Source organism: Argopecten irradians, chromosome 7, assembly GCF_041381155.1.
Source record: "Argopecten irradians isolate NY chromosome 7, Ai_NY, whole genome shotgun sequence".
Taxonomy (NCBI): Eukaryota; Metazoa; Mollusca; class Bivalvia; order Pectinida; family Pectinidae; genus Argopecten; species Argopecten irradians.
This window is the reverse complement of record NC_091140.1, coordinates 15,234,093-15,306,181: the sequence shown is the minus strand read 5'-3', so window position 1 is coordinate 15,306,181 and position 72,089 is coordinate 15,234,093. Positions and strand designations below refer to the sequence as shown.

The 72,089-nt window shown below is 33.9% G+C and overlaps 5 protein-coding genes across 9 annotated transcripts in view; 2 read left to right on the top strand and 3 right to left on the bottom strand.

Moving 5' to 3' along the window:
* Window positions 1-2,951, bottom strand: part of LOC138327660 (ceramide phosphoethanolamine synthase-like) — a 19,498-nt gene extending 16,547 nt beyond the window's left edge. The window contains exon 1 of the mRNA XM_069273941.1: window positions 2,832-2,951. The gene's annotated coding sequence lies outside the window, so the exon portion shown is untranslated. The remainder of the gene's footprint in view (window positions 1-2,831) is intronic.
* A 19,073-nt stretch (window positions 2,952-22,024) lies between these two features.
* On the bottom strand, window positions 22,025-29,952 carry LOC138327658 (uncharacterized). 2 transcript variants are annotated; one of them, XM_069273938.1, is made up of 4 exons: window positions 29,825-29,952; window positions 23,035-23,103; window positions 22,550-22,645; window positions 22,025-22,277 (listed from the first exon to the last, which is right to left on the bottom strand). In XM_069273938.1, exons 1-4 carry the CDS (start codon window positions 29,927-29,929, stop codon window positions 22,170-22,172), a joined length of 378 nt encoding a protein of 125 aa, XP_069130039.1. In that variant the 5' UTR covers window positions 29,930-29,952; the 3' UTR covers window positions 22,025-22,169. The 2 variants fall into 2 exon arrangements, with proteins under 2 accessions (XP_069130039.1, XP_069130040.1); XM_069273939.1 differs by having other exon boundaries at window positions 29,778-29,918.
* On the top strand, window positions 29,942-44,019 carry LOC138327657 (uncharacterized). 2 transcript variants are annotated; one of them, XM_069273937.1, is made up of 13 exons: window positions 29,942-30,074; window positions 33,628-33,730; window positions 34,142-34,240; window positions 34,966-35,112; window positions 36,028-36,155; window positions 36,695-36,803; window positions 37,454-37,728; window positions 38,583-38,712; window positions 39,024-39,177; window positions 39,770-39,899; window positions 40,484-40,576; window positions 41,166-41,313; window positions 42,151-44,019. In XM_069273937.1, exons 1-13 carry the CDS (start codon window positions 29,944-29,946, stop codon window positions 42,346-42,348), a joined length of 1,845 nt encoding a protein of 614 aa, XP_069130038.1. In that variant the 5' UTR covers window positions 29,942-29,943; the 3' UTR covers window positions 42,349-44,019. The 2 variants fall into 2 exon arrangements, with proteins under 2 accessions (XP_069130038.1, XP_069130037.1); XM_069273936.1 differs by having other exon boundaries at window positions 41,166-41,319.
* Window positions 44,020-48,245: 4,226 nt separating this feature from the next.
* LOC138327659 (mitochondrial import inner membrane translocase subunit Tim9-like) lies at window positions 48,246-53,829 on the bottom strand. Its single transcript, XM_069273940.1, has 3 exons — window positions 53,649-53,829; window positions 50,257-50,352; window positions 48,246-48,779 (listed from the first exon to the last, which is right to left on the bottom strand). Exons 1-3 carry the CDS (start codon window positions 53,709-53,711, stop codon window positions 48,606-48,608), a joined length of 333 nt encoding a protein of 110 aa, XP_069130041.1. The 5' UTR covers window positions 53,712-53,829; the 3' UTR covers window positions 48,246-48,605.
* A 197-nt stretch (window positions 53,830-54,026) lies between these two features.
* On the top strand, window positions 54,027-69,338 carry LOC138327655 (arfaptin-2-like). 3 transcript variants are annotated; one of them, XM_069273935.1, is made up of 6 exons: window positions 54,027-54,182; window positions 56,634-56,802; window positions 59,268-59,681; window positions 60,558-60,651; window positions 61,619-61,793; window positions 62,341-69,338. In XM_069273935.1, the coding sequence occupies exons 2-6, from the start codon at window positions 56,652-56,654 to the stop codon at window positions 62,491-62,493; spliced, it is 987 nt and encodes a 328-aa protein (XP_069130036.1). In that variant the 5' UTR covers window positions 54,027-54,182; window positions 56,634-56,651; the 3' UTR covers window positions 62,494-69,338. The 3 variants fall into 3 exon arrangements, with proteins under 3 accessions (XP_069130036.1, XP_069130034.1, XP_069130035.1); XM_069273933.1 differs by having other exon boundaries at window positions 56,634-56,889; XM_069273934.1 differs by having other exon boundaries at window positions 54,027-54,237; window positions 56,634-56,889.
* Window positions 69,339-72,089: the final 2,751 nt, after the last annotated feature.

Below are 72,089 nucleotides of genomic sequence, written 5' to 3'. Positions count from 1 at the left end.
ATAAATAATTTATCTTTCCATTGAGTGCTTTATAATCAAAATTGGCCAAGTATTGACGAAAATATACAGTAGAATTTCTTTTTTTGATTTTGATACAATATACAGTATTTGAAAAATCATGTCTCCTATCATTTCATAAAGCAAAGATTTTCCTATAGTAACATAAAAAGAGGCCTTAGGGGATTAACAGTCACCTGACAGGAGTTGTGACATAGAATGAAACAATTAAGACTTAATTGTAAACAAATAAAGATGTATAAACACTATATATTGGCCCATTGCACCTATTACATGTATTTAGATTTGGAGAAGTCAAAAACGAAAAATGTTTAGACACACGGCAACAGACAAAAGGTGATTAGAATATAGGCCAATTGAGACTTCATCACAGGTGACCTAATAAGAAATCAAACACTTTTGTTGGTATGTATGTTCTGTGTACTGTAGGAACTCGAGGGGGAAAACCACTAGCTAGTGGCACTACTCCAAGGCTAAAACCAAGATGCATGCCTCCCCTAAATTCATGTGTAAAACACTTCCGAAGACGACAGATATCAGCGAAGTAGAGCTATTGGTATATAGGCACTAAAAGATCTAGTGTATTTGTGTTCCTGCTTATGTTCAATTACCGGTATAATGGCTTCATTGTTGATAACCATTCTACATTTTACCTTCCCTTCAGTTTAAGTCTATTCATGCAAGTACAATATGACCACCTCAAAATGAACCAGTTCAAGTGAAGCCACCTACAGCCTGTATGCAGTACACTGTTGCTTGTTTTGTGTCACTATGGCAAGATTATTGATCCAAAACTAACAAGATATCAAATGTCCAAATAACAATTTACCCTCCCTCCACAGCCCAATAGACCTATTGTATTCAAAGCAATAAAAGGCATGAAAAATTGACAAGACTTATGATTACTTTCTACTATTCTCCACTTTACAATTTTAATAATTCATTGCAATTGGTACATGGAATAAGAGAACAATTCCTCACAATCATTTCTAAACATACGACTGACGAGCAATGATCATAAATATTAATTAGTATATCTAGATCTCTGATAGACTGATGATGGTGGGCTTAAAACATGTATTGCATGTTATACCTACCACGATGCCGAAATCCAATCTTGGTGACCTGGTTGTGTTATAAACATATTTTACAGCACGGTTGTAGTAGAGTCTGGACTCATTGTTAACTGCTAATTGTAGATAATGCTATATTAATTCATTACATTTGTAGAGAAAATGGTTTAACTTTACTGTGTTTGTGGGAAGACATTATACGTTAAAAAATAAAGATTCGCTCAGACATCATGAAATGTCCCATACAGTATATATGCCCTCATTGCAACAAGGTTATGAATAGTCCGTCTCTGTATACCAGACATTTATATACATATGGAGGTGGGAATAAGAATTTTGCATGTGCAAAATGTGGTGCTGTCTTTTTTACTTACTATGAACTTAACGACACCAGAGGAGAGAGGAGAGGTTGTTTTCTAACAAATGTAAGGTATGTGAAAAATCCTTTGAGACCAAAGACCAACTAAAGGACTAAAGGATCATCTATTGGGACCGATGACACGGAAAATGCAGCTTGTCATATATGCAATATTTGTCTCTGTAATGTTCAAGTCCCCACGTAGTCTCCAGGATCACATGACATGTTTACATTTGAAAAACATTTCAATGTGACAAATGTCAAAAGGTGTGTAAAGCCAAGTGCTATTTAAGAAAACATGTGGCTAGAAAACATACTAATGCTGAGTAAGACACTTTATACCAAATAATATGTTTGATTTTTTCATGGTTGAACAGTATCGTTTTAATGACCCACTATGTTTTCAAAACAAAAAGACCCACTACTAAGGTGAAAAGAGGCCTTACCGCTGTGTCACATATGTAACATATGTGTTTATTTTGGTAAATGTTACGTACCATAATAACCACATACATTATGGTACATCTTTGGCCCTGCAGGTAGGGCGTAAGAATTGTACCTGCTGCCCATATTGCATGATCGTAAGAGGTTAGGATTTTAACGTTAGACACAATGTAACATAATGATCAAAAGTGTCTCATTGTGCTATATCTAACATTGTTTGAGTAATTATCACTGTGCCAGACAGCAACACAGTGAAATAAATGTTCACTGTTTACATAGATTACAGAGGGAATCCTACATTTATTTGGTGTTGTAACTTAATCTTAGGTCGGCTAGTGTTCGGAGGGTCCCGAGTTAGAATCCCGGTCCGGTCGCTACATTTTCTCTTCTGTTACAATCTTATTTGAGTATGGTAGATCTAGACTAGAGGACTCCAGATAGTCATTAACCAAATTAAATCTTGTCAGATGTCATGTGTGGTCAAGCCCCTTTGTACGATACGTGACGTAATCAGGTGTGGTCGCTAGTGTGGTCAGTATACGTAATGTATTAGGCCTACTGTAGTGACCCTTATAACAAAAGTGGACGTCGAGAGACAAGAACTGACTTAGTATTTAAAACATCTCTATAAACCAAAACCATTTTAACGTTTCCAATCATTGTCTGATCTAATATAAGCATGCGGGTATATATATATATAACAACCAAACGATACGTCAATGTGTCAGTATATAACATAACAACAAAACCAAAATAAAACACATGTCAGACTGATCGGCCGATGGAGTGATCGCCATGGCATATGCATATGGTTCTCTGTTTACATTGTAGGGTATCGTCTGCTATTCGGGGAGATTTGACGATAGGAAACACGGTCAGAACTATTGTTATGAATATATTTCAACTCGTAGTTAAAACACAAGTAATTTGGTCCTTACCTAGTAACCTATTATTTTCTCTCTCCATCTTCCATCGTTTTCTATTTCACAGCCAACTGATCATGAGATACGCATGCGTACAACAGTCTCTCGGCAGCTGCGCTTACTACTGATGATAACAAACATCTAGGTGAGGCATCCAAATCTGGGTCATCTTTGAGTGGGCGTGTCCGATGGATATAGAGGTTATCACTGGTTAAAGGCCCACTACCTTTCCGAAACGGCTTTTAATTTTTAAAATGGGAATTTAAAATAAGATCGATAATTTTGTAGAGTCCTAAAAATCATTAACTTACCGTTAATACTACAATTATCATCACCTTCTGAACGATTTGATTAAAATGAATAAAATGTTTATTTTCATAACGCGGGTCGTATTATGTTTCCCGCCGTCGTCCTAAATACCGCGCGGTAGTTGACTATCACTGCGCCAGACGGCAAAACAGCGAAGTGACTCTCCACTGTTTTCATATATTACGCAGGCAATCTTGCATATGTTTGGTGTCGTAACCTTATTTTAGATCATCGGTATCATCGGTGTTATGCCTTTATATTTTCTTTAAAGGCCCACTACCTTTCCGAAACGGCTTTTAATTTTAAAATGGGAATGTAAAACAAGATCGATAATTTTGTAGAGTCTTAAGAATTATTAACTTACCGTTAATACTACATTTTTTCAAGAACGATTTGATTAAAATAAATAAAATGTTTATTTCATAACGCGGGTCGTATTATGTTTCCCGCCTTGTCCTAAATACGCGCGGTAGATGACTATCACTGCGCCAGACGGCAAATCAGCGAATTGACTTCCGCTTTCATATAACTACGCAACAAAAATGGCCTTAAAGCCACAATTTACGTTATATATTCCAACAAAAAAGACGACCCGATATTGTTAGTATTTGTAAACGTCGTTGAAATTAAGTTATATCAAAGAATATTTAAATTGATTTCTTAATAACTTTGGTACAGCATTTGTTGAAAGTCGATACAAGTGTGTAAACAATACTAAACATATGCCTTCATTTTAAACTGGCCGCCATAGAAGTACGATTAGTCGGAAAGTTTATGACCCATTCTCGGAAGAGTTCGGACAGACGTTACATAGTTACGGTAGTCACATGATGTTCTCGGTAACGACGTTACAATGTCGGTTCACTTCGGCTTGTTTGACTAAATGGGACCCACCTAGCGATGTTCATCATTTAATTTATTTTTATCAAAAGTTTCCGAATCATTATCGGTCATCTTGACTTCGATTTAGTCCAGTCTCTGCATGATTTACAACAGGATTTTTTTTTCAACATTCTTCTAAATCATGACAAAAATAAGACAGATAGGGATATTGGGATTTTAATTAAAGATGCTCCACCGCTGACAAGTGGTATTTTTTCTCTATCAAAAACAGGAGCAAAACGATTTAGTATTTTTTCTTCAGTTACAAAAGTTACTTACTTTAACCATTACCATCATTGAAAAGTTTGAGCCGCCAAATTTACTTCAAGATAAAATTATTAATAATTAATTGCATCCCGAAAAAATTCCGTGGCACAATGGACGTCATTATATGGAATGCCATACTGATTGCGTATTTTTTTTTTTTTTTTTTTTTTGCGTAAAATTAATTAGGGGTTATATATATATATATATATATTGTGTTAATTATACCAGATATTTAAATATAATCTCTGATTATACACATATATATTCACGATCAAACACCAATTATTGTTAAAATTATGGGTATAATTTATGCTCTGTCGGTGGTGGAGCATCTGATAAAAAACGTCCCTTGATAAAAGCAATATTTCGTTTCATAAGTATTAGCCTGCATCAGTGCAAATTTAATTGTATTTCTCTACTAACAATTTCTGTGATTGTATGATTATATCAAAGACGTAGATTGTATATCTAAATATGATTTTATCAAGGACGTACATGGTAACATATATGCTCTTTTTTCTTTTCGATTTTTGGATTTATTTTTAAAAACTCAATGAGATCAACTTTAAGATAAAATAATAAGCAGAATCTTAGATAGTATTAACTATCTATGTCTCTTTAATATGCTAATACAAATGTACGTAATATAAATTACAATTTTTATCACATAACTATATCATCCCGTTTAAACTACACGGGAATGTGAAATAATATAATTTTGAAAAGTCACGAAAGTTATTGGCTTAACGCGTACGTTACCAATGTTAATTAATACTATACTTATCATCACCTTCTGAATAATTTAATTTAATCAGATATTAATTTTCATAACGGGGATCGTCCTACATGTATGTCCGCCGCCGTCCTTATAATAAAAAAAGATATATTGACCTCGGCTCCGCCACGGTTAATCTCTTTTCCCACTTCATAGGCTTATATCACTTTATATTCACTAGCACAATAGTCCATAATTGTATATTATAGGCGATCGTAAGCGGCGTATTGCAAATTTACAGTTTGAGTTGATAACCAATCTAATTAAAATTAGACTTGTAATTCCGCTCCCACTACGATACTGCTATACGTTACGCTTCAATACTTGTACGGAATTACAGGTCTAATTTCAATTAGATTGTGTTGCTAACGTTTGAATGAATAACATTCATCAAATCTTTATTTCATTAAACCAACAAAACGGACCAATTACAATATTTGCATATTAATTGAATAAAACTTGAAACATGTATTGTTTCTGGAAATGAGCATGAAATTTCTTTATAACCACTCCGTTCAAACGTAGTGATAATAAGGATCTGTATTTTAATCAGATTGCATTAAAATATATATATATATATATATATATATATATATATAATGTATGTAATGTCAGAAAGTTTTTGGTATGACAGGTAGTGTTATATAATTTCAAAACATCCTCATTATATTAAAAAAAATGAACCTACATGTTTATACGTATATGTGTAAAACAGAATGTTAACTTGCATATGACCGAGTTGAACACATCATCCTTACTGATCATGACCAGAAGTCGACAGAGAGAATAATGTCCACAGCGAGTTTAGTAATATAAGGAGCTCAAGTTTACCGTACTTAACCGACACGCATCTCATTTTGTTAGTTAATTATTAGGTAAAAGGAATATGTCACAGCATGTTTATAGTTGGACCCCTGGGTTGGTTAGGGCACGCTGTCAAGGTACATGATCAGGTGACTGACACACCTGTCTCGTCAGTATCTATATGTACATCTTTACAGGTAATGCTTCAATGAGGGTAAGTAGTTCAAGTACAATTTTTTTATTACGTTACGGTTTATCAGTCATATCACAAATTTACTATTTACATGTACAATAGATGTTTATGTAAGAACAATGCCATTCACACTTATTACACATAATCTTTTAGCAGACAGATTTTTCTTATGTGATAGTAAATTTAAATATACTACTGAACAATCAATCAGAGATTTATTTCTTGAAATCCCCCCCCCCCCCCAAAAAAAAAAAAAAAAAAATAAATAAAAAATAAAAATATAAGATACGAAATAATTTTTTTCTTGTTGTCTTAAAGGATTTGTGTAGTCAAAAATGATAATTATTACCACGTGTAGAAACCTCTCCGTGCCGCGCGCGACCGGAATAACCTGTAAGTCTATGCATATTATCTAGCTCTAAACCGTGTGACGTCATAATAGTCCGTGGCTGTACTGTAACTGATGTGCTATCACTTACATCGACTGTCACAGGAAAAGCCGATCAACGATTTTTTTATGATTACTTTTGAGTTCTTCCGTAGAAGTTCCTGCTAACATGAACGACACACTTTTGACTGGGCACAGCATTTCGTTTGGTCTGGAAAGTCACGTGATCGTCTACGATTGAAAATGCATATTCAAACACTCTGAATATAGAATTTTTAATCATTAATTTCTTTTGAACTCGGGACTTTTTGGGTGTGTAATTAGGGGAAAGTTGATAACTTTTTATAATATATGTACCCTAATTTTCTTTTGTTGATTTTCGGACCCTGAAAGATACGGATTGTGCGGCTTTAATAACAGGTATCTTCATGTAATTATTAAAGAAAAGCCACACAAAAATCAAAGTTTCGGATTTTTTGTCGATGAGTTCAGCAACGAATAAGCTTTAATTAGATAATATCGCCCTGTAGTCTGTATCTTTGATACATTGTGAATTACAAAGTTTGTGGCTGTAAAATGAAATTTTACGCTACAATTTTAAAAAAATCCTTGATTAAAGTATTGACGTACGTACACATCGATGATTGATCATTACAACACATTGTGTTGTGTGTTGCTAACCAAATAAATTGAGATATATTTATTACAATACCGTAAAACGTTTCAACATGTGGTAGAAAGAATTTATTTTTGATATTATAAAAGAGAGATATTGAGATATTAAGCAAAACAAACTATTTTTTCAGACCGTGCGGTCGCTTTCATTTTTTAATCGATATACGAGTAGATACTCCGATAAAGATATATCATTAGCCATGCCTTTGGTTTTTATGGTTATGTCATACTTGGACCAGGGTGTTGCAAATGGAAATAAAATATCCCTGATCATACCTAGGAAATATATATATTACATATATAAATATATATATTACATATATATATGTCGTACACAGGTAAAACAATAATGGAAGTTGACTTATTCACAAACAAAAATGGTTCTAAGAACTATTTCAACTAAAGATTTAACCAAGAGCGCAATTCTAATTTTTGGAAAACCAAATACCAACCCAAACTTCATTTGGACTTTGAATACAGCAAGCATAAATATACAAAAGTCGTACAAACATGTTGGAATGCTAATAACTAGTGATTTTAAGGTCGGCAATGCAATATCAAATGGATGTCAAAAAGGACGGAAATCATTCAATCTAATGACAAGGTTTGGACAAGACTGTAAAACTACAAACCCAACGGTCTTTGCCGGACTATACCAGAAAGTAATTTTACCCAGTGTTCTTTACGGATCGCAATTTTGGAACAACCCAATTCAGAAAGATAGTCAAAGGCTCAATATCTTCCAACATGAAACTGTAAAAAGAATTCAGTGTTTTCAGAAACGCACTCGTTCAAACAATGCAGAGCCAATGCTCGGAATACTACGAATTGGTGCGGAGATAGACAAAAAGAAACTCTTTTTTCTCCATACGCTTATTGCCTTGCCGCCAAAAACTTAAAGGCCCATTACCTTTCCGGAACAAAATATAAAGGTTTCTTAAAAAACATTTATAACATCAGAAAATGCATACCGATGACCTAAAATAAGGTTACGACACCAAACATATGCAAGATTTCCTGCGTAATATATGAAAGCAGTGGAGAGTCAATTCGCTGATTTGCCGTCTGGCGCAGTGATAGTCATCTACCGCGCGGTATTTAGGACGAAGGCGGGAAACATAATACGACCCGCGTTATGAAAATAAACATTTTATTTATTTTAATCAAATCGTTCAGAAGGTGATAATAAATGTAGTATTAACGGTAAGTTAATAATTCTTAAGACTCTACAAAATTATCGATCTTGTTTTACATTCCCATTTTAAAAATTAAAAGCCGTTTCGGAAAGGTAGTGGGCCTTTAAACAAAGTAGTTATTTTTGTCTCGTTTATACCAATATCTTGATAATTCATCTGTACAAATTGGATTTATACCCGATATTGTTAAGATTTTAAAAGATTATAATCTTCAAAACCATTTGATTAAATATGTCAAGACAGCACAATTTCCCTCCACAATTGTGTGGAAAAGACTGGTAAATTCGTCGATATATTACTATGAAAATATGCTACTAACGGACCGAATGCTTGCGGACGGAGATTTCCTTCGCTTCCAAAATATACACTATACGTACAATTCATCGCATATACTGTGGAAAATACCCTGCACGCATAAAACACTATATATTACCAAAATGTTAACTTATACTCCAACATGGAATGAGGAAGTGTGTAAAAACTGCGAGGAACTGTATATAGATCCTATTCTCCATTCACATCTAAGTGCCATTTTACAAAAGGGGACAGAATTAATTTTATCATAAAGATTCTCGCGACATATGGACCCGAATTATGTACGTATATAGATAATCTTTCACACGAACATTTTCTCAGAATACTACTTGGAATGGATTGTAAATTATTAGCTTAACTATACTTTATTGTATACTAGCTAGTATTCTCTTAGCGGAATCCATGTATATAAGGTTTAATGAATGTCTTACATAAAGTTACAAATAAGGGACATTTCAAAATGTATTGGAGTTCGTCTTCTATAATGTAATATCACACAATATCGACACTGTATAATATATTAGGTTCTATGTCATTATATAGTCCGATTTCTATCCGTAAATCGTGAGCTGACAGACGACTTATACTAATTTCTTTTTATCTCAGAAAATGGAGTGATGACTTTCACATATTTAATCCACAGATTTTTGTGTGATGAATTAATTCACCAAACCGTTTCTTTTAAACCGATGCATATCACACTGATATTTGAAACTATTTAATTCAGATGAACCCGATTTTGATATATAACCCAGAAACATACCGAGAGACTTTATTAATTAACTGTTAGGTAATGTCAGAGATTTAAATATAATTACTATTAAAATCTCTGGTAATGTAGAGGCCGTCAAAGCATGCTAAAAATTGTTGATGGGGTATTTGATGATGTATTAAATAACGAAATTACTGAGGATGAAATAACTTGTTCTATCCCCGGTTTAAGTAATAATAAGGCTCCAGGTCATGACGGAATTCTAAATGAATACTTAAAATTCACCTTAGGAATTCTTATGCCATTATATTATATTGTAAGATATTTAATATCATATTTGATGCGGGCTTCATTCCAAGCTCATGGAAAATAGGGGTTATAAAACCTTAATATAAGCGTAAAGGAGATCCTGACAATTTAGATAATTATAGAGCAATAAGCCTTTTTTCTTGTCTCGGTAAAGTTTTTACATCCATATTAAACTGTAGACTAAACAAAATGGCTGATGAAATAAACTTGATAACTTCTGCCCAGGCAGGATTCAGGAAAAACCATTTACAACTGATAATATTTTTATTCTACATGTTCTAACTTCTATCTATTTCTCACTTGGTAAAAAACTGTTTTGTTCATTTGTTATTATTATTCTCTTTATTTCCTCCAGTTTGAAGATTACATAAATAGAATAACATACATGTAATACAATAATCAACATGGCTTAATCTGTACAACGAATAATGTAAGTGATGTGACAACTAGTCGAGTAGATGTACATAAAACTATTTAGTACTATCTATAGTGCAGTATAGTGGTGCAAAATAATTGATAGACAATAATATAATGATAATAATAATAGTAAATAAATAAAAAAATAATAGTAATAATAATAATAAAAATCAGGGGGAAAAATTAACACTTCAGTATATATATATGCACAATGAACCCAATCAATTTACTACACATACAAGTAGTAAGAATAGTCATAATTAGACGTAATTTATAACTATTTGAAAAAAATCATTTAACATTTTTGAAACATATCTGACAGAAACGTGGCGAAATTCTATTATATCTATACTGTTCAAATCATACATAATTCTACCACCTATAAGTATATGAAATAATTGGAAGTCTGAATGGGAATGTAAGTATACGTTGAAACCGATTCCATCTATACTTAAAAGCTCACACCATAACCGATCTCGCACCTCTTCCGTAAATCCACACTGTAACACAATATGCGTATATATATCATTATACATTTTCCCACACCTATGACATAAATCTAATGTATCCGTCTCTGGACTTCTTAAATCAACAACTAATGACATTATATTGTAGACTGATGTTCTAATTTGCGGATGTTTTATCAATAATCTCCAAAATGTATGAGGAAACAAATTATCATGGACCAAAATAAATCTATTAAAATCACAATCACTACGCATCCTTTCTCTCCATGCTCTTTCTTCATATAAATGTACATTATACTTTACTTTCGCTTTCCATGAACTCTTCACTGGAAACACACCATTTGATAAATATTCTTGTAAGAACATGTATAAATTGTATTTCTTTAGAATAATTAATATATCACTTGTAAAACCATAACTGTACATATCTGATCCCATGTCTGACATAAAAATACGAGTGAAAAATATCTGATATGACATACAGTTTTTATCGAGGTTACATAATCTACCAAAAAACATTAATTTCCTCATGTCTATATATGCCTCTATACTGAACCATCCAAGAAGTCCCGTACACATATCCGTACGAGTTCTTGTATGAAATCCTTGAATTGATTTTAAAATAAACCTCTGAGCTCTTTCTAGCATAACAAGTTCACATTTTGGAAGGCACCACAATTCACATCCATACAGGGCAGAAGCATATACTTTTGATTTAATTACTTTACACACAGTCAAGGGATTTAAGGCACACGGATGAGCACCGCTTCTTATTAAACTCATGACACCACTTTTAAGCTTATTACAAGCACGCACTGTGCGTTCCATACTGTTACAATTATTGTTTAATATCACACCAACGTGTGTGATGTCCTTAACTACAGGAAGAATTTGCTCATATAGATACAGATTTCTAACAACATAGTTTCGCTTCTTTGTTCTTGTGAAACGCATTATTTTACTTTTAACTGCAGAAAAGGTGAAGCGCCACCTTTTACTGTATAAATCACATATATCAAGCATATTTTGTAAACTTTTACGCTGTGTACTAACTAGACATATATCATCAGCTTGTGTTGGTACATTGATTCTTAAATCTACAACAAGCGCACCATAATTACAATTTTCAATAATGTCTAATAAATTATTTATAAAAACTAAGTACATTTTGGCAGACAACGCACTCCCTTGTAAAATCCCTCTCTCCATCCGTATCCATCTTGAATTCAAACCATTAAACATAACACAACTTGTTATATCAGTATATATTGATTTCAAAATATGCCATGATTTCGACGTTATACCGATCTCATTTAGTTTATATAGCAACCCATCGTGCCACACCGTATCAAATGCCTTATTGCTATCTAGGAAGGCTACATAAACATCTTCCTCTCTTTCCAGGTTATAATTAATACATTCCTGTAAGTTAAATGAAGTTAGCAGACTACATAGGCCTTTTTGATATGCTGATTGATGTCTATTCGGAAAATTATTAGAATTAAGAGCTGGTTCCAATCTCTTGGCTAAAATCATTTCAAATACTTTAAAAATGACTGGTAAAAGAGTTAATCCCCTATAACTATTAGGATCATCTTTAGGTTTACCGCTTCCCTTATACAATGTTATTATTGTGCCCATTTTCCATTTTGCTGGTATGTAACGACACTTAACTACAGCATTAAATAAATTTTGATAAATGAGTATACAACACCACATTCCCAAATTTCAGATGTTCATAAACAAGACTATCTTGACCCCCTGACTTATTGATCTGTAACTTATTACAAATGTTCCTCACCTCAGATATAGAAATGGGTTCCTCTAAAAACGTGTCAGCTTCGCAAGGTTTACTTTCAATTTCCCTTACTTTACCTGAAATATTATCTTTAAAACTGTCATTAAAAGGACTACTGTAATCATTCTTAAATATATTTTCAAAATGTGATGCCCATTTATCAACAATGATCTTAGGGTCTCTAAATGTTTCCCCATTACATGTAAACTCTGTTTGACAATTCCGTCGTTTTTTTTATTTATTCCTAAAAAGATACCAAAACAATTTTTGATCTATTTCACTTGATTTATCAATCTCTGATAACTGATTAGACATATAGGTTTCAAACGCTTTCCTCAACGCTTTCCTGAATTCTTTCTTCATAAATTTGTACTCTTTAAAACTTTCTGAGTTCATATCTCTCGGTTTTCCCTCATTTATTCATATTTGCCTCGTACATTTCATATTCTGATGAAAAACAGATAACTGGTCATTCCAGTATGGTTTTAAATAAGATTTGTACACTTTAATTGGAATACTTTCTTCAGAAGATTTAAATATTGCATATACTATCTTATCATAATATTTCTCTATGCATTCGTAACTCGAGCAACACCCTGGTTCGATATCGTCAATTTCTATACTACTAACACAAGACAATTTCTTATGTAAAACTGCTTTGTAAGCACTATGGTCGACCTTCTTCCAATTGAACCGAGTATAATTGTTATTGTATGCACTATAGTCACGTGTGACATTAATTGGCAACTTTACTGAACTTAGTACTGGAACATGCTCCGACAGATTCAAATCATTTTCATCTAAAATAACTGCTGTCTCTACTAAGTCTACCATACTCGATTCAATAATAATATGGTCAATAAGTGTTGAATTTCCAGTCTGAGGGAAGAAAGTACTATTTGGTCCTATACACTTAGCTTGTACATTCACTGATATTAGATTACATCTGTTTAAAAATTCTTGAAAAATGTTGGACCTTTCATTTTCAACAAAATTACACTTAGGACCCTGGATTTTAACATTCATATCTCCCATAAAAATAACCTTGCCTCTTTCAGAGTATACTGAATATAAACATTCTAGAAGCTCAACGTGTTCAATGAACAACTCAATACTTCTCGAAGAAGCTGGCATATAAGCAACAAAACAATAAAATACAAGATCATCAGATATAGTTATCTCAGCCCCTACTATCCGTGGACTATCCACCTCAATGGCTTGGACAACAAAAGAGGATTCTTTATACAAAAGAGCAACACCCCCTCTGATGTTACATCTGTACTTAAAAGGATCTAACTCAAAAACAGGTTTGGCAATAACCCCATACCCAACAGATTTGAAAGTATCCATAAATGACATGTGAAAATCACGTAACCAATGTTCAGATATACCACATAAATTAATTTCATATTTCTGAAGGCAATCTATAAGATATGGTGTTCCTGACATAATACCTTCAATGTTCCAACATAATGCATTAATGTGCTCACCCATATCTGTGTTCATTCAAGAAAACCTCACGCGGCTGCCATTCCCTCATTCCGATTCCCTCGGGCCAGAATGATTCGTCACATATAATGTTCGCGTCCTCAGCGACTACATTCAACTGAGCCGATGCTGTGTTTTTCCATTGCTTCTCGAAGTATCTTAACAAGGTAACGCGCACATTTGCCTCCTCAAGATAGCACCGCATCGCAGCTTCTGAGGATATTTGACGGTTTATCCCATGCACATAAAATCTCCTGATTTTCTTCCTATGGTGCTGCTGGAATCCAACGAATCTTTTTGCCATCGGATTACAGACAGACGATGGAAAATGAACCTTTATCGATTGCTGGGTTGTTTGAGCGTCATTAGAAGAGTCGGTGCCAGTAGGACGCTTCTCCTTCTGGGGCTTCGATCTCACAGTGTCGCTCCAAGCGGTGCGATGAGTATCGTTAGCAGGATAAGACTCATCAGTGTTACGATCTGTTCCAGGTTTTTGAGAATATGTGGAGTGTTCCTGGATCGGTACACTCTCGGTGAAACTTCCAAGTTTTTCAACACTAAGCACATCAAACCTATTGGAAGTCTTTACTGTTGGTTCAGTGATAATGTCAGTTAATTTGTCACGTGGAGGCGGAGTGTCTTGTCTTGTCACATTGCGCTCATTCTTCTTCTGTATGTCTTTCTTCAGTTTGTCTATCTGTTTCTTTAGCCCAACTACAGAAACCGAACACGACTTTATTGAATCCCTTGTCTCACTGAGATCGGATTCATAGCATTTCGTACAGTTAGTCATACGATCTGACATTAGTTTCATCGTCTTTTTCACTCTTTCCACGCCATTAACTTGGTCGTTATCAAATCTCTTTGCTATGTTCTTGATATCTGTTGTAGCCTCTGTCATTTCCTTAACGTCAACTTTCACTTTCGTCACATGTTTCTTTATATGTTCTATTTCTCTATTAGTCTTTTGCTGTTCGTCCTCAATATACTAAATCGTTGTAGAACCTTCCTTTCGAATCTTTTTATTATCAGTTTTCACTGAGTTTATTTCCGTTCGATCTTCATTTTGCTTTAGCTCTAATCCAGTGACAGACTTTTGCAGCGTTTCACAAACAGTTTTACAGTCTGTTACGTCAGATTGTAGCAGCTTTAAGTCTTCTTTATACTTGAGAGCTCTAGATTTAGCACTTTCCTTCTCTTTCAGAAGACCTTCAAGTTTCAATGATAGTGCTTCTATTTTCTGTTCTTTAATTAGATAATATCGTCCTGTAGTCTGTATCTTTGATACATTGTGAATTACAAAGTTTGTGGCTGTAAAATGAAATTTTACGTTACAATTTAAAAAAAATCCTTGATTAAAGTATTGACGTACGTACACATCGATGATTGATCATTACAACACATTGTGTTGTGTGTTGCTAACCAAATAAATTGAGATATATTTATTACAATACCGTAAAACGTTTCAACATGTGGTAGAAAGAATTTATTTTTGATATTATAAAAGAGCAAAATATTGAGATATTAAGCAAAACAAACTATTTTTTCAGACCGTGCGGTCGCTTTCATTTTTTAATCGATATACGAGTAGATACTCCGATAAAGATATATAATTAGGGCCTTTGGTTTTTATGGTTATGTAATACTTAGACCAGGGTGTTGTTTACCTGTACACAACGCCATTCATCGAACTCACCTATAATTACCTGGCCGCGGGCAATTTGCTATTGATGGATTATATCGGGTATTTGCTATTGTCTTACTGTCAATCAGGTTAGGACATCCGTTAATTGGATTGTGATTTGAATTATGGAAACCCCGTACATCTATGCTCTAGGTTTTTTATTGTCGCCTCCATTTTTAAATTGAAGATGTAAAAGCAAATGGAAATAAAGTATCCCTGATCATACCTAGGATATATGTATGTCGTACACAGGTAAAACACTAATGGAAGTTGACTTATTCACAAACAAAAATGGTTCTAAGAACTGTTTCAACTAAAGATTTAACCAAGAGCGCAATTCTAATTTTTGGAAAACCAAATACCAACCCAAACTTCAATTGGACTTTGAATACAGCCAGCTTAAAGATGCTCCACCGCCGACAGAGCATAATGATATTTATCTCTTGAACAAAAATTGGTGTTTAATTGTGTATATATATGTTTAATTAACACAAAAAATAATATAAAATTAATTAATTTGCCCTTAGTGCATGCGCAATCAGTACTTAATTTCATATAGGATATAGTGCCACGGATTTTTTTCGGGATGCAATTAATTATTTTTTGTAACTTTAACTTGAAGTAAAATTAGAAGCTCAAACTTTTCAATGGTGGTAATGGTGTAAAGTAAGTAACTTTTGTAACTGAAGAAAAATACTAAATCGTCTGCTCGTGTTTTTGATAGTGAAAAAAATATCATTTGTCAGCGGTGGAGCATCTTTAACTATACAAAAGTCGTACAAACATGTTGGAATGCTAATAACTAGTGATTTTAAGGTCGGCAATGCAATATCAAATGGATGTCAAAAAGGACGGAAATCATTCAATCTAATGACAAGGTTTGGACAAGACTGTAAAACTACAAACCCAACGGTCTTTGCCGGACTATACCAGAAAGTAATTTTACCCAGTGTTCTTTACGGATCGCAATTTTGGAACAACCCAATTCAGAAAGATAGTCAAAGGCTCAATATCTTCCAACATGAAACTGTAAAAAGAATTCAGTGTTTTCAGAAACGCACTCGTTCAAACAATGCAGAGCCAATGCTCGGAATACTACGAATTGGTGCGGAGATAGACAAAAAGAAACTCTTTTTTCTCCATACGCTTATTGCCTTGCCGCCAAAAACTTAAACAAAGTAGTTATTTTTGTCTCGTTTATACCAATATCTTGATAATTCATCTGTACAAATTGGATTTATACCCGATATTGTTAAGATTTTAAAAGATTATAATCTTCAAAACCATTTGATTAAATATGTCAAGACAGCACAATTTCCCTCCACAATTGTGTGGAAAAGACTGGTAAATTCGTCGATATATTACTATGAAAATATGCTACTAAGGGACCGAATGCTTGCGGACGGAGATTTTCTTCCCTTCCAAAATATACACTGTACGTACAATTCATCGCATATACTGTGGAAAATACCCTGCACGCATACAACACTTTATGTTACCAAAATGTTAACTTATACTCCAACGTGGAATGAGGAAGTGTGTAAAAACTGCGAGGAACTGTATATAGATCCTATTCTCCATTTCACATCTAAGTGCCATTTTACAAAAGGGGACAGAATTAATTTTATTATAAAGATTCTCGCGACATATGGACCCGAATTATGTACGTATATAGATAATCTTTCACACGAACATTTTCTCAGAATACTACTTGGAATGGATTGTAAATTATTAGCTTAACTATACTTTATTGTATACTAGCTAGTATTCTCTTAGCGGAACCCATGTATATAAGGTTTAATGAATGTCTTACATAAAGTTACAAATAAGGGACATTTCAAAATGTATTGGAGTTCGTCTTCTATAATGTAATATCACACAATATCGACACTGTATAATATATTAGGCTCTATGTCATTATATAGTCCGATTTCCATCCGTAAATCGTGAGCTGACAGACGACTTATGCTAATTTCTTTTTATCTCAGAAAATGGAGTGATGACTTTCACATATTTAATCCACAGATTTTTGTGTGATGAATTAATTCACCAAACCGTTTCTTTTAAACCGATGCATATCACACTGATATTTGAAACTATTTAATTCAGATGAACCCGATTTTGATATATAACCCAGAAACATACCGAGAGACTTTATTAATTAACTGTTAGGTAATGTCAGAGATTTAAATACAATTACTATTAAAATCTCTGGTAATGTAGAGGCCGTCATAGCATGCTAAAAATTGTTGATGGGGTATTTGATGATGTATTAAATAACGAAATTACTGAGGATGAAATAACTTGTTCTATCTCCGGTTTAAGTAATAATAAGGCTCCAGGTCATGATGGAATTCTAAATGAATACTTAAAATCCACCTCAGGAATTCTTATGCCATTATATTATATTGTAAGATATTTAAAGGGACAATTCAGTCTAAGAGAACATTAAAATTTGTACATATATCGGAAAAAAACCCAGTTCTAATGGAAATTATATTAGTCGGTTTTACTGTGATATGCCTGAAAAGCCCATGGTGGTGACATGTGTGTGAAATGTTCAAACTCGCTCGCTGTCCGCCATTACACACTGATGTCGAACTTCTTGTATGCCGAACCCTGTCCCTTGCTCGTAGAGTAATGCAACTTTTGTCCAGAACTGCTCAAATCGCTCTGACAGTAGTGTGTTTACCTTATTAGGTGAATTGTCTTGCCTAAAAAAATAATTTGATCACCTCCTCAGTGGTTATGCAGTTCATTTGTTTAACGTGCGTGACTTTGGCTCGGTATGGGTACAGCGTCCATATTGTACCTGCTAAATCGTATTGATCAACGATTTGATATTTCAGCGATATTAATTAAAATTCTTAACAATGTCATGGAATTGGTCAATGTTTTACGTTATATGTTTCATAAGAAATGTAGAACAATACATTTATGCTATATTTTGCTTCTAGGTTATGTAAAAGAATTAGCCTGAGTGAATTGTCTCTTTAATATCATATTTGATGCGGGCTTCATTCCAAGCTCATGGAAAATAGGGGTTATAAAACCTTAATATAAGCGTAATGGAGATCCTGACAATTTAGATAATTATAGAGCAATAAGCCTTTTTTCTTGTCTCGGTAAAGTTTTTACATTCATATTAAACTGTAGACTAAACAAAATGGCTGATGAAATAAACTTGATAAATTCTTCCCAGGCAGGATTCAGGAAAAACCATTTACAACTGATAATATTTTTATTCTACATGTTCTAACTTCTATCTATTTCTCACTTGGTAAAAAACTGTTTTGTTCATTTGTTGATTTTAGAAAAAGCATTTGATTCAGTTTGGAGACTCGGTTTATGGCAAAAAGTTCAAAGAAGCAATATAACTGGGAAAATGTTTAAAGATGCTCCACCGCTGACAAATGGTATATTTTCACTATCAAAAACAGGAGCAGGCGATTTAGTATTTTTCTTCAGTAACAAAAGTTACTTACTTTACACCATTACCACCTTTGAAAAGTTTGAGCTTCTAATTTTACTTCAAGTTCAAATTACAAAAAATAATTAATTGCATCCCGAAAAAAATCCGCGGCACTATATCCTATATGGAATGAAGTACTGATTGCGTATGCACCAAAAGCAAAATACATTATTTTATATTACTTTTTCTGTTAATTAGACATATATATACACTATTAAATACCCATTATTGTTCAAGTGATGAATATCATTTATGCTCTGTCGGCGGTGGAGCATCTTTAAAGCAATAATTAATCTATATGAAAATCAACATCCTGTGTCAAGAATGGAAATGATGTATCTGATATGTTTATTTGCAACGTCGGTGTAAAGCAAGGAGAAAATTTGTCACCCTTCTTATTCGCTATTTTTCTTAATGATATTGAAAGTTTTTTTTGGAGAGCATGGTGTCAATTGTTTGAAGAATATAAAAGATTTAGGTAATACTATTGGAATGTATATAAAACTATTTGTAATTTTTTATGTAGATGATACAGTTATAATGGCTGAATCTGCTAACGATCTACAGTCAGCCTTAAATAAATTTGAAATATATTGTGAAAATTGGAAACTTGAAGTAAACACAAATAAGAAAAAAATTGTTATTTTTTCAAAGAGGAAGCCTCGAACTCATCCTCATTTCACATGATTTAACAAAGAGATTGAAATTGTAGATTCGTTTTCATATCTAGGAATATTGATGAATTACTCGTATAATGGCAGTTTTCATAAAACGAAATTGAAACTGTTGGAACAGTCAAGAAAAGCTATGTTTGCTGTTTACAAGAAAATAAGAAACATCCCTCTTCCTATTGATCTCCAGTTAAAAGTATACGATTCCCTTGTTTTACCAATATTGTTGTACTCAGTAGAAGTATGGGGTCACGAAAACATTACAGCTATAGAAAAGCTTCATTTACAGTTTTGTAAACGTATACTCAACGTTAGGAAAAGTACGTGTAATTACATGATATATGGTGAATTAGGGAGATTTCCTCACTATGTAGAGGTTAAAAACAGAATTATCATGTTCTGGCACAAATTGATTACTACTAATTCTTTTAAGTAATATATATAAGTTAATGTTAAACTTGCAAACAAATAATATCATGGATTTCAAATGGATGCATAACGTTAAAAATATTTTTGAACAAACTGGTTTAAATTATATATTGGACTTCCAGAATGTATGTACATATAATAGAGAATATTAAAAATCTATCGTAAAACAAAGATTACAAGATCAATTTGTACAAAAATGGTTTAATGATATAGAGAATTCATCAAGAGGCAGTACTTATTCTATTTTTAGAAGTAACTTTGAATTTGAAAAGTATCTTGTGAAATTAAAGCCAATAGATATCAAATCATCATAAAATTCAGAACCTCGAACATGTACTTACCTATAGAAACTGGAAGATGGACTAGGACCCCTAGGCCTGAAGTAAATAGAACTTGTAATCTATGTTTTACTGATATTGGAAACGAATATCATTATTTGTTTCAATGCAGTAATGAAATGGTGAAACGTTTACGAGAAATGTATAAACCAAGTTACTATTATAGAAACCATAGTGTTATCAAAATGAAAGGCCTTTTTACTATATGTAACATAACTGTTCTGACAAATATATGTAAGTTTTGAAAAAAAAATGAAAAACTATTGATTGAGCATGTACATCACTAATACATATTGTAATGCACTGTCGCGCTATGGGGCCAATATACTTGCGTGTTTATATTATGTATAGTGACCTCCTGTTACATACTTTTATGTCTGAGAGTGAAATAAAATCTGAAATCTAAAGTTAGACCCCTGGGTTGGTTACGACACGCTGTCAAGGTACGCATACTGTGACTGACACACCTGTCAGCAGTATCTTACAGGTAATGCTGGGCTATGAGGATAAAGTGGAGTGTCCTAGGCTAGTTAGCCTCATTAACAGTCAATCAACGTGATACCAGTGGGCGAGTTTAAAGGTAGTGGTAAAAAACAAAGATTTAGATGTTTACTATATGATGTCGCACTTACACGTAACATTTTAATTTTTAGACTTCCTTGAACTGATCAAGCATCTCCAACACTACTAACGTGAAATATTGACTTGTTTTAAATATAATCAGTACTGAAAGGAATAAACCCGAAACAAAAAACGTTATTCTGGCCTAATTAAACCCTACGTACATGTATCACGTATGTATGAGCACATTGAAATTATATTTTGTATTAAAAAACATACAGGAAATGTAATGTGAAATTCATGGAATTTTACAGTTTGTATTGTTTTTTTCTTCTTCTGTAGGACATTATTGCGGTAATGCAACTAGTATTTTCAGAGACGTATACATTTATGCTGTTATCTACGTCTCTGGTATTATGTTGATGGGATATTACTTTTAATGTTGTTATATACATTTGTGCATAAACGTTTGTTCTATGCCCTAAATATCATATATAAGTTTAATATCTAGACGTATAAAACGTCTAAAATGATAATTCTCAAATGAAGGTGCCCAGAAACGATTACGTTACCACACGTAAAACTCTTCAATTCATTCATTCAATCAATTCTCAAATCAATGTGGGTCGTATAGTCATACCCCTGAAACCTATATCATTCGACATAATCTTAATATTTTCGTTGAAGACAAATTACGCATGGGTATATTTTTGCTTTTAAAACCAAAATGGGTCAAATATTAATCAGTTTATACACATGAACTACATTTGTATTTGCTTTTTGCGCTAAATCCTTTACTAAAGCACTGGAGGAGAATCGCATAATAATAGAAGAAGGCCCCGACTATCGGGACCATTGATGTACATATATATCAAAAGAATTGAATACTGTATACCGTATGGTTTGAATTTGAGAGTTGCTCTATGTATTCTTCAAAGAAAATGAGATCGTTCAGTTTAACATACTGTGGATTTTTTTCTTCTGTATTTATGTATTATCATTTCTTCAGTTCGTTTTGCTCTACATTGTAGCTGTTTCAAATCAAAGCAGAAAAAGTCTATATGATTAAGCTTTATTCCTTTTCGTTTTGCAAATTATACAAAAAATAACAACAACAAAAAAAAATTTCAAAAACATTTTACATTTAACATTTCATTACAAATAAGAGTTATCTCCCATGGACTATAGTGAAGTCAAAACTTCCTATATGCCTATAGGTCGTTCAAATTTTTTGTCGTTTTCGTCCCACAGTTCTCTAAACGTTTTCACGCTGGACCAGATCTTGTCATAACATTTATTAGCACAGTCTTTCTGAAGAAAAAAACAACAGAAAATGTATTTATTAAAGGTGTTTTATTATAACCATATAGATGTTTAAAAATAAACAGATAGATGTGATATTATAACATTTTATTATAACCGAGGGAAATAAAAATGTTCTAAAATATTCCGTCAAAATTAATATCAATAATAAACAAGCCAGTAAACAAATAAAAAATTTTCAATAGAAATAAATAAACGTGCGTAGACTATATATATACAGCTAATAATTATATATGTCAAAATAGTAATTGAACTCGTACCTCTCTGTTTGTTAATCTGTCGTCATCCAAACGAATCACACACTTAGAAAAGCACTGCTCTGATATGTTGTTGAAAATCAAACACGATTGACGTACCTGCCAAAAACAATACAATAAAGATGGCAATCTGAATCTCAGTCTGACTTTGGACATCATGTATATAAAGTTAGCCTATTTACCATAGATTCAGTGTTGTACGCAATTACGAACATCCGACAATCTATTTATTTATTGTTTTTTTTTATTTGACATGTCTGATTATGTATATGGTCTTTTTTTCTTCACAAATAGCATTTATATCATGTACATAGTGGCACGAGGTAAATATCACTCTGCTAGCCTATACAGGCCTGGTTGTGACAATATGACAATAAAATGGTAAATTAGCTAAACAATGAACAGGATAAACAACTGCACTGTATAAGGGAAGCTTTTGGTGTTTATTAACGCACATTCATGGCAGAACTGGAGAAAATAGTTTGTACCTGGTGTGTGAGGATCTCGTTGGCGTCCATCTTGGAAAATCCCAGTCGATAAAATGTTTGTTCCAACTTCTAAAAATAGATACAAAGTCGGTAAAATAAATCCGGCTAGATGAACTTTCCTTTCTTTTGCGCTTTTGCACAATTTGGGGGGTTTTGTTCTCAATGAAAACAAAATAGAAAGTCAAATATTAATTCAAACTGAACGAAAATTAATGTTAATAGATGATTCATACATTCAGATATTTTCGTCCTTTTCTGGCTTAGCGCGAATGTCCCACTGTCTTATATAGAGCTAGTGTCGTCACTAACATTGTCACATTTAACTGAGTGTATGGTGCATCATCATTGAGAAAATAAAGTACATTCTCAAATCCACCCTTCTTCCAAAGCCTTTAATTTCACTCTCTTTCTGATAGAATCTGTCCAAGCGATTCCACTGACGCAGTATATATCTAGTTTCATTGTCCTGAAACTACTGTTCGTATCGCCTCGAAAATTTGACATTTTTTTTGTCCACACGGTTGGAATTACTTCTTAGTCCCATATAAATATATATCCTCGATACTCCAGGGCCGTTTTCGATTATACGGTTTGACTTGTTGGACCTAGTTGTTCGTTTATTAATTTAAGACGGACCTGGTGATTTTATATTGTTTTCAGACGAGCCTTGACAAAGCCCTCACAGGCCTGTATCAAATACTGCAGGTCCGTCAGGTTTTATACTTGAAATAATTACTTTAACCAACGGTCGAACCGGTTGTTCCGAATAAACGAAAACGGCCCATGGGTTACTATCACTGACGTTATGTCCACCGCACAGTGAAACTGTTAATTTGATCCTTTGATGTACACTGATCAAAAGAATAGAATAACGGTACACTGTGGTTGACTGTGTATTTTGAAGTTTCTACAGGTCTATGGTAACGTAATTGCCCAGGTTCTTTCTTCTCATGAACAGCCTTCAATTTTTCAATGAGATAGTCCAGTGGCATAGGGATCTGAGAATTAGTTACAGATTATATAATCATGGACCCACCAGAGTGCCCTATGACCATTTTTAGACGTTTAAGAGGTCTAGATCATAAACGATAACCATGTAGAATATGATTTTTATCGATCTATGTTTAGGTCACTCGACCATAGGTCATGGTGATGTATTGTTATAGTCTTTTGTCCGTCGTCGTGCATCATCCGTTAAATTAGGCATTTCCTTGTGAACGCGATAACTTTAGTTAATATAACCCGAGCTTGATGAAACTTTAAATGTGGACTAACATTGGACAGATCTCGGACGAGTTTGAAAATCAGCTTGATTCGACAGTAATTTACAGAGTTATTGCCCCTGAACTATTAATTATTAGTGGACCTTGTAAACGTGAAACTTTAATAAATATGAACTGGGCTTAATGAAACTCTGTGTGTAGACTAACATTGGAACGATCTCGCACTAGTTCGAAAATCAGCATGATTTAGCAGTAATTTATGGAGTTATTTCCTTTTGCATTTATAATTACTATTGGACCTTGTAAACGCGATAACTTTAGTAAATATGAATTAAACTTTGTGTTTAGACTAACGTTTGAACGATCTCGGACGAGTTCGAATACCAGCTTGATTCGACTGTAATTTACCGAGGTATTATCCTTTGCACTAATAATTAATATTGGACCTTATGAACACGATAACCTAAGTAAATATAAACCGAGCTTAATGGAACTTTGTGTGTAACATTGGAATGATCTTGAACAAATTCGAAACTTAAGGACTTATTGTCCTTTGCACTAATAATTATTATTTCACCTTGTGAATACGATAGCTTGAATAAATATGCACTCAGCTTTATGCAACTTTATACTTAGACTTTTATTGTAATAGCGACGAAGACTAGTCACATACTAAAGTTCAGTGTAACAACATCCTCAAATTTTCAATACATTCAGGAAAAAGAAAACCTAAAAAATAAAAGGCGATCCGGATGATTAATTCAAATGTAAAATTACACTCTCGATTTCTACGTGTGGTTCTGGTTATAAAAAAATCTTTGAGAATTGGTTGATGTTCACGCAGTTACGTTTTTTGTCAATTGCTAGGTTAAAGTTGTATTGCTGCTAATTTCACTGTAACGATATGTAACTTAAACATTTGATATTTAAACATTGACATGTAACTTGATGATTTAGCTCCCCAAAAGCATATGTCGGCCTATAAGAGAGCCGAAATCTAGGAATAATATATTCCTGGTTTTGAATAAAGCGCCTTCAATCATCGCCATGTTCAGTGACTTCGGGTTTTGTCGGATTCCTAATCGTATCACGTGACTGACGTTCGACACGACCTGCACGTGGTGAGCCAGGTAACTAGCGTAAGCACACATGTGTTTTTACGTTTTCTTTAGAGCCTATATGAGCAAATCATGCTAGTATATGTCCACAGATTGAGTATTTGAAACATCCAATTTACACATTACCGTAAAATGTTGTGTGTATCAAATATTGTAATGTGCGAGCATTATTTTCTTTGTGGATAGAGTCTGATGAGGTCAACCACATATTTTGTTTATGAAACATTGTTGATATTTTCTCTAGGTTTCATAATTCTCGTTTTACTTCGAGATTGTCGCGACAATGTTCGGAAGAGTTCGGAATGATTCGGCATCTTTCGAGCCTATTTTTCACGTGTACACGTTAAAAAGATTTTTTACTTTTGTAATTAAAGATACTTCCAGTGCTGCAACTTTATAAAAAGTGGTAAAATTAGAAAGTTTAAACCTCAGGCAGACGGAGAAAAATATGTATAACACTTAAACAGTTTTCACTATGACCAAAAGAGCGAAAGTTATAGACCATACAACTTTAAGGGTTTCTGAGTGTGCCGAGAAACAACACGACAAGATTGGTACTATGCAACATCATCTCCATACTTCTCTTTAAAGTTTACATATCTTTACGTTATCCTACACATTTACATCCCCCGTTTATGTTGTTTCTTTTTGTTTGTGATTTTCTCGAATCGATGGTTCATAAATTCTGAAGCTACTTTGATATCCGCCTTCGTCTCATTTTCGGTACTTTGATCGCCTGTTCAACCTTTTCGGTTTTAAAAGAAACAGAAGTGGAAACATGCATTCTCTGAAAATGTTTTCTGTTACTGAATTAGTGTATAAATAATAAAAGATTTGATTTCAATATTTTTAGAATTGATGGAGATAAGAGAGCACAATAGGCTATACATATAATAATTATAGTGGTTAATCATTCCTTGAGAATAAGCTTTTTTGTTCCGACCCAACAACAACAACAGTATAAATCTACCCTCTTTTCAGAACATTTATATATGTATAAGACAACACTTGTTGACCAAATTTTCAATGTCATAGTTCTCTGCTGTGTATACACTACGATGGGAGTATGCATTGATTGTGTTTTTTATAGTTGTTTTATTTTTCCAAAGTGTTTTTTTTTTTACATATATTAAGATTGCACAGATATGGAATTACATACAAAAAAATAATAACATGCAAAGTGAACACACATACACACACTCAGCCTGCACACTCATACACCTTTAGAAACAGCCAGTTCAATTTATTTTTATTCTTAAAGGGACAATTCACTCAGGCTAATTCTTTTACATAACCAAGAAGTGAAATATGGTATAAATGTATTGTTCTATATTTCTTATGAAACAAATAACGTTAAACATTGACAAATTTCCACGTCATTGTTAAAGATGCTCCACCGCCGACAAAGCATAAAATGATATTCATCAGTTGAACAAAAATTGGTGTTTGATCATGTATATATATGTCTAATTAACACAAAAAATAATATAAAATAATTTATTTCGCCTTTGGTGCGTGCGCAATCAGTACTTCCTTCCATATAGGATATAGTGACACGGAATTTTTTTCGGGATGCATTAATTATTTTTCATATTTTTAACTTGAAAGTAAAAAAAGAAGCTCAAACTTTTCAGTGTTGGTAATGGTGTAAATAGTAAGTAACTTTTGTAAACTGAAGAAAGATACGAAATCGTCTGCTCCTGTTTTTGAAAGTGAAAAAAACCATTTGTCAGCGGTGGAGCATCTTTAAGTATTTTAATTTATATCGTTGAAATATCACAAATCGTTGATCAATACGATTAAGTAGGTATAATATGGGCGCTGTACCTATACCCGAGCCAAACAGTCACGCACGTTTAAACAAATGAACTACATAACCACTGCGAAGGTGATAAATGATTTTGAGGCAAGATAATTCACCTAATAAGGTAAACAATCACTATAGTCAGAGCGATTTGAGCAGTTATAGACAAAAGTTGTATTACTCTACGAGAGCAAGGGACAGGGTTCGGCTACAAGAAGTTCGACCACAATGTGTAATGGCGGACAGCGAGCGAGTAGTGAAAATTTCACACACATGTCACCACCATTGGCTTTTCAGGCACATCACAGTAAAACCGACTGATCTAAATTCCATTTAGAACTGGGTTTTTTTCCGATATGATGTACACATTTTAATGTTTCTCTTAGAATGAATTGGTCCCTTTAATTATCATTAACACACAAAGTATTAGCGTCTGGCCCAATTACACCCACCATCATTTACTTACATGCAATCACACACCAACACATACTATTCTTGTCAAAAGATAAATTCATGTACATGCTCCCCTTCGTTGTACTCAATACACATATATTCACATACATAAAATAATAAATACACTATTGTTAGATGGTAGGCAACTATGCACACCTCAACACTAAAATACATTTTGGATCATATATATATTTGAAGGATAAATTATGACACAGATTAATGGTAGGTAACAATACAAAAAAAAATTTAAAAAATGGAGACCAGAGACAGAACAACTAAACAAACTATACAACCTGTATTGACACAATCACAATGAGATGAGCAGGAAGTGTAACCAAAACAGAAAACATGGACGAACAGACAGACAGACATTGAAACTTGTAAACAGACAGGATTGACAGACTTACAATTTGCATTGATTTTGTCGCAAATGTTAATATCATAAATATATACTGTCATATCATATCCATACTGTCGTCAGTGAGTTCTGTAGCTCAGGGGCGTAGGAAGCGAGGAGCAGGGGGGGGGGGGGCAAACATCCCCCCCTCCATTTTCGCCGAGTGTAATGTTCTAAAAATGAACATTTGAAAGAAAATGGGTCCTCCTACACATTTTTGTACTTCATTTTAGAAAATTTTGCGCTGCGCGGCGCGTTTCCTAAATCGTTCAAGCACGTAATGTTCAATACACACGAACTAGACTAAAATGTCCATCAAGGGATTATACTATTTCAAAAAGTGCTTCTTAAAAATATTAATTTGTTTATATGTCATAGCAAGACAATCAATTAGATATTATTTTAAGTTACACAACAATTAACTAATGTGCCGATGGTGTAAATCCGGTATGTTTAGATCGAGTTGGGTTGCAGAATGGTATGACAGACTCACAATTATCATATCTAAATGCAGATGACTTTTAATAGAAAAACCGTATTAAGAACACTTTAAAATCAACAAAATACATCGTAAAACTCATCTCAGCCATTAAAAATCGTTTTTTTCCCCAGGGGAGACCCCCGAACCCCCCAGTCACCAAAATTTCGCGCCGTCGGCACTCGCAAATTCAACAAAATGCATCGTAAAACTCATCTCAGCCATTCTAAATCGTGAAATTTTTCCCGGGGGAAAACCAAAGACCCCCAAAACAACAAAATCTCACGCCTTCGGCGCTCCCAAAATCATCAAAATACATCGTAAAACTCACCTCAGTCATTCTAAATCGTGATTTTTTTCCAGGGGGAAACCAACCCCCCCCCCTCCGAAACAAAAACTCATCTCAGCCGTTCTAAATCGTGAAATTTTTTCAAGGGGGAAAACCCAAGACCCCACAAACTCCTTCGGCGCTCGCAAAATCATCAAAATACATCGTAAAACTCATCCCAGCCATTCTAAATCATGAATATTTTTCCCGGGACAAAACCCAAGACCCCACAAACACAAAAATCTCACGCCTTCGGCGCTCGCAAAATCATCAAAATACATCGTAAAACTCGTCTCAGTCCTTCTAAGTCGTAATATTTTTCCAGTGGATACCCCGGACCCCCAAACTCCCACGCCAATTTGCTTATTCATTAATTACCTGTTAGAGACGCCACTGTCTATAGATGTGTACAAGAATTATGTGTAATTAAGCATTGTAGTCACTATTTTTTTAATTTCATCGGGGTATGAAAGACATTTTGTTTGCAAAATTCCTTTGCCCCCCCCCCCCCCCCCCCCATTACGTTTCACCTTATTACGCCACTGTAGCTCCACCTACGATACTAAACCAATAAACAACACGACCCAGCCCAGTCACATTATTCTTACAACTAACAAATCAGCTATTCTTGCATCTTCTTTTATTTGCGAAGCGCTTTGCGTCTTGGCCGACAAGTAGCAGCAGTCCTGAAAAACCTTCATTTCTATCTGAAACACTTGGATTGTGAAAGAAATTAGAAGTTACGCTCCAAAGGAGATAGGTTGTTCAGGAATTAGAAGGAACGCTCCAAAGGAGAAGAATTGTCAAGGAAGTTAGAAGGAGCGCTCCAAAAGAGACGAACTGATAATTAAGTTAGAAGGAACGCTCCATGTATTTACAATCTGTAAATTTAGAGCCTAGTAGAGCGATTATGTATTCACTTGCGTGGGTTTACAAACATACATGTAAGTAAAACTTGAATCGCTGAGTGATCATTTTATCCTTCCTACCCATATACTGGCACGCTCCGCTGGATTACAATACTCGTCGGTTTTACCGTCCTCATTCAAGGTTTCTATGTCCTTGTAGCTCGATAGTGTTGTATGGAATGTCATAGTGTGGGAAGGCCATGACCGACTGGACCATTCCAGGTGTAATATGGCCTTTGATTGGAACTCTTATAGGAGCTGCTCTTTTCTGGCTGTTTTACAGGAAAATAACACGGAAGAAGTCGCAGATCAAAGGCGTCTGTCTCAACAGGTGAGCTTGTATCTACCTGTCACAAGTGGCTATATATAGCACAAGTATGTACTTATGATTATGTAGCTGCTAACAGGCATCCCAATATACAGGATCCAATTTCTACCTGCTGTGATTAAATCCCCCATACTAACAAACGTACATGTATAAGGTGTATTGTTGTTCTATTACTATAATGGATAAGGTAACAATACTTTATGTAAACATTACTCCATGTGTCAAATCATCATCCAGAAGTGAATTGACATTTAAACCTTTAAATGCTAATGTCCAATGTTAAGTTGTATTTACTGAAACTATCAATATCAGATTATGCACTGCCATATGCATGAATGTGATGATGCAAATTGAGATAGGCCTCATGTAAGCTAACCATACATAAATGCATGCTATTTTGTACTGATGTATGTACAATAAATAACAATATTTACTCTAACAAAACTTTCATTCGTTGCACTCCATGAAATATAACACAAGCATGAGTATCCATTTCACTTATTCCCTCTTAATAACATACCCATAGGGTACCCCACAGTAATTTCATACTAAAATATACCTGTCATTGACAGATGGAACGATGCAGGCGCTTACAACAACAATCTTTAATATATACCTTGATATATTAGAACATTATAATTTCATGCATTAATAACGTACTTAAAATATCTCGCGATACGCTGTAAAAGCCGTGCTTTAAAACTTATTGAAATGTTGTTTTAAATGAGAAACAGGGTATTCTTCAAATAAATACCAATACACACATACATGTGTTATCAATACCAAAGTTGTTACGTCAGTATTTACGATTGAAAACAAAATCATATACCCCACAACTCTGTTGGTGTATTAAGTAAATGTACCTGACCAAAAGGTTACGAGTCGTATCTACACTGTATGTACCACTTCTGGATAGGGCTTAGTTCACAGACGATTTACAAATGACCTTATATAATGGTGCGGTCCTCCAGCTGTTTATTTAGTAGTATTACAGCAGAACTAATCCCAGACCCCCACGGTTAACTATAATACTACTAGTTGTCATCCTGTCTGACCGTCAAACGGAATGTTGTAGGAGTAATATATTAAGTTGTTTCTAAACAGATACGGGTGGTCAAGCATGTACTTGACCTCAACCTAATGGAGTAATTGTTATCCGTGCCAGCACATCTATGGTACCCTAGAATAAACTTAATTCTATCCATCAATTAGGCATGTTAGGTAATAGAGTTTTCGGAAAATATTAAGTAGTGAAATAGTGTACACAGTGCGTAATGCATGTAATGTTAATGATAATTATGATGTTCGATAACGCGTTTTTGATGACACTAGGTTAAATGATAAGTCCAGATGTAACATATTTTACACTGATAATGATAGAACGCTTTATACTCAAGGCATACTGAAATAATTGTTGTTTATACCGATTAGAACATTTTGATCTGTTTTTTTCTTCTGAAATCTATTGAAACGTTTTGATGAAATAGTCTGGTAGAAATTCACAGACGAACATGTATGGTGCTTCATAAATATTGGTAACAATATAGAGTTTGGACAACATAAAATAACATGTGTTTAGGCGAGAAAGAACGTGGCTAATATTATCACTAATAATATCGGATACTATAAAAATGTGAGGTTGTAGATCACTAGTTGCTTTACTCTACCATATGGCCCCACTTCACTGTACAATAGGCGTAATATAAGGATTTTTGGCAATACTGTTAAAATTGATTTTGAGCTCTTATATTTATAAAATCCATGCATTTTAAGCACACGTATGGTAGATGTTGGTAACTTTTGACATCAATATCTCCTATTGAGTGGTCAATGTGAATATTATGACGCATACACTATATAGCGCATTGCTAACATATTACCGAAGAAATACCAAAAGAATGGATAATGTATAACTATACCATTCATTCGAATCGCACTTGGTTAATTTATATGATTTCTGTTTTAGTAATCAGTAACACAGCAACATTCGGTCATCCAGGACAGATTGCATTAAATATCACACGTGCAGACATAGGGAGGATATATGAATGCACAGTAGTATACATGATTATAATGTCTTAGAATGCATTTTATAATGGTTATAACAGCATATATCAAGTATGTGACATCATGGTGAACGATTGCTTTCATTCTTTTTTTATGTTTCTGTATGCGCATGTAGAAAAGTGTCTGCCGTAAATAGGTTTTCACTGAAATGAAACATCATTAAAAGTATGATAATTTACGTGATGATTTTGATAAATGATGAATTTCTAAAGTCAGACTGTAATGAAGCAAACTTGTTTACCTTTGATGTAGGCTGTTTAGTATGTGTAAAATAATGTAGGTTTAGATCGTTATAGCGTTGGTTAAGTGTATTATGCATACAAAATATCCTTCAAGAGTGTGTGGTGGAGTCGGTAGATGACATATCTATTTACAATAATTATAGTGCGAAACGTTCGTAACTTGAGAGGCCGTAATGGCTAAGTGGTTAAGATGCACTGACATATTACCACCTCTGGGTCGCGAGTCGAATTCCGTATTGGACAATTTGCCAGGTACTGGCCGTTGTTCGATGTTTTTTACTCTGGGTACACTGACTTTCCTCAATGAATGAAACTGGTTTGTCTGGGCAATTAGGACGTTATATACAAATGTAGATTAGTTAAAACAAGACAAATATAATACTCCATATAAAATTATTCGGGTAAAACGAGTTCGAGGTTTGACTGTATATTCACTTTGAATATTTGAATCTAACTATGGTTAAAATGCATACAAAACAAACTATTTTTCTGATTAATCTAAATCAACCATTAAAAAATATGTAAAGCAAAGAAGTGTACAAGGGTTTGGTAACAAGCTTGCCGCTTTTATGCCAAGTCATCACCTTCTTATTATTAGCGCGCATAGATTTATTTTATAGTCAGCTATTTTTTCTCCTTTGTTGTTTTTTGTATTCTCAATGTTCCTTAAAAACTGTAAGACAATTATCAATTAATGTTCGAATGGAACAGAATTCCTATCAATAGATTTTGAAGATGAAAAAATAAGATAGGGTATAAACAATACCTCATTCTCAACATCGCTCCATTTACCCAAAGGCTTTACATGACAATAATAAAAATGGCTTCCTTCTACCAATATATCGTGGCCAAGTGTTATTATTATTATTATTTTGCATTCTTCTACCATTTAAAATAATATTTTAATTTACGATATCTCTTTAAATTTCTGGCAGATAGCTGATACTTGTACATTGTATTTATAGAGTTACTATTCTGTGTTTTCATCATATTAAGTTAGCTGCCCTCACAGGTAGGTATTGATTGTGAATCGTTGTGATTGCGAGCATAACGTCATAGTCTTCAGAGAAAACGACGTGAATTTCGTTCACAAAATAATGACATCACAATGGGTACTAACCTGAAATGGAGGTTATTCTGTTATATATATACTAAGACTGAATGAAATATCACAATAATGATCTAATTTTCATCATTACTAATGTAAAAACAATGTAAGCCTATACCTATTAAATCTTTCTGTTTAGGTTTGAGTGTGAGGATGGGGTCACCTTGTTTGACAATGATCACAGTGAATGTTGTCGTCGGGTTAGGATCGCCCTTCTGGAGAAACGCATACCATTTACCAAGGTAGGAAACAACACAAAACGTAAAAAGAGTTTTAAAATGGTACTATAAAAGTGCAAAATGTACTCTATTGTCAATATCTGCGTGATGAAAATAATTTCAACAAATGCAAATTATATCATATTTTGATATGGTGATTTGTCATTCCAAGGAAAAATAAAATAATAGCTAGCGAACGTAATTATGAAATCAAAATTAGTATTAAAATGTAGCATAAGAAAAAGATTCCATGAATTTGCTTGGATTCGGAACATTTCATAATTATAATATTATATGTAAAATGTTGGGTACCTGTTAGTAATGACAAAATGACTGTTCTGTCTTTCGAAAAAAAGTATAACTGTGGTAGATGTATAACGGTATATGACAAATGCAGAAACAATCCCTATCTAGAGTGTTGACCCACTATTGTAGATGAATATAGACCTTGGTACCGGAGAACAATATTCAGAGGAATATCTCGCCATTAATCCAAATGGAAAAGTACCAGCTTTACGTATTAGGAACGTGGAGGTAAGATTCAACATCGGGTTATCTATATTGTGAATACTACATGTACTTTAGATAATTATCAATTTAATGTTAATGTGTTTGAAATAAAGGAAGCTAAATATATTTAGAATAAAGACTGAAATTCATTTACCATAGATGTGGTGAGAGATGAGAGCGAAACCATTTCCAGTAGAGAAATAAAAGAAAATATAAGTTAATCTTGTAATGGGACAAAGGTAAAATGTAAATTAACACACGAATTAATGCAGATTTGTGATATTACAGGTTTATTCTTGATGATATTGATGTTTATATTGGCTACTACCTATCCAAAACGGCTTTTAATTTTTGAAATTGGAATGCAAAACAAGATTGATAATTTTTTAGAATCACAAAGGTTATTAGCTTACCGTTTGTATGTATACCCTTCTAAACAAATTAATTGAAACAAATTAAATGTTAAATTTCATAACGCGGGTCGGCTTATGTTTCCCACGTCGACTGAATTACGACGTGCTTGCTGACTATTGCTGCACCATGCGTCACATTAGCAAAAGGAATGTTCTCTGTGAACATAGATTATGCAGATAATCTTGCATGAGTGTGGTGTTGTAACCTCATTTTAGGTGATCATTACATTTTTATTGTGTTACTTTTGGTTTGAACACTTTTAATTTTTGTTTCGGAAACGGAGTGGGCCTTTCAACGAGTGGTATTGTTGTTGTATACATAAAATGGTATTACAGGACGTCCCCGACTGCACATTATATGAGTCTAACGTTATCATCGAGTTTCTGGACAATATGTTTCCGGGAACAAGTCTTTTTCCAAGTGATCATTGGCAACGCACCTGTGTCCGAATGTGGCAAGAATGGGAGCAGCAAATAGTTCAGGTATGTTAAATCGTCACCATCGAGATCGATTTAGTACCCAAGGGCTTGTTTAAAATGGGTACACAAGCACCAAAATGAATCTGTTGATTTCTCTGCCAAAACGAAAGATATTTAAGATTTAGAGATAATTTCCATATCTTGGCACGATAACTACACAATCAATAAACATGTATATGTATGATTTGATAATTTTCAAAAAATAAAATATTGCATTAGGATGTCTCAAATATACAGTGCCAAACTTTGGCGAAACCAGAAGGCATGATTCCACTCCAAACGTGGAACTTTAGAATCTAGTGTGTACCTGTAATAAATAATTGTAAATATACTTATTGTTTTCCACGTGCGATTAAATTTCACGTGCGAATAGACATCGCGAAATTATGTTGAGCATATACAGTAGAACCATATGGAAAGACAAAACGAATTCACAGCCAAAATGAGATGGTTTGCAGTACTTTGTTTATTCCGCCTTTGCATATTATAGAGTTAGCTGCCTGGCGGGATGGTATCGATTGTTCCGCATTATTTTGTGAGAGCAATTCACGTCGTTTTCTCGTACGACGTTACCTTCGCAAATACATGACGTCACAATCAAAACCTACCCACAAGGGCAGCTAACTCTGTAACATGCAAAAACTGAATTTGTCAGAATCCCGCTAATATAAGTAGCAGTTTCTGGTTGAATACAATATGAACAAACCGTAAAGCACAATACATCATATAGGAACCTCTCCTCGCCCATAACTATCTTTTTATTATATTTTCTTTTGAAATGATACGTGTACATATGGTGATGTCGCACAGATCAAAGTGTGACGTTTGCATTGATGGAAAGAGAAAATGCATGTGGTATTGTATTCGTGTGACGTTAGTATACAGAGATGATACTATTGTACTATGTAATTGTTACAGGACTACCTGGCACTGTTCTTTGAAAACCTGTTTGGTTTCCTCACAAGGCTGATGTTCGGATCAGCCAAAGTACTGGAGGCGTCATTCCATCCTTCAATGGCCGAGGACATAAAAACAGTTATAATAAGGTAAACATATATTAACCAATCATAACAAAGTAAAAATGTTAACTTAATGCAAGGAAAAAGACAAATATCAAAATATGTTATCTTACAGAGGTAATACACTTTTGTTGATAGATAAATGTAAAATTAAGAGAATTTTGTGTATATAGTATCGGCTTTGCGTTCAAATACATATGTACTGTGGGTATGAAAACATTTCACACCATGTGCGTAACGTAACGTATACAAGTACGTGTTGTCAATGAAAACTACTCACTACTGTACAATATTGTAACACGTTTTCTTTATTGATCATGCGTGTAATAAACATGCCCTGTGACGTCTTCCCACGAATTTAAATCCCAACGAAAGTGTTAAATTTTGTATTCCACGAAAATTGAACCCAATGAAAATAAATGATTTCATAGTATTTGAACCAACCTATTGTTTTAAGAATTGATACAACACTTCTGATCACGAGTTAATAATAATCACAGCTGCTCGTATATTAGAATTAAAAACATATCTTTTTGTGTTCCTGGATATTTAGCTTTGCATTTCAGGTCCTGTGAAGGCACATATAAGACATCAGATGACCTACAGCACCATGCATTCGCCTGTTATAAAATGTTATTTATGCTGGAGAAAGAGTTGGAAGGTCAGCAATATCTGGTGAGAAATAATTTGTCATGATTATGGTAAAAATGTAGGCAGAACGAACGGTGTGTTAATAATATTAGTTTGTCATCCGACCATCCCAAATAGGCAGGGTTTCTATAGTAAGTAACTAAATAGTAGACTTAAAGTTGTATGTGCCGTAACTGCGCGAATACTTCTTATGGCATGTTATTTTCTTCATCAAACCACCAGGTTTGATGAAATAAGCTGTGAAACGCATTCAAATGGACAGACACAAACATTTGATGTCATGTAAACATAATTTACAAGACAGAATTTAAGCACTGTAAAATTCAATTTTTATACTCTGTGTATGTTTAGATGGAAACATACCTAGATGGAAAACACTTAACAATTACTTATACTTGAAGTTGTAGACGTCAACCTCGAATCATGGTCTGATCGTATGTTTACATGTAAATATATTGTTTCAGCTCTAACTTTTAGAATTAAAACTTAAACATTGTAAGTATTGTAATTTTCAAAATGGAGGTATTTTGTGGTGTTAGATAAAATATCAAAAGCTCTTTTGGATTTGCGAGTATGAAAATTATGGTACATATAACTTAAACATGAGTGAGAACATGTATATAGCCGGTTTATAATCTTTTCTCATACACTGCCACGTACTTTGTCTGTTATAGGTGGGAGATACCTTGTCAGCAGCCGACCTGGCCGTGTTTCCAAGGGTATGTATGTTTCCATTGATTGGTCTACCGGTTCCACAAGAAACATTTCCAAACGTAGTCAGCTATATAGAGGGGTTGCAGAAGAGGGAAGTTTTTGCCAACAGCTTGGACGTGAATACCCAGCGGTTGTACTATTTAATTGGAACATTTGAACGTTTGTTTGTTTGGATGAGTAACATTCGAAGTGGTGGCATGCATTCTCGCTTCAATGGTAGTGCAGCTTTATCCAGGTAAGATCAAGGATCTCCTTCTTGAAACAATGGATTGTAGGAGCTAACTACTACATAACATGAACTATTCGTGTGTACGTTTTTTCGAGATTGGAGGCTTTCACAATATTTCGGGGTAAAAATGTAATCGTCGTGGTTTGTCCATGGAATAGCGCTTCAATAACGTATAACACCAGATTCATTGTTATTTTATTCGCGATTCAACAGCAAGCACGAAAACCACGAAGGTTTCTACACCACGAACCTTTCATGTTATATAGTATGTGCTTCGCATTCCATGACACGTGATATCCGGAAGGATAAGTCGATATTAACCTAGAACGAATATACGTACCCGGCCTACCATACCTTTCTAAAGACGACACCATTTTCTGTCTTTTGAGCTACAATATTGCAGCTAATGTTAACCGTCTGTAAATGAGTTAAAATCTAGCCATAATAAAAACATTGATTTATTACCTTAACTGTTGACACTGTTGATGCTTATAAACAAGTAGTTAATTTTAAACTGAAGTTCATGGCCCGTTTTCCTGAAATTTGGAAAGACTAGACAAGTCATGTTATGGTCTCGGTAACGACGTCAGAATGTCGGATTCGATAGCTGACGGAACTACACGAAGAGGAGCAACTCTGATCAGAATGCAGTTGGTTTAAAAAAGGGGCCCATGGCCCCTTAAGCCATTTTCAATTTATTTGATTTTTTGAAAGTTACATGATCATCCGTTTTGACTTCGAATAAATCTAATAAAGTCTGCATAATTTACAAAAGGATTTCTTTTTTCAAAAGTTTTAAATGATAAATTCAAGCCGATACTTATAGGACTATTGACACAATTTTAGTGTTACCGTTACAGAGCATCGTCATTATACAAGGACATGTCTGATTATGATGAAGTGTTGGATGGGACGACCAGTGGTAGAACGCTAACAGATGTGTCCTTATCTGCCGAGACATGGCAGAGTACTCTACTGATGATGGAAAAGGTAATCGTTGAATCCATATGATTAATATGGCATGATATCGTATTACTCCTAGAATAGTTTCATTGATAATAATGATGAAAAATAAACCATTGTAACAAGTACTTCAACGATTGTCTAGAAACAGACTTGTGTCATGTTTTCACGATAGATAAAATATTTTGTTTGCGAATATCTTTATTTGTTTGAACCCATATTTGGAAGACTTTTTCAAACTTTTGAAAATAGATGTATCGCACTGTTGAGAGACTAAAGCTTAACACCGCAGTGAAGTTAGTTAACAGTTTATTCAACTCGATCACATATGCTTACAGGAGATGTCATTTCGCTTGGTACATGGTGATGTACTAGACCTGATAGGCCGTTCAGGGGGCTGTAGTAGGATTCAATGTCTCAAAGAGGGCGACTGGAAAGTATACGGACAGATGTCGACACTCGAGTATATCGACTGGACGGGTCCAGGACAAAGTACGTTAATGCTTAACGTATAGCTGTATCTATTTTTGTTGCAATGGTATTTTCATGATTAAGCGGGACATTTTTTTGGGTAACTTACATTATACATTTTTGAAAAGATCGTGAACATTTCATTAATTAATCTTATCTATCTTTGTTAGTGAAAATTGCGGAAATAATCGACTGTACTGCATCTGATTTTATACTTTAAAAAGTTTGATAAACGTTATTATATGTAGTTAAAAACATTATAAACCATACATATGGCACTGTCTAGTAAAATCTGTATATACCTATTAGTTTTGAAAACACAATAAATACTACACCTATAGAGATGTACAACAATAAGAACATGTAAAATCAAATGGGACAACACATTGTGGCTGTTTCTGCTTTATTTAACTCGTCAGTGATACTTGTAAATGCTTGGAATATTACGGATAGGTATCGTTTAATATCAGAATGCACTCGAACCAAAATAATTTTCGCGATCCCTTGGAATACAGGATAATTTTTTAACATTAAATGAAGCACAATTATATGCATGATTGAAATCATATGTTATAATCATTTTCAAATTGGTTCAACTGTATTTGTCTTCCAGATTATGTACCATCTGATCCTATTAAGAAAGCTTACGTCCAAATTTGGCAGGCGTGGGAGCAGGCCATGTACGAGTCCGATATCTACCCTCTCATGGAAGACGAAATACTGTCTCAAGTTCTGGTAACAAGGTAGGATTGTGCTATGAATGACACCATTGTCGTCATCCTACCGTAGAGCCGATTGGGTATGTGGGTTAAACTTATTATAAAAAATGGCAGCTTTCAATTTTACAGTATTCAAATTCAATGATATAAAGACTTGTATTAAAATAAACAGATTTCAATTGTCAAAGCCACTGTCCAGTGTCTAGGGTTTGTTATCTATTGGCCCCAACCAATCATCAGTGACCGAATCCTTTGCTGTTTAAGTTTAGAATGTGATATTTTGTCCCTTTTATTTAATCCTCACTCGTCACCAGGTTTTATGTTGTTGAAAATTCAAATTTCTAGATTATCTCCATCTAGATTAAAAGAAACATGTCGCGTGATAATTACATGTAATATTCTAGAAACTGATAGTTAGTCTATCTCGGTGTTACAGTAAAACTCCTCTATCAGATGTATCCAACCGTAGGCTAGTTACACGTGGATACCTGACGATACCTAAGTTGTATCCTAATCTGGTATATTATGCGATAGATATAAAACATTTGCAATTATTTGAAATGCAATGAGAGGAAACAAGTGACTCAGGTATTTTTAATGTTCGATAGGTACAAGGATAATATCGATTCACTGATGCAGCTTGAGTGTTCTCCTTACCACGCCGACAGATTCCCAGACATAGTGAAATGTTATATATTGGGGTAAGTCTTTACAGGGGTTCCACAAGTAAGATTCTTCCTTTAAGTTCTTGTCAATTTTACCTGAAGTGAAATTGTAAAACACATGCTTTGTACCACATATTAGAAACACTAGTTTATGTATTCTAGACTAGAATATGAATAAAATCATCGATATATTAATACCAATATCGTTATCAGAAACTTTCACCCATTTCTCAATACTCGCGAATCTCGGTATCATAGAATTGTCCCACAAAATCACAAAAAAAAAATCCGCAAAATAACCGGTAATAACGATATTTCTTGAAAATTGTAAAGTATTTGAATCACTCAGATTACAAAATTTAATAGATATAGCGCAAAATCTTATTATATTCAAAATAACTACGAATCGGCTTATTATGAGAATATTTGGATTTGTTTGCAATGTACAGCATTATGACATGATAAAATTTCGGTCTTGTATGTGATTACGCTAAATAGCCAATTAAAAGCCACACCAAAAGCCTGCGACGTCATACTTAAAATATGAAAAAACAAGATTGATATTTCGGTAAGTAACCTGTCATGAAATGCTTTAGAACAAAGTGTATATATCTCGTTTAACAAGGATGAGGATATCCGACCATCACGTGACCGACATGTTAACTAAATACAGTTCCGGAGGGATACCGTCCCAGGAGGAGCAGCAGAAAGTAAACGAGAAACACAGAGAGAACATTATCAGACGGTTAGAATATCTAGAAAGCATACTTAAGGTAAAGGTAGTTATTTTATGTTGCTTCACAATTGACTTTTTAAAACTATTTTTTTTAAAGACTTAAAATATTTATAGTTATAGCGAGGAAAATGTCAGATTGTTATATTATGTCTAATGAGCAGTCCATCTAGATATTTTAAGACACAAAAATGCATGATAAATCTCCACTGTAACACTTTATTTTGATTTCATGACAAAGAATGCATATTTTATACATATGAAATATTCTTCAAACGACATTCTAGTATACCATTATTAGGTTACGCGCGCAAAACGAATGAATTGTAGAACTGTTTATCAAATCAATGTTTATGACCATCCTTTGTTTATTCTTATATTGCACTACGCTACCCTTAATTATCACAAAGTGTAGCGAAGTGCAATCAACCATGGGTCTCCACATCCTCGATACTCCAGGGGTTACGATCACTTACAATCTCTACACCTCTGGGCTATCTCATAGTTAAATTGAAGGTAGCTCTGCGGAAAACATTTGACCAATCACAGGCTAGCAAAGATTTCCTTTGAAGACTACAGAGAGAGCGACACCTTACATCAAAGCCACACAGTCAATCACAGTTTACCGTATTACCGGTTCTTTTGATGTACATCAAATGACTCAATTACCTATTATGATAGTCCAGGGGTGTAGAGATTGTAAGTGATCGGAACCCCTGGAATATCGAGGATGGGGTCTCCATCGTATACGACTATCCTTACAAAATAATACATATATTATGGAACTTAGATAGTTAGTTGTTACTGTATGTACTAAATAGTCCCACTTCTAAATTTGACTTTATTTCGAACATATATGTAAATGTTTTATTTCCAGACACGTGTGTTCCTAATCGGAGACGAGGTGACGTTAGCGGACATGTGCGTGTTCTGTCGACTTAAACAATTAACATCTCTAAATATAGACATTACAGTAGACAAGTTCCCATCAGTCTCTAAATGGATGGCCAAACTGACAGAGAGACCGGGCTTCTTCGCCATAGCTGCCTCTGTAAAACTACCCCCTCACCTGTAACTCCAATTTTCAGTGCTTTCGTGTATCTCTGTAAACTATTGAACTTTGATTGTTACTGTACTTTGTAACAGTTATTATTACAGAAGTACTAAATATATAGAATATCAGTATTTTGAGAATGAAATCTACAAAGCAATAAATATAGAAGCACTGTGCATCACAAAATATCAAAATCATAAAACGATGAAGCGAAGCGACTTTCCGGCATCCATTTCAGATACGATCAGTAGTGTGTGAAGTGTAGAAAGAATAAGTGAATATTTGTATATTCAAAATGTGTATTTTTATGCCAATTATAAAAGAGGTTCATTTTTGCGCTAAACATATCAATGTGATTCTCCATATGCAATCAAATTGCAAACATGATTGTACAGCAAACCAATTCGTATACTCAGATTAAATATTTGTTAGCTCGCCTATTCGAAGAATAGGGGGAGCTAATGTTGTCATTCCGGCGTTCGGCGTCAGCGTTGGCGTCCCATTTCACGTTAAAGTTTTTGAGCAAGTTTCTGTTTCGTCAATTGTTTAAGCTTAAGTCATCATAAATGTTTATGATTTTATTTTCCTAATGTGTATGGATGCTGAACGTGATAATACAACCAATTTGGGGCCCTTTAGGTTTTTTTTGAGTCTGTTAATTTGTCATATTTCCATGTTTAAATAGTAAATACTTGAACATCAACTTCTTCTGAATAGGCGAGCTTTGCTGGTCTCCAACAGCTCTTGTTTTAATATCTAGTTAAAGCAGATTTACTTCAGACTGTAAGTTTGCAAAGTGATAGTTACGTAATATAAAAGTTTATTTTCAGTTGTTCAGTGTTCATGAATTTTACTTAAATGATCGATCGTGTTTGCATAATAAACAGATAACGAGGATAACATGATACCTCAACAAGACATGTTATAATGACCAATGCAAACTACTTCCTTGTACCATCAGCTCTAAGTAAATTAGAACAGAAGTCAATCCTTTTGTGGAGTCCTTCTAAAATGGAGCAGTAACTGCAGTTCCCTATTAAACAGCTCCTTAATCAACATCGGGATGTTGAGTAGTTGTAATAAAATCATTTTTTTTTATTTCATTTAATTTATGTCTTTTTGATTTTTGTTTTTCTTCAACTGAGACATCAAATTAGTTTTGCTATCATTTGATAAGCTTTCCGTGAAAAAAAAAGAAGAAAAAACGTCATCTCACCTTGGGTACTAGTTTAGTTATGCTTCCTCAAAAACCTAATGAGACCTGTGGAATTTTTTAATTGCAGTTAGTTTTAGGCCTCGAGAAATGTTTCTTATGGTGGCTGCGGAGTTCATATTGTAATATATTTGCGCAATTACAAGTTTCCAATTGCAAGGCCTAGCTATTTCCAACAACTTCCCCTCAAGTTCCACAAGTTGGCATGTGCTGCAACTTGTAAGGAAAGCGATATTGACTTGAACAATTGTTGATATATTTTGAGTGGTACGAAATCCAATATGACTCTTGAGACTTCTCCACTTGAAGTTGTGCGATTGAGCTGAACCTGGTAGGGATACCAAGAGGTGTGCATGCAGTCCATTGATTGTTAGTATTTTTGGCTTTATTATAATAGCCGTTTTGCATAACTGCTACATCGGGGTGAATAAAATCCTTTTCATACTTTTGTTTCTTGGATTAAACTGAAAAGTACCATATTAAGTGTTGTTATTTCCCCGGTCAATTTACAATCCATGTAAGCATTCATATCTACCACCTTTGAAAAACACACTGAATGTCAAAGTCACTTTCATTACAGATATTCAGTTTGATTGAAATGGTGCAGACTAACTACTCATTGTAATTCCTAAAAGGTCTTTCATTGCATCAGTACTATTTCCAGTACAGTACCTTTATGCTAAGTATGAATTGTGTTGTAGGATGTGTCCAATTATTGTAGATATTTAATTTACCTGAAAATTGAAAAGTGGTGTAAAGAAGGACAGGTCATATCGTGTCGTGATTTTTCGGTCTGAAAATAAATTAAAGGAAGTTTGTTACTATGGCGGTCTTCAGGTAACATGATTTGTACAAGCAAAGTTTTTCCATACAAGACCCATTCATCTTAACCTTAGGGGTAGACATGTAACTTGCCTGGAATGATATTCAGATAGTTCTGACAATCCTATCTTATCTAGATGTTCCACCGCTAATTAATGGTATTTTTTCTCTATCAAAAGCAGAAGCAGACGAATAGGAATTTTTCTTCATTTACAAAAGTTACTTTATTTACACTATGACCATCATTGAACAGTTTGAGCTTCTTATTTTACTTCAAGATAAAAATATTAGAAATATTAATTGTGTCCCATATAAAAATACATGGCACTATGTCCTGTATGGAATAAAGTATTGATTGCGCGTGTACCAAAAGCAAACTAAATTATTTCATATGTTTTTTGTGTTAATTACACGATTAAACATCAGTTAATTATTGTTCACAGATGGGTATCATTTATGCTCTGTCGGCGGTGGAGCATCTTTAAATCACAGGGATCTGAGAATTAGTTACAGATGATATGATAATGGACCCACCAGAGTGCCCTTTTAGACGTTTTAGAGGTCTAGATTATACTCTTCATGGTACTATATACGAGCTCGTATATAGTACCATGTAGAGTATAATTTTTATCGTTTTTTTATCTAGACGTCTAAAAATGGTCTTAGGGCACTCTGGTGGGTCCATGATTATATAATCTGTAACTTCAGATCCCTGTGCTATAAATTACAGGCCCAACCAGAAACAAGACGACTACAAAAGCTATTACCTGTACATAGAAAATGTTTTGAACGTCTTCTTCGGTTTCAAATTAAAAATACAGCTCACTTTGAGTAACTACAACCAGAGATGTTTCTTTATAATTAAGTACCAAAAAGTCCTCTATATATTTGTAACGTATATATACAAAAGTTTGCATTGAAGGATAGTCAGATCACCGTTTAAAGTTCCTTGGGCCTTTTGTTTTGGAAACTTTATGGAGAACCTGAAATTTAGTGTTTTTCTTGTCTCGACGAGACTTGTTATATCAACCACGGATAATGTCAAACAAGAGATCCCATAGGTATCTTGGCGCCCTACAAAGAATGATCTATGTCTGACAATGGAAAGAGGAATCTTTTCCTGCTTTTCACACTTTTTTCAAACATACAACATATGGCATTTAAGACAGATCGCTTCATTGCTTTGTGAGAAACAGCGGTGATTTCCAAGATGGCGGCCGGTTGGCAAATTTGTTGACCGATCAGTCCCAAAGGTATTATGCACAACTAAAGCCCAAAAGGAACCTACGCATGAAATATGTAAGATATCGATCCCTTTCGTAATTTCTGACAAATAGCAATAACTATAAAAATCCAAGATGGCGGCCGGCTGGCCATCTTGTTAAACGATCAGTTCCAAAATGCAAAATGCACAACTAGGGCCCTAAGGGAACCTACATATGAAATTTGAGAACGATCCCTTAGTAATTTTTGAGAAATAGTGGTAACAAACTTTAACAATCAAAATACAAGATGGCTGCCTGGCGGCTATCTTGTTCACTGATCGGTGCAAATATGAAATATGCACAACTATTGTCATAGGGGAACCTACATATAAAATTTGAGAAATATCCCTTCAGTACTTTCTGAGAAATAGCGGTAACAAACTTTAACTATCAAAATCAAAGATGGCCGCTGGTCGGCCATCTTGTTGACCGATCAGTCCCAAAATGCAATATGCACAACTAGGGTCATAGGAAAAGCTACATATGAAATTTGAGAAAGATCCCTTCAGCAATTTCTGAGAAATAGCGGCAACAAACTTGGTAACAAACTTTATCTATCAAAATCCAAGATGGCCGCTGGTGGGCCATCTTGTTGACTGATCGGTCCCAAAATGCAATATGCATAACTAGGGAAACCTACATATGAAATTTGAGAAAGATTCCTTCAGTACTTTCTGACAAACTTGGTAACAAACTTTATCTATCAAAATCCAAGATGGCCGCTGGTGGGCCATCTTATTGACCGATCGGTTCCAAAATGCAATATGCACAACTAGGGCCCTAGGGGAACCTACATATAAAATTTGAGAGATCCCTTCAGTACTTTCTGAAAAATAGCGGTAACAAACTTTTACTTTCAAAATCCAAGATGGCCGCCTGGTGGCCATCTTGTTCACTGATCGGTCCAAAATGTAGTATGCACAACAAGGGCCCTAGGGAAACTACATAAGAAAGGAGTAGTTATGATACCTAGCAGTATTTGGCCTTAATTTTCCAGGCCGAAAAATATTAACTATGATCCACAACAATTTCACATCAATAAATACTTTCATACTTGCCATTCATCAAAACATAACTTTTCATAACCATGTACACGATGTGCTCCATCTATGACGTCATCAAATTGATGATTTTCCTCTTCTCGCCAAATTTTGCTAGAAATTCATCATCTTTAGGTTAGAAAAGGCTTGAAATGGATTTGGCCGCCACCTTGGAGCAACTTTATATTTTGCATGGATATGCGTAAATACACGATACACAACATGAAGGCAGCCACATTCATTTTTAGAGAAAACCACTCAAAAAGTATGATTTTTCAATGATTTTTGTGAAAAATGGAGGGAAACTGCTTGTTGATGACGTCATAGTGAACATAATTGGCACATGCGGGATATTTTCGGGATGTAATGTGTTAGCAAATGTATTCAACTGTTATATGGCAAAATATGTTGTTCTTTACTGGAGAATTAATTTTGCGGCCATATTCGAGTCTTAACGTACCTTCTCCTTTGAAAAAGATCCCTTTTATACTTTCGGAGAAACAGCAGTAACAAGAATTGTTAACGGACGGAAGGACGGACAACAGACCACACACCAAAGGCGATTTGAATTGCCCACCATCAGTTGATGGTGGGCTAATAAAAACTAAAGGCCGTTCAGGAGCAAAATAAAAAATGATCAACTGCAGGCCTGTAGACTTCATTTGAAGATTATAGAGACAGCGACGCCAAACTTTAAAGCCACACTATTAACCATAGTGTACCGTTATTCAATTCTTTCGTTGTCTATCAAAGGACCAAACTTCCTTTCTCATCTGTTGTCACACAAAGGTTTGCTATGACATATTCAAGGGGGTGGATATAGTGAAAATGATAGTAAACCCTGGAACTTCGAGGATGGCTGAACTCTGCGCATACACTTGTACAATAGACCCTCAGGCCACTTGATCATTTAATAAGAAATCAATCATAGATGTAAGAGACCTTTATAATCGTGAATGAAGATCGTTGTCTATCAAAGGACCAAATTACCTTTCTCATCTGTTGTCACACAAAGGTCTGCTATGACATATTCAAGGGGGTGGATATAGTGAAAGTGATAGTAAACCCTGGAACTTCGAGGATGGCTGAACTCTGCGCATACACTTGTACAATAGACCCACAGGCCACTTGATCATTTAATAAGAAATCAATCGTAGATGTGAGAGACCTTTATAATCGTGAATGAAGATCAAAGTCAATCATTTGAACACCTTTGAAGCACTTCATTTCATTATGATAAAGGTCCAGTATCTTTACCTCTCAGTTGACAGATTTTAGCCAATTTGATACCTAAACCTTGTAATAAAGGTAGGTCAAGGAAATTGATTTCAACAAACTTAACACCCTTCATCCAAGCATAATACAAGGCCATATTATGTCTTTGGACCTTTTGAAAAGTTTGATGCCATAGAGGAATGAGAGAATGACCACAAGCCAGATGGAAGATAGATAACAGACATCCCACCATGGTATAATCTCACTTGGCCTCAGGGCAGGTCTGGTAAATGAAATGATGAACACACTCATTACCATAAGAAATAATTCACTTGATATCTTGTACGTCAAAACAAATCACAATACGGTTTTCCTAATTGTTTATTATTGTTTATGTAATGTTTCAAATGGTCACAATATCATAAATCTTCATTCATTCATGTAAAAATTCTTTCAAAAATGTCATTCACGTGTCAATGAAAGGCAGAAAAATTTCAGACATATACCTGGTACTACATTCTTATCAACACACACATCTTAGAGGTCATACCGAGAATCCTCAAATACATACATGCCAGCACACTTTTCAAATCTGAGCTCCTAATAAATGGCAATGTTATCATCTAAAGTTGATCATCAAGTTTCTCAACACAACTTAACAAGGTCTTTTCTAAAGGTTTGATGAGAAGATCTGTAGTTTAAGACTTTCTAAAGTAGGTTACATTATGTTGGAGTTGTCTGTTCTTTAGCTGCTTGTTCCTGCTTAGCCTTTTCCATTTGTTCTATTGCTGCTTTCTCAGCCTCCTTCATTTTAGCCTGGTAGTGTTCTGCAAATGTTGGCATCAGTCTTTGATTATATGAGATATATCTATCTGTACAGTTTTCAACACATAGTTTCTGAAAAAGAAAACAGAAAAAAATACAAACAAATAAAACTTAATAACTCATTAATTTGTATTACAATACAAGAGTTGAGACTGCAAGAACTCATCATACCATTCCTCAAAGCTGCTATCATAACATCCATTATACATGCCCAAGGTTTATGATGTATAAGTGAAATGCATAGGTTAATAGTTAATTTAATACAAACTATTGCAAATCATTCTCCTTCCCAAACAAATTTGATAGGAAATAACAATAAAAACAAGAGCTGTTGGAGAACAGCAAAGCTCGCTTATTCAGAAGAAGTTGATGTTCAAGTATTTACTATTTAAACATGGAAATATGACAAATTAACAGACTCAAAAAACCCCTAAAGGGCCCCAAATTGGTTGTATTATCACGTTCAGCATCCATACACATTAGGAAAATAAAATCATAAACATTTATGATGACTTAAGCTTAAACAATAGACAAAATAGAAACTTGCTCAAAAACTTTAACATGGAAATATGACAAATTGACAGACTCAAAAAACCCCTAAAGGGCCCCAAATTGGTTGTATTATCACGTTCAGCATCCATACACATTAGGAAAATAAAATCATAAACATTTATGATGACTTAAGCTTAAACAATAGACAAAATAGAAACTTGCTCAAAAACTTTAACATGGAAATATGACAAATTAACAGACTCAAAAAACCCCTAAAGGGCCCCAAATTGGTTGTATTATCACGTTCAGCATCCATACACATTAGGGAAATAAATAAATAAACATTTATGATGAGTTTAGCTTAAACAGAAACTTGCTCAAAAACTTTAACATGAAATGGGACGCCAACGCTGACGCCGAGGTGACAACATTAGCTCCCCCTATTCTTCGAATAGGCGAGCTCAAAAAAAAAAAAAAAAAAAAAAAAGCAACATATTGCTGTCATTTAAAGAAAGGTAGAATCTCCTTGCAGTTTTAATCATTTCACCACATACAAATTTTTTTCCAATTTAAACAACTCTAAAAGTACAATGATTTTTTTGGATGCAAGTTTATTAGGGTAAATAAAATAAATATATTCTGTATAAAAGAGTTATCTGCCCTTCAAGACAAGTATTGATATTTATGTCGTGTGTGCGAGCATAATATGATATTTTTTTAGAGAAGATGTGAGTTCACTCACAAATAATGTAACAATTAATACCTTCATGTAAGGGAGATAATTTTTAATATGCAAAGATAGGGCGTCACCTAGTTTGACAATACTTGATGCCTTTGTAGAAACCTGTTGATTTTGGATTCCTTAATTGAATGTGAATGTAACCCTAGGCTATTTATAATGTACATGTATCTGATAACTTGTTATACAACTGGAAAATCATTTTAGGATAAATGCACTGTTATTTTTATATTTTTATTTCATAGAAGTACAAAATTAGCAAACACCAAAGAATTATACTTTGATACATACAGTGATGAAATGTACTTATGAGATTACCTCCTGTGCTGACAGCTTACTGGAATGTTGTAACACTGCACAGTTACAGAAGCATCGCTCAGTCAGGCTTGCATACATCGTTAGAAACTCTCGTAACTGTAGAGACAAAAACATCAGCCAATGTAAAAAAACATGTTTTTTTTTCTTCTCTCTATCTCAATCTCCTATATTAAACCAACACTTTAACAATGCTGACATATGAATATATGACCATACACATAAATACAGTAGAAGTATTTACCAATCTTTGGCTGAACCTTTGGACTTATGAACTTTATCAGACCTTTAGACTATTTATTTCATCTTTACACTACTCAAATGTATATATATGGAATTATACATTCTGTACAAAGTAGATCTATCTCATGCATCTCTGATCATGTATCTTTTATAAATTATGAATTAGTTTAAATTTTAGCATTCTTGAAGTGAGGACCTTTATTGAAGAGAAGTAAAAGATCAATATGTGTTTAAAACAAAAATTCTACATTAAGCTCATTATCTTCATTTTTTTTCCTTCGTTAAATTTTGCAGCATTCAAATGAATATTGTTACACATTTTCACATATAGCAGGAGGTTCAAACTATTGACGACAGCCAATGTACAATTAACTGTTGTGACACGTACAGCTTAAATCCAACACTGTCAATCTATCATCAGGGATTGGTTATTTATGAAAAATACATACACTGTAAACATGTTTATTTGTTGAACATAATTACATATAGTATATACATGTAGTATGGTTGATAAATGTACTCTATATTCTATCAAATTTCTGTGATTATTCTACTGGGTGACACCCTTGTATCCCTACGTCCTAATAGTCCGAAGGCCCGTTAGTCCGAAGGCCCAATAGTCTGAAAGCCCGTTAGTCCGAAAATTAGTAAATATTGCGCGTTAAATACAGTTGTTATAATTAACATACAGTTGTATTTTCACGAAAACATTTTTTCCGCACTGCTGATCTGACAATTTCTATGGACGGCAAGTTGTCATTTCTTCATGGAGCATTGCAAGGTCAAAATAATAAAAAAAAAAAACCAAAAAAAAAACCCAATAATGTAAGAAGTTTATATGATATATTTTATAAGATATCTCACTAGCATACGTTCTATGAATTATCTTACAAACATACAAGCTTTAAACAAGAGGCCCAAAGGGCCTTAACGGTCATCTGACTACCTTTGCAATAGTAAAATTAATTATATATGTTGTCACTTTGTCAGGACACCACATCAGGATCATTTTCAATTTCTTTCAACAAATTTTATTTCAAACAAGAGGCCCAAGGGCCTTAACATATAAGAAATTAATTAGATATAGTGTCATGGTAGCCATCTTAGATTTGTGATCAACCAGAGATGTAACAATACTTTGTCGGGACCATGTCAGGATCATTTCATGCAAGTTTCAGCCAAATCGCACCGGTAGAACTTGAGAAGAGGTTCAAAATGTGTTTTCAAGATGGCGGCTGTGGCGGCCATCTTGGATTTCGGATCGACCCGAAAAATAACAACACTTTGTCGGGACCATGTCAGGATCATTTGATGCAAGTTTCAGCCAAATCGCACCGGTAGAACTTGAGAAGAAGTTCAAAATGTGTTTTCAAGATGGCGGCTGTGGCGGCCATCTTGGATTTTGGATTGATCCGAAAAATAACAACACTTTATCAGGACCATGTCAGGATCATTTCATGCAAGTTTCAGTCACATCCCACCTGTAGAACTTGAGGAGAAGTTCAAAATGTGTTTTCAAGATGGCGGCTGTGGCGGCCATCTTGGATTTCGGATCGACTCGAAAAATAACAACACTTTATCAGGACCATATCAGGATCATTTCATGCAAGTTTCAGTCAAATCCCACCTGTAGAACTTGAGGAGAAGTTCAAAATGTGTTTTCAAGATGGCGGCTGTGGCGGCCATCTTGGATTTGGGATCGACCCAAAAAATAACAACACTTTGTCGGGACCATGTCAGGATCATTTGATGCAAGTTTCAGCCAAATCGCACTGGTAGAACTTGAGAAGAAGTTCAAAATGTGTTTTCAAGATGGCGGCTGTGGCGGCCATCTTGGATTTCGGATTGATCCGAAAAATAACAACACTTTATCAGGACCATGTCAGGATCATTTCATGCAAGTTTCAGTCAAATCCCACCTGTAGAACTTGAGGAGAAGTTCAAAATGTGTTTTCAAGATGGCGGCTGTGGCGGCCATCTTGGATTTCGGATCGACCCGAAAAATAACAACACTTTGTCGGGACCATGTCAGGATCATTTGATGCAAGTTTCAGCCAAATCGCACTGGTAGAACTTGAGAAGAAGTTCAAAATGTGTTTTCAAGATGGCGGCTGTGGCGGCCATCTTGGATTTCGGATCGACCCAAAAAATAACAACACTTTGTCAGGTTCATGTCAGGATCTTTTCATGCCAGTTTCAGCCAAATCGCACAGGTAGAACTTGAGAAGAAGTTCAAAATGTGAAAAGTTAATGCACGGCGGACGGCGCACGGCGCACAGCGGACGGCGGACGACGGACGGCGGACGACAACGGACGAAACATGACGACTATAGGTCATCCTGACCCTTCGGGTCAGATGACCTAAAAACGTACATGTATTTAACGACTTATTTTTGCGTTTCCTTCCCCTTTCTTTGACTTGTTTATTGTACCCTTAATGACGGAAATGGCCCACATAAGGATATTTTCCGACTTCCGTTCGGCAATAATCGTAACTTCTATGGCGACCAGTTTAAGATGAAGGCATGGTTACATGTATCGACTTTCAACAACTGTTGTACCAAAGTTATTAAAAAAACATTATAAATATTCTTTAATATATCTTAATTTCAACTACATCTACAAATATTAACAACATCGGAGTCGAATTTAACTTGAATTTTTGTTGATAGTTACGTATAGAGGGGCTTTAATAAATTCACAACAAATGTTTTTCATCAAAACTATAATAAACGTTTGTTTTATTTAGAGTACGGATCACATATAATTTCCAGTTACATTATCTGTTTTCGGACTATCGGGCCTTCGGACTATTGGGCCCTCGGACTAACGGGCCTTAGGACTAATGGGCCTTCGGACTAACGGGCCTTCGGACTTTTTTGCCGTAGGGATATAAGGCAGTCACCTTCTACTGTTGTTGAAACAGATGATCGATACAGCAAACATCAGAAGCTTTTACATCAGTCCACAGGGCCTCGTTACTTATGATGATATATATAAGATAGGTCACGTCTATATGTAAATAGACGTGACCTATCTTATATATATCATTATTAGAAACGAGGCCCTATGATCAGTCAAAACAAAAAGATATCATCAAAATGAAATTCTGTAAAAAAATATTGCGCTGATTATTTGACCAGTGTTATTACATTTTGCATATTCAAGGCAAACGCCTCTTTCTGTGCATTCTCCATCTCTTGTTTTCGGTTCATATTTGATTGTTCTCCTTATCCCATGACTAGTCTAATAAAAATAAACGTGTGCCACACTCAATGTCAAAGCATTCAATGTCATTTATGAGCTGCACACACTCTCCCGTGTCCTCAAATCACGGTTGCGACCACGATGCATTATAAAGGTTGTCCTAAATTTAGTACCAAATATTTCCGCGATATCATATAGCCGGAAATATGGCAATTTGTATTTATGATTTGTTAACTTCGTCGTTTAAGGTTATCTATTTATGTTTCAAAAGAAAATATTAATACTATTTCGCAGTTTAAACCTAATCGAAATGAATGAAAAAATTGAAATTCATTGTATCGAATTCCGGAATCATTATTCATTTTGTATTTTAGAATATCCGTAATAATTCTTGATGACGTCAGAATCGACAACTTGTCAGGACACACAGACAGACAAGTAGCAGAAAGTAAATGTCCCGGAGGAATTTCGTACGAAAGGTCTGTTATCTGGTTACCGTTTTATGATTGTCAACGAACTGAAGCGCTGATACGAGTACGACATGTTTACAATGTTTCTGAGCTTTACCAACAAGTTCACATTTGCTTATAATCAGAAAATAGGATGCAGTGTTGACACGCGTACGACTGCACAAACATGCCGACGTCATGTGCTTGTCCTAATATTTATTTCTGCTGTCGTGGCCATTGGTATTTTTTATAACCCCGTTCAAGAATGTTATAGCTCACTGTTCATCTTGACTTAAATCCATGTCGTTTTAACATAAGGCCTAAATGTCATAACAACCAGTAATGACTGTTTTGGTAATTAATTTATCGCCTAACGTTAATTATTTACAGCTGGCATGGCCGATTTACTTTAAATTGTAGAACAGTTTTCTAAAAATAAACAATCCGGTCGTTTTTGCATCATCAGCATTTCGATTAGTAACTGAGATGCCATCATGCCACCTTGGTCTTAGCCTATCTCTACAAGCCATATTGCTGATTCAAGTAAATATTTTTATGTACAGTACTACTAGCATTATATGTTTTATTTAATTTTCTGTCAATAAAAATGTTATAACATTATCAAGGACATGAAAATATCCCATATGAACTTATATTGATATTTTTGACACAACAAAAAATTAAACCCACGGAATGTAAGTTACCGTAAACAATGTGAAGTGGAATATGATTGACCATAAATAAGTTTAATGGAATATGATTTACCAAAAATAATGTAACATGGATTGTGTTACTCAGGTTCTTCATGTATGTATTTACATACTCCAACAATGTTAGTAGAGGTATATATGTCCCATTAGAAGTTTCTCAATATCAACGACTTATATTATTGGATTACATGTATGCAAAGTTTTAATTAATGTTGAATGTAAATTAAACATTGAAAGATGCTCCATCGCAGACAGAGTATAATGATATTTATTATTTGGATAATAATTGATGTTTAATGTGTATATATAAGTCTCATACACCGATTCTGGCATACAAGAAACTCTTCTTTGAAGGAGATAGAAAATGTTGATACGGTCATGTGACCACGAAAGATTTAGTGCACATTTTTCTGTCGTTGCGATGACATTTAGAAGCAAAGAATACGAATGTGCGAGTAAAGCTCATTAACGGTAATATTTACACAATAACAGAAGTTACATAAACTGTTATGTTTTGTGTTTCTTATTTGTTCTTAATTTTTTGGAAGGAAGTACTCTGGTAATTATAAGTTCTGAAATATTTGATTTCTGACTGTTAGGTGGCAGCTCCATTTGATGCCATAACTTATATATGATTACATGTCATTTCCTTGTAAAGTGTCTGAATTAATTTTTTATGCATATTTAAATTATATTGAATGCAATATGTTTTTATAATTAATGTTATGTGTTCCATCATATTATGCAATTTCCCGCCAGTATACAGCCATTACACTAATCCAATAATATTAGATCTCGATATTGAGAAACTTCTGATGTGCAATACCGAGTTGGACACGACGTAATGATCAAAAGTGTCTCGTTGTGCTGTACCTCTAACATTGTTGGAGTACCATTACACATGCCGCCATTTTGTTTCAAATGTGCCTTAAATAAAATCACATGGTGATGAAAGTTATATGATTGACTGAACGTTGTATTCCGGAAATTGAGTATTAACATAAGAATATATAAAATCATTTATTTTGCTTTTGTTGTATGCACAATCAGTACCTCATAACATTCTATATAGGGTATAGGGTCAAGGATTTTTTTCAGGATGCAATTAAATATTTTAAATAGTTTTATATTGAATTAGTAAAAAAAGAACCTCAAATTTTTTAATGCTGGTAATAGTGTAAAGTAAATTTTATTACCAGCGTTCAAAATTAACACCTGTCCGTCTGCCCGTGACCGACAACTTCATAGACGGGCTGAAAATTTTTACCATGTAGCTGGTCCTTTGACCAGCAACTTTTGGTCAGATATATATAGAGATTATAAAAAAATGGCAGTAGAATTGTAGAAAGGTGGAAGATCAAACTGTACAAAATACTTTTTTGTAATATTCTGGTTTTCAGTCAATTTTTTTAAAAGCGCATGATACTTAACTGGATATGTAGACATATTTTAAAATACTTTTCTAGTAATCATTTAAACGGTAAGGATGAATTGTGAGGAGCAGTAACTTTCAGTCAGGACCAGTAACTTTTAGGGCCAGTCGGTTCTTAGGACCAGCAGGAAAAATCCTTATAATTAAGGGAGAACACTGTTTGTTACTGAAGAAAAATATACTAATTCATCTACTCCTGTTTTTAATAGATCAAAATTACCATTCGTCATGACCAGCAGTCCAGTATCTTTAACCCTGCAATTAAAATTGATAATAATTTTGATTACTTCATCCAAATGCATGCACTTGAAAATTTACATAAAGATTTATCTTTTTCAGTTCAATTCAACGTGAAAAATGGCTGACCAGAATGCAGTTGCAAATGGAGGTGGGGACACCATACAGGATGATACATTCGAGATGGATCTTAAAGAAATTCTGGAGGATGGTCCTAATCTCAACGATATGAGCAACACTGTTCAGAGTGGCTCGCCCAAAAAAATTATCAGTAGGTCTTACAGTGGAAGCTCTATGTCTGCTGCTAGCTTTGGAGCCACTGAACCACGACTAACTCGGTCATTTACTATGCCTCCTGGTGTGTTCTTCTTACATTTTACACTCTCTTAATCATAACCATAAATTAATACATATTTGCTGTCAATATATAATTGACAATCAATGCCGTTATGGAACACAAAGTTTATAAAATCATTTAAATTAGAAATCAAAAGCCTGATGTTCAAATTTGAATATCTAAATGATTAATAGAAATTAAAAAAAAAACACCCTTTTTCAGCAAAGAGAAAAGATTTAAATAAAAATGTAATTTCAAATGATAAAAAAGAGTCCTTCTCATTTTCGGTGTTTAAAAAGAATATGCAGACAGCGTAAACTGAAACCCTGATACAACCACTAATTTTGGACATGATATTAACTTTCATTCTTTCTAAAATTTTGATAACTGCTTGGTTGTTGTTAATTCAAAAGTTAAATAGTCAAGCTATATAAACAGATCCAGGCAGATATTTTGTTTAACTTGTAAGTTTGTTGTTTTCCTAATTTACTTTTAATTAATTATATAACTTGTTTGATTTGTGTCTCTTTGCTAATTTACAGTTTGTAGTAATAGTTTGCTGAGTGCTTTGTTTTTTTGTTACAATTATTTTCATTTATTTGTGTGAAAATTGTATTTTTTGCTTAGATTAGGAGTTTTTCATGTAATTTTAAAAGCTTCTCCATGTTATAGTTTATGTTTACACAGATATAAGAGGAAGAAGCAGTTTTGCACCATGTTTTCTTTTGAAATTTTTTAAAAACCTTTCCTTTGACTTTGAGCGCTGTCTTTTTATATACTCAGTTCCTGTGCAATATGCTACCCAGTGCCCACTCTGCAAATGCTACCCAGTGCCCACTCTGCAAAATGATCTTTTCCCCAAACTTTCTGTATCACCATGTACTGTATATCACACATGTCATTATATGCACTGTAGTTAGTTTAGTTGTTGTATCTTTTGCTAATTTCTGAAAGGTTTGTCATCAGTTAAATCAGTGACAAAACCACTATATTCAATGATCTGGTGTTTGGCTTGCATATTTTTAAGTTTATTCCTATTGTATAGTTCTATAGGGCAGATATATTAGGACAGGAGAGTGAGATTTTAATTGTAAAAAATGATCACCACTTACATTTGGAAGTGCAATTCAAGTACCACGTGCACAGGTACTGTGTACTTGTGTTTAATAGGAAAAGTAATACATGTAGCTGATGAAGGTACATATTAATTATATTGTATATCTTTAAATATACAGTATACTTTCTCCAATTTATTAATTTGATATATGTTTTCATTTTCTGACATTACAACATTCTGTGAAAAATAAAACAAAAATAATATTGATTAATTAATTATTTATTTTTTGTCTGATTAACTTAGATAAATGTTGAGGAATGTAAAACCCTGATCCCTCCTAATGGTTTTTAATGCCATACTGTTACATTTATAGTTGTGTATCATCTGTGACCTGCATGTTAGTAGCATATGGTTCACTGTACTAATATTGTCAAACCATACAGGTATATGTTATTGTTCAGAGACAAAGTGATTTAGAGATAGTACATGCTGGCACTGGTGTAGTGATCCCTTTAATACTCCATAATCCTTTTATCAAAACTTGTTGCACACAACAAATGACTAAGAAATGATAATTAGTCAACACGTTATATACTGTCTGGTATGTCACTAACTGTTGTGTTATACTAACTGAACAATATTGAATTTACTGCATAAAGAATTTTAGACTTTTGCTAGTCAGGCATAGGCTATAAAATTATGCTAATCTTCCATATGCATACAATCTTCAATATGAAGGTACAAGTTTTAGGACTTTTTGTGTATCTTCATATATTTATAGAGCTCAAGCTGTATTGTAATATTGGTTTACATACATGTAGTCATTTACTGTCAGTAATAGTGCTGAAGCTAATGGCCACGTGCACCTGTATGCTATTTATGTGTACAGCCTATTGGTACTATTAATCTATTGTAAAAGTAGAATTAGACTGCCTCATTAGCAATATATTTAGCTCATTTAATATACTTTCAACATGTTCATACCAAAATGTGTGTTGTTGCGATTTAATTCTTTAACTTTAACATTTAGTTTAAATTTAGAAAACATCATTTTGAATTAGTAAAAATTCAGATTTGATATCTAATTTTTGGAGAAGGAATTCATGATTAATTTTTTAATAAATTAATATAGATATTCCTCTTTATAAATTGAAAAGAAGTTTTTAATTTGACAAATGAAAAGTCAAAGGTGTAAGTCTTTAATATAATGGTATCTGTTTAGGTGATACAAGGTTGAGTATACATACTCAAGTATACTTTAAACTACTGCATATTATTCACATGTGATCTCTTTAGTAAAGGTATGATTGTCATTGAACTGATTATTTATTTTCTTTTACAGCTACAAGCAATGTTCCTTTATCTAGTCAAACACCAGCCCAAAGTAATGGGGACTTCATTCCTAAGACTGTGTCTGCAGCACAATCTAAACTTGAATCTATACGACACTGGAGTGTGAACACTTTCAAGTGCACAAAGCAGTATTTGTCAGAAAGATTAGGAAAGGGTTCAAAGACTGTAGATTTGGAGCTTGAGACACAAATTGAAGTTCTGAGAGACATGCAACGCAAATATGCTAATATTTTACGTCTGGCCCGTGCCCTTACCAATCACTTCTACCAAGTAGTGCAGACCCAGCGAGCCCTGGGGGAGGCTTTTGGAGAGCAGGGACAGAGAAGTCCAGAACTACAAGAGGAATTCTCTTACAACTGTGAGACGCAACGTGCACTGGTTAAGAATGGAGAGACATTGCTAGGTTGGTATCTAGACGTATACATGTGGTGATTCAGTATATTACCACATCTATACTTTAATTTAGATATGAATGACATATCCTTTATAATAATTAGAAGGTTTTCAATATTAATTGGAATAATTCACGTACTATGTGATACTTGTTCGTGTGGAATTATTGTTTCTATTGGTGATGGAACGATGTCAAAAAATGATAATCCTGTGCTAACGTCATATCAGCGAGAAGATTACAAGAGTAACCTTCCATCACCACTGGAGATACTAGTAGTCTAGTCCCATAAAAATGTTATCTGGTATCATGTGGTACGCAAATTAGTCCCATTGTAAGGTTACATTGAGCAGGCCCAGATTCTCAAAATCAAAATGCAGACTTAAGTAAAAACTTTTAAAGTTTTTCTCCTTATGTAACATACATGTATGTGAACAATTTTAACTTAAGTCAATTTATAAGTTTGTTATGAGAAATCTGGGCCAGATCATCCAATTAATTCCTTGGTTTATTATAAAATCAGATAATACACTGTCTCTTTCAGTACTGTGGTAACTATGAAATATAAATGAGTCTTTTAGGAATACTAGAGTAATAACATGAAATTGGGCAAGGAGTTATTTAATTATGTTAGTCATGTTTGCCTCTGCATGGTCCGCGGAAATGAAAATATGATACTTTTTAGTTGTTTAAATGTGTAAAAAGTGTAATATAATTTGCAATATTTATGATGTATATTATATGACCGGTTAGATATATTAATATATGATTTATTGTATAATAATATTTTATATGTAAACATCAATTTTAAAAGCAACTATGTGTTCATTAATTAGGATATATTTGTATCTATACATATTAATTTGCTATTATGCTCTTGTAATATAGGTGCTATGAATTTCTTCACATCGAGTGTCAACACATTATGTAATAAAACAATGGAAGATTCACTGATGACTGTCCGCCAATATGAACATGCAAGGTAAGATTTATAACAGTATTCTACCTTCTCTCTCTGCAAAAAGAATACCAGTAGGAAATAATGTTATTTTAATCTGAACTAATAAGGTAAAATACTTCTTAGATACATGGCCTTATTAATGGTGTTCAGTTTAATTGAGTTTGTGCACGTGGAGTATCATTGGTTTAGGTTGTTTGACCAATTAATTGAGGAAGATATCTGTAATCGAGTTTCGTCGGAATTGTCTGACATCATGTCATAGACAAATTGTTGCAATCAATTGCTTGTGTGTGTTTTCGCTTATATCATTTTAAATATTAAGCATCTAAAAAGCAACCAGAGAACATGGTAACTTAGAGTTTGTACGATTTTTTCTGGAAAAAGTTACACAGTCTTCAGTGGGACCATAGAAAAATATAATTGATTTTAATCGATCATTGATTGGTTACATAAAACTGACGATCAATCATAAAATTGCAACTGATTCCCAACACTAGTCTTTATAAAAACAGAAGAAAATGTTAGTTGTTAATTTTTAATACTGTGTATAAGAATTGATGAATAGGATATATCTGCAACAATTGCAATCATGAATTGCATTTTTACCATTAACTGGTAATATATATATAATGTATAATGAAGGTGATGGAAAAAATACAAGACTAAGACTATACAAAGCTAAACCTTGTTGTATAGTAATACCAGTAGTTCAAAAAGTTGAATAAAGAAAAGCTGCAATTTTGTCTGGGTAAATCAAACTATTATAGCAGGAGTCGCATGTTTGTTTACCAACTTGAACTCTAATAGTTCAACTATATACATGTACATATGCAAATTTACGTTGTTGTACTTTGAAATTACATGTTGTAAACATCAGTAAGCAATAAAGATTGCCCAAACTATTCAGTTTATTAACGGATCTGTTCTGTTACTGGTGTATTTGAATTCTATTTTTGTTGATTTTTCCTGAACTTTTTGTCCTCACCAGGTTAGAGTATGATGCCTACAGGAATGACCTTGAAGTACTACAGTTAGGCCCACGAGATGGTGGCACTGTTGCCAAGATGGATGAGGCCAAGCGCAAGTTTGATGACTATAAAGTGAAATTTGAACAACTGAGAGCTGATGTTACTATCAAACTGAAATTCCTGGATGAGAATAGGGTATGTTAGTGTGTAGCCATGGTAACATTTCCATCTCAATTACAAAAGAAATTACTTTCCATATTCTGAAAATAAAAAAAATATTATCTTTATTGCTTTCCTGAGCTTTCTTCGATTAGTTCTCTTCTACTTCTAGAATATAACTTCCCATCACTTCATTTGTAGCTCTTTTGCTTCTGAAGCTCTTTCATCTATAAGCTGGAAGATATTCTGAAAATGCTTCTTAGAAGAGTGTAAATCGAGTTGGCTCCTTGCATTGGCATTATGCAAGGGAAATAACTATAACCAAGACGTCAGCATTACTCCATTTGGTTTTACATCACATATTTAACATTTTAATTTTCTATTAAAACTTTTGTCTTTTAAGAGGATGATAAATTCAATATTCCAAAATCAATTATACCTTTCTTTTCGTTCATTACTTTGGGGCTTTTGGGTTGAAAGAAGATATACAAAGAAAATATAGAATTTAGAAATTAAAGCATTGTGAATCTATCTCAAAATAACAGTTACTTGTTATAAATTTGTATTAACCTTGACATTTTAGGTAAAGGTGATGCACAAACAACTTCTACTGTTCCACAATGCTGTGTCTGCCTATTTTACTGGAAACGATGCCGCCCTTGAAGCCACCTTGAAGCAGTTTAACATCAAACTTAAAGGAGCTAACACAGAAAAGCCATCATGGTTAGAGCAGTGAAAAAATCGTCATCAGTATGCCCGTATACACCTCCATAATAATCACACATCGTAATCATTGTTTCAGTAGGTTAATTTATTGAGTTTCTTATCAGTATAGATGTCATGTTTTATGTTAAAAAAGCAAATAATCACTATTAATAATTTTGAAATACACTGAATAGCTGGTTGTATTTGTAGTGCAAAATACAAACAATTTAAAAAGCATTAACAATATAATTATGAAAACAGTTCTACCTTGCTTCAAGAATATATCAGTAAATAATTTACAAATTTATTTTCAAACAGATCAAATAATAATGAACCAGTTTGTTTCGTGATTAAACTGGTTGAAGCCTTGAAGGGGCTAAATAGGGGGAGGTTTTAAGTATTGGCTTAGCAAGTAATAAGGTGAAACAAAACAGAATACACATGATTGATGTTTGATGTCAGAAATAAGAAAATAAAAGAAACAAATCTGTCTTGAATATGTATCAGTCAGATTGATTTACAAAGACGTACAATGTACATGTACATACTGTCGATTCTGAAAATTTATTTACATTGGTGAAATGTATACAGATACATATGTAATCGATAGATAAAATTTGATTTTCCAAACTCTGTTTTATTTTGTACTAAAAATTTATTTACATTGGTAAAATGTATACAGATACAGATACATGTGTAATCGATAGATAAAAGCTGATTTTCCAAACTCTATCAAAGTCGTATCGTAAGGTTTGATGTTAATATAGAGCTAACCAAGTTTTAGATCACTTGATACATTTTTAGGTCACCTGAGACGAAGTCTCAAGTGACCTATTCTAATCGCCTTTTGTCCGTCGTCGTGCGTCGTATGTCCGTAAACAATTTACATTTTCGACTTCTTCTCCAAAACTGCTCAAGCAATTTCAATGAAATTTTGCACAAACCTTCTAAGGCATAAGGCCAATCAAAATTGTGAATTATATGGTCCCCACCCCCCAGGGGGCTGTGGGAGGGGCCAAAAGGGGTAAAATTGAGTAAAATTTCAAAAATCTTCTTCTCCACTCACAGATGTGGTAGAATCAAATACTCTTCATAGATAGAAAGGTCTTAAGGTCCTTTACAAAAATTGTGAATTATATGACCCTGGGGTCTCTAGTTTCCCCCTGGGGAAGGGGTTAAGTTTACTATACTTTATATTGAGAAAACACACTTTTGCGCATTATTTGGTCATTTGTAATAGGAAATGAGTCAAATGTTGTCAGAATTATCAGTATGAGATGTCATTTAATCCTATTAACAAATTTTCTATGACTGACCCCCAGGGGCCTTAGGGGCAGGGTCAAAAGGGGTCAAATAGGCTAAAACTTCAAAAATCTTCTTCTGAAATTCTTGAAATGGTAGAATCAAATACTTTTCATAAATAGAAAGGTCTTAAGGTCCTTTACAAAAATTGTGAATTATATGACCCTGGGGTCTCACGTTTTCCCCTGGGGAGGAGGTCAAGTTTACTATAGTTTATATAGGGAAAACACATTTATGAGCATTTTTTGCTCAATTTTCATTGGAAACGAGTCAAACTTGGTTAGAATTATTAGCCTGAGATAGCATTTTAACATCATATCCATATTGATCCAGGCCGATTCCCTGGGGGCAGAGGGGCGGGGCTAAAAATGGGTCAAATAGGCTAAAACTTCAAAACTCTTCTTCTGAAATTCTGGAAATGGTAGAAACAAATACTTTTCATAAATAGAAAATTCTCAAGGTCCTTTACAAAAATTGTGAATTATATGACCCTGGGGTCTCACATTTCCCCCTGGGGAGGGGGTCAAGTTTACTATAGTTTATATAGGGAAAACACATTTATGAGCATTTTTTGCTCAATTTTCATTGGAAATGAGTCAAACTTGGTTAGAATTATTAGCCTGAGATAACATTTTAATATCATATCCATATTGGTCTAGGCCGACCCCCTGGGGGCAGAGGGGCGGGGCCAAAAAAGGTCAAATAGGCTAAAACTTCAAAAATATTCTTTTACAAATCTGGAAATGGTATAATCAAATACACTTTATAGATGAAAAGGTCTTAAAGTTTGTTTATAAAAATGGTAAATTATATGACCCTGGGATCTCCTGTTTCCCCTTGGGGAGGGGGTCAAGTTTACTATGGTTTATATAGGAAAAACACATCAATGAGCATTTTTTGCTCAATTTTCATAGGAAATGAGTCAAACTTGGTTAGAATTATTAGCCTGAGATAGCATTTTAATATCATATCCACATTGGTCCTGGCCGACCCCCTGGGGGCAGAGGGGCGGGGCTAAAAAAGGGTCAAATAGGCTAAAACTTCAAAAATCTTCTAAAATTCTGGATATAGTAGAATCAAATAATTATAGATGGAAAGGTCTTCAGGTGTTTTATAAAAACTGTGAATTATATGACCTTGGGGTCTCACGTTACCCCCTGGGGAGGGGTCAAGTTTACTTAAGTTTATATAGGAAAAACATATTTTTGAACATTATTTGCCCAATTTTCGTAGGAAATTAGTTAAACTTGATTAGAATTATTAGCCTAAGATATAGCATTTTAGCATCCATATCCGTCCTCGATGATCCCCTGGGGGACCAGAGGGGCAGGACCAAATTTAACAGGGTCAAATTGATTGAAATTTCAAAAAATACCTCTAAGTTCACAGGTTTGATGGAAGCAAATACTCTTCATAGTCTAAAAAGGTCAAATTTATAAATCACTGACCAACTTCAAGGCCCAGCATATAGTGTTTATATGTCTTTAATTTGTTTCATTATTTGTTTCATTATATATTCTAACTCAGGTGACCGTTGAGGCCCATGGGCCTCTTGTATTTTGATAAAACTGATGTTGAATCAAACAACATAGGGACCAAGTTTTACAGGTTCTTGCAGCCATATCTAATTTGCCTCGCTGCATCAATTAGTATTTTCCTATAGTTTTAATAGAGGCATTCATATATTATTTGCTTTTAATGAGTTGTGCAAAACAGAAGAGATTATTTAAAAGGGCTATTTTGTTCATTTTCTACCAGTTTGTATTGATATATATATTAAATGGCCTAACAAAGATGTAGGTTCAACTCATATCTGTTGTAGATGTTTGCCTGTGGCATAACAACTGGTTTTCGTCCAGTTTTGCAGATCTCAATATTGAATTCATGGCTTTGCACCTCAGGACTTTTGCATAATGAACATTTAATTGCGTCCATTCGTTCTGCATTTAGAATTCTCTCTTCATCAATTTCTTGAAGGTCTCAATTTTCAATGAAAGTTAAGACCGTTTTAGTTTGTTTCACATTTTCAAATATAAGCCTTATAAGGCTGTTTGTTTGTTTAGATATGAATAATTTAAAGATCGTTTATTACCAATCCTATAAACAGTAACATTTTGCAAAGCAATTTCTACAAGAAAAATCGAGGCAACTTCCATGTCTATTGAAAAGGTCTGAGGAAAATAATCTTAATAAGATGTACGATAAATGACTGCATCCAAATGTGAATAGAATCTGCAAGTATTCATTCACAAACTGGTTGTGAGTCTCTTGTTTGTGATACTTGTATGTGTTAATTCATACAATTGTGTTTTTATGTGAATATTTTTTAACACCTTGTTAAGCTGTACATTTATTGTCAGGTCACTATGGCCAATTATAAGTGCATTTTATGTACATATTTGTCACTTTGAAATCCTGTTTGTATATATATGGCATCTACTAAATGTAAATCCTTGCTTTTGTTGAAATTTATAAGATGTCTTCAGTTGAAAAGAGAGTGAAAATGAGAGAAAGAGAGATAAATGAGAGAAAGAGAGATAGAAAAAAGGAAATTAACAGTTATTGTGATTTTTTGTCATCATTCATACACTTGAAATTGATTTTAATTTCTTATGTTCAGCATTTGTCAATGGTTTATAATCTTTTACCATGTATCTGTTTTGTTGATTTTAATGTGTCATTGTGTTTTCTATTTTGTTTTTGTCAAAAAAACATTGTATATAACTGTATGTATTGTGAATGTTTAGTTATTGGAGTTGTCACTTTTATGTACATACCCTGGCAGTGGGTACCAAATGTACTGCTCGATATAAATACTTTTCTGTTATAGCATATATTACCATACTTGTATGGTAACGTTAAGATGCTACAAAGGACATCTGTGGTTCTTTGAAATTACTAGCCAAAATTAATGAATTGGAAAAAAAAAATAGTTTAAGGACTGCAACATTTATTAGTGATATAAACATGAATTTGTTATTTATGGTCTAGTGTTCTAAATAAAATATCAGAAACTTACTCAAAGATGCTCTTAACTCTGACATATTGTGACACAACGTTAACTTGATTTAAGAGAGCTAGCTAATATCACACTTTAGAATAGACAGTAGTAAAACTTAAATTCAATTCTGTGCAATATCAAATAAAATATTTATTTCGTCCAATTGATTCTCTATTTATTCTCTAGTATATTGGTTTGTTATTGACCATGTGAAGCTAGATGATAGCTGGGTTGTGTTATAAATACTTTTATGGTGATGGCTATACTCATTGTCTATATTAATTATACTATAAAATACTGACACTATCGTGTGTGTGTGCATTGTCTTTCAATTTGCCATGTCAAACTACTTTCCTCTCTTTACATATACACTTACATGTTTTAAGATGTTTCCTGAATTCTTAAGTTAAAGTAAAAAGAAAATGGAAATTTCAAAAGAGCGTTCAGTAGTTTTAAAGTCTGTAACAACTTTTGAACTTGATATACTGTGACTATTAAGATAATCTAAATACATTTCTTGTCATTTTTAAGTCAATCGTATTTGTTTTATTTATTATTAGTTTACTTATTTAATGGCAACTTAAGTGTGAGAATAGTTTGTGTCAATTGTTAGTTTATTAATTGTGTTTATTTCTAACCTACAATACCTGAGTGATGTGTACAAATTATCAAATGTGTATCCAAGATACCTACTACAAAATTCTATTCAGGGTTCCTATTACTCTAAATAAACTTTACTTATTTAAATCAAATTTTTTCACACATTAAAATTACATAAGGAGAAAAACTTTTACTTTTGTTCTGAGAAATAATTGGGGCCTGAAACATGTATCATAATCCATTTATCAAGTCGGGCAGAGACTTTTCCAGTAAAATATTGATCATTGTCCTGGTTTGTCTTACTACACTTAGTATTTATCAATAACTTACATTAAGTACTTGAAATTCAAAGAAATCCAACCCTTAAAAGACCTGTTTTATTTTGGAGTCCTGGAGTTGATATATATTTTAATGGACAAGACCTTAACTGAAAAACAACCATTGCAGGGTTGTATAGCATATACTAGCATGTCATATCCATGGGACCACAGAAGCTGTTGATTAACTGTAAATACATTTGTATCTTTACATTTTCCTTTTTTAAAGGAAGTATATTATCTTAATGCATGTGTATCTACATGTACATTATATTCATACATTTCTTATGTGGCGCCTTCCTATTTCATATACATTTGTATCTTTGGTGTCTATCGAATGAGTTTACTTAAGCAGTTGGTACTACATAGGGAACATCTTCTTTGTTTATTCTATCCATTGTCCTTGGTTTCTCTTATGTGGGATGTTTGGATGTGAAGAGAAAGTTCTAAAGATTAACACTTTAGAGTAGCATCAGCAATAATTAAATTTACTGAAGAACCTTACAAGTTCTAATAAATCTTCATAACATCATATCTATTTGTCAATTTTAGTCGAAGTGTTCAATATGTGGACAAAACTACAATATCCTACCATAATGGTAAATGTAACATATTGTATGGCCCATAGTGTTGTAAATTATATTTTAAGTATACTGGTATCTAATAGGATTTAAAAAAAAACCCAATAGATTCTGTAAATAATATAAATCAAGCAATGTGACCAAGTGGTATTTTGTAGCTTTGGTATTCTAGTGGTTTGTCTTGGTGTGGGTTGAATAATATATAGCATAGTTAAGACTTAGGATTTTTTGAATGCTTAGATACAAAGTCCATAATAGTTTATGGAAATAGCTTATATTTTCAACAAGATTGCATAGCAACATTGCAAAAGAAATATCAAGACATTTGAAATATTTTGCTTCAAAATATTTACTAAATACAGTAGAACAGACAGTAATATGTACCCTGTTTTTTAACATTTTCATTAACCATGCCGTCAAAGAAGCTTTATTAGCTGTTAGACTACAGACAAAGGTCAGATCAAAGCTTAACATATTATTCATGTTCATTGGTTATTTCATTTAAATGCAAAAGACTCTATTATTATTGCATTATTTTATGATCATCATAATTTATGCAGCTACATGTATGTGTAATTGTAAGAATTAGAGGGGAAATTATCATCTTTAACTCATTTCAAAAGACTTCTTTAATCCATCATTAAAAATTAAGTTTTAGATGATTCTCGAGAAGATTGTGCAATAAAGTCATCATTCTGCTAGCATTGAAGCTGTTGTATCCATGTCATTGTCTATATAATGGTGCAGGGGTTCTATCTATTACATAATTCATAGACACCATTACAAATAGCAGACTTGCAGGTCATGTATCTTGTATAAGTATGCGCCTTAGAGGTTAATTCAATTCGGATAAAAAAAACTCATTTCTGATTTACTTTATGAATTTTCTTGACTAGGTCAATTAAGTTGTACTAATTATCTGGTTCTGCTGGTTCACTGGAATCACTTCACCGTGCTGTACATGTATTTATAGATGCTTGTGAAACTATAATATCACACTTTCCATATGTATAAACCATCCATGTTATTTAAGGTCTGTGAAATACACCAAATGAATTAAAAACATGAAAGTCAATGATTTTGTACAAGTTGTTTATTCAATTTGATGTTTTCAAGATAATGTATGGTTAATGTCATTGTCAACCAATATGGTTTTGTCAGAAACACTTTCTGATAACCAGCAGACGTCATGTTAGCTACTGGTATTGGTCGCGACATAATACCATGCCTCGTTAAATAATATCTGTTCATGATCACTGCACAATTAATATTTTTACGAAGTCTTATTGATTTGTCATAAATAAATTATTTCAGCTATTGTAATCTTTGGATGAAACAGACTAAGCAACATCAAATACATTACACAAGATATGTATTTAACTAATTTGTGATAAACATTTAAACTGTCAGTGTCGGTGATATAATTTTACATGCTGAAACATCCCAAGCTCTATACTTAAAACGTACTTCTGGTCGTCCAAGTACGTAATATGACTTGTAATATTCACGTCACATTTGAGAAACTGCATTAATGTAGATAAGCCCAAACATGTTCCTCTTCCGACTTAATTTTAATTGTTATATAACACAATTCTTAATTAGTTCAATCCAATGTCATTTCACTGTCTTGCACGAACCCATGGCTTGGTGCTCTAGCGTTTGCCATTGTCCGGTTGTTCACAAAGTTTGCTGTGTCTAAAAATCGCTCTACACAATTCACCAGACAATTGTTGGTACGAGAATCCATCTTGTTACTTGGCTTGTCCATACATTTGTCCCAACATTTCTCCGTAAGTTCGTGCACCAGGTGGTTAAATCTTTGTTTCTGTTGTTCTCTCATTACAAACTGCTGAAGTTTCGGATCAACCATTCCTTGATTAGCCATATTTTCTACTCAATAACTGACTTTTACAACGTGATAAACTGATGACATGTGCCGGGGTGTGACCTTGACTTTTTCCAATCATAATCATTCAAACGCTTCTCACATGGAGATGTATAATTTTAAACCCACATTTTAAATGTATCCGGATTAAATGACTAAAACTTGGAGCTGGTGTATTTTTTTTTCAGCACAGAACAATGCAGGGGCGGATTCAGGTTTTGAGGTTAGAGGGGGCGTGTGACCAAGCAAATCAGGCGAGGGGTCTGGGGGCCGCCTAGGCCCCCAGAAGCTCTAGAATAAATGGTGCAAAATCCTGCATTCTGAGGATTTCATGAACACATTTTCCAGAAAATAATTGAAGCCATTTAATGATGTTTATTTATGGTTTTCGTGTAAAGTGTCATATTTTTTATTTGAAGTTTTGATTTAATATTTTTTACTTACAGAATTGCAATATCAAAATCTTAAGGTGGGGGTCTGGGGGCCGCCTAGGCCCCCAGAAGCCCTCGAATAAATGCTAATAAATCCTGCTTTCTGAGGACTTCATGTACACTTTTCCCAAAAAATATTTGAAGCCATGTAAAAATGTTCGCTTATTATTTTTGACGTCTAATGTCATATTTTGAATATAAAGTTACAGAATTGCACTGCCTAAAATCTAAATATTTATAGAGGCACGAAGCAAAAAAAAGGATGGGGGTCTGGGGGCCGCCTAGAACGAATATACGTACCCGGCCTACTATGCATTTACATATTATTTTTGTCCAAAACAAACATAAATACCATGCTTACTATCTACCGTACCGCTCATAAAACGTCAAAATCACATTTTGTGAACTTGCCGTATAAATTCCCTTCTGAAAGACCTTCATATGTATAATGTAAACAAATAATGCCTCGATGAGAATTTGATATTTTATGTGGTTCGTTTTTATTGCCTAGTAGGTAAGCTATATCAAACAAGTACGATAAAATGTAAAACAAACGTTTTATAATGGTTTACATAATCATCACTTTGCTCCATTTGCAGTAATAAGGAACAATTGTAGCTCTAAAGAAGACACCATTTTCAGTCTAAAATACTTTTGAGCTACAATATTGCAGCTAGGGGTCGCCTATTGAAGGTTTTTATAGGACTAATAAAAATGTATGTGAACTTTTTTAACGATATAAGCTTTTACTTTTATACATTATTTGTCGGATTAGATAATTTATTTTCACTAACATACACAATCTTCATAATTCGTGTATTGGACAATGACAGAAAAGTAGGCTAGTGGTCTGTCTATGGCCAGACGCTGCCTGGAATTATTACTATCATCCTGTTTTCTAATAGGGAGCCTTTTGTCATGTGCATTAATTTTTTAACATCGTTTGTCCCATCTTATAACATTATCGGTAAGATATGTTTTTGTTGAAACAAAAAAGGAAGGCATCTGGCCATGGTGTGCACCCAGACCCCTAGAAGCTCTCATTTTCTGTCGCATTTGGTTCTCCATTTGGTTTGATTTTCCACTTTTTCCTTTACACACATTTTCTTAGGACAAATAAAAAGCTTCTAGAAGCATTCGACGTCAGTAGTAATCTTGTAACTGGCGTTTTGAAAGTACGCACACATTTGTGAATTGATAGTCGGATTTAATACATGACTTTAATGCTGAATCAAAAATGTGTATTTTATCATTTACAACCTGGAAAACGAAGGGCATGACATACAGTCAACTAGCGAAGACTCATGGCCAGCTACAATTCCTTATACCCACCCCTCCCCCTTTTCTTTTATTTGCTAAGGATATCGAGATATAACCTGTCAATATTGAATATTAATGACAATAAATTATCTAATATATTGGGATTTTATCGGGTTTTTTTTAAGGAAAAAGTAAACACTTGAAGGAATTTACATTGTACCTTTTAAGCGATGGAGATAAAATCTTATGT

What these genes read in the sequence shown, in the direction of transcription:
- LOC138327658 (XM_069273938.1), bottom strand. Translation starts at nt 29,929, where the DNA reads ATGACATTCCATACAACACTATCGAGCTACAAGGACATAGAAACCTTG. An exon ending in ACGAGATCCTCACACACCAG is followed by an intron (nt 22,646 to 23,034) that starts GTACAAACTATT and finishes TGTTTTTGGCAG; the next exon opens with GTACGTCAATCGTGTTTGAT. An exon ending in ACAGATTAACAAACAGAGAG is followed by an intron (nt 22,278 to 22,549) that starts GTACGAGTTCAA and finishes TTTTTTCTTCAG; the next exon opens with AAAGACTGTGCTAATAAATG.
- LOC138327657 (XM_069273936.1), top strand. Translation starts at nt 29,944, where the DNA reads ATGACCGACTGGACCATTCCAGGTGTAATATGGCCTTTGATTGGAACT. An exon ending in AACGCATACCATTTACCAAG is followed by an intron (nt 33,731 to 34,141) that starts GTAGGAAACAAC and finishes CCACTATTGTAG; the next exon opens with ATGAATATAGACCTTGGTAC. An exon ending in CTCTACTGATGATGGAAAAG is followed by an intron (nt 38,713 to 39,023) that starts GTAATCGTTGAA and finishes ATATGCTTACAG; the next exon opens with GAGATGTCATTTCGCTTGGT.
- LOC138327659 (XM_069273940.1), bottom strand. Translation starts at nt 53,711, where the DNA reads ATGAACCGAAAACAAGAGATGGAGAATGCACAGAAAGAGGCGTTTGCC. An exon ending in TTGCCTTGAATATGCAAAAT is followed by an intron (nt 50,353 to 53,648) that starts GTAATAACACTG and finishes TTGTCTCTACAG; the next exon opens with TTACGAGAGTTTCTAACGAT. An exon ending in GTAAGCTGTCAGCACAGGAG is followed by an intron (nt 48,780 to 50,256) that starts GTAATCTCATAA and finishes TTTCTTTTTCAG; the next exon opens with AAACTATGTGTTGAAAACTG.
- LOC138327655 (XM_069273933.1), top strand. Translation starts at nt 56,652, where the DNA reads ATGGCTGACCAGAATGCAGTTGCAAATGGAGGTGGGGACACCATACAG. An exon ending in GTCATTTACTATGCCTCCTG is followed by an intron (nt 56,890 to 59,267) that starts GTGTGTTCTTCT and finishes TTTCTTTTACAG; the next exon opens with CTACAAGCAATGTTCCTTTA. An exon ending in CGCCAATATGAACATGCAAG is followed by an intron (nt 60,652 to 61,618) that starts GTAAGATTTATA and finishes TGTCCTCACCAG; the next exon opens with GTTAGAGTATGATGCCTACA.